The sequence below is a fragment of the Rhinopithecus roxellana genome, chromosome 12 (assembly GCF_007565055.1).
Source record: "Rhinopithecus roxellana isolate Shanxi Qingling chromosome 12, ASM756505v1, whole genome shotgun sequence".
Classification (NCBI taxonomy): domain Eukaryota; kingdom Metazoa; phylum Chordata; class Mammalia; order Primates; family Cercopithecidae; genus Rhinopithecus; species Rhinopithecus roxellana.
In genome coordinates, this window is record NC_044560.1 from 8,937,882 (window position 1) to 9,008,915 (window position 71,034).

Sequence of the window (71,034 nt, forward strand, 5' to 3'; positions counted from 1 at the left end):
TCATGCCTGGGGCTTTACGTTTTTATTTAACCTTTACAACTCTCTTTTCCATTCTTATTGTCATCAGAAAAATGCAAATAAAAATCACAATAAAATACCATCTCATGCCAGTTAGAATGGCTTTTGTTAAAAAGAAAAAATAGCAGATGTTGCTGAGGCTGTGGGGAAAAGGGGAACATTTTTACACTGTTGGTGGGAATATAAATTAGTTCAGTCACTGTGGAGAGCAGTTTGGAGATTTCTCAAAGAATTAAAAGTTGAACTACCACTCGACCCAGCAATCTCATTACTGGGTATATACCCAAAGGAATATATATTGTTCTATCAAAAAGGCAGATGCACCCTTATGTTCACTGCAGCACTATTCACAATAGCAAAGACATGGAATCAACCTAGGTACCCATCAACAGTGGATACTCGGGAGGCTGAGGCAGGAGAATGGCATGAAACCGGGAGGCGGAACTTGCAGTGAGCCGAGATAGTGCTACTGCACTCCAGCCTGGGCGACAGAGCGAGACTCCGTCTCAAAAAAAGAAAATGTGGTATATATACACCATGGAACACTATGCAGCCATAAAAAAGAACAAAATCCTGTCCTTTGCAGCAACATGGATACAGCTGGAAGCCCATTATGCTAAGTGAACTAATGCAGAAACAGAAAACCAAATACTGCATGTTCTTATAAGTGGGAGCTAAACATTGGATACACATGGATACAAAGATGGGAACAAAAGACTCTGGGGAATGCAAGAGTCGGGAGGCGGTTGGGGGAAAGGGTTAAAAAACTACCTATTGTGTACTTTGCTCACTACCCGGGTGACAGATTCATTTGTACCACAAACCTCAGCATCATGCAATATAGATGGGGTTTCACCATCTTGGCCAGCTGGCCAAGCTGGTCTCGAACTCCTGACCTCAGACAATCCCCTGGCCTCGGCCTCCCAAAGTGTTGGGATTCCAGGCATGAGCCACCGCGCCTGGCCTCGGTTTTTTTTTTTTTTTTTTTTGAGACGGAGTCTCGCTCTGTCGCCCAGGCTGGAGTGCAGTGGCTCGATCTCTGCTCACTGTTAAGCTACGCCTCCCGGGTTCACGCCATTCTCCTGACTCAGCCTCCTGAGTAGCTGGGACTACAGGCGCCCGCTACCACGCCCGGCTAATTTTTTTGTATAAAGTAGAGACGGGGTTTCACCGTGTTAGCCAGGATGGTCTCGATCTCCTTACTTCGTGATCTGCCCGTCTCGGCCTCCCAAAGTGCTGGGATTACAGGCGTGAGCCACCGCGCCCGGCTTGGCCTGTCTCAGCTTTAAAACCTAAAGTCCTGCATCCCAAGAAAACCGCTAGTCCAGGCAAACCTAGGTGGGTCACTCTTGGATGGAGTTAGGATTTCCAGTGGTCTTGGACAGAAGGGCGACTTCTCCGTTGAGCTACGAAGGAAGGCGGAGAGATGAAGAGCAGGATTAAACAAACAAGTGTATGGGCTTTGGAGCCAGAGCAAAGCTCTGCCTCTTAGCTGTGTGATCTTCTTGAAATTATTTAACCACTCAGATTCAGTTTCCTGTAACTTGGGGATAATTAAACAAGAATGAGCCGTGTGAAAGTGCCTATCCAACTGTAGTAGGCTCGCAACAAGAGTTTAAATCGTTTTTATTCATCTCCGATCCTAACTTTTGCCGCTGCTCTGTGTTCCACTCTTCTATCATCTTTAATTTCTCTCCTTGACTAGTTTCAGCTTTGTTCTCTCTGGTCCCTCTCGGGTCGCTCCTGCCACTCACATTGAGTACCATCCACCGCTAGAGGGCGGAATAGAACAAACCAAGATGGGTGCCCCTCTAGCTCTCTATGGCGTCTGCTCGCCGAGCCCCGCGAAGGAGGCGGGGATTCCATCATGTGACCCGGGTGCCGGGCGCCGGCGCAGGCGCGGTTGATGGGTCGTTGTCGCCGGGCTCCGTTGCCCGCGCTGTTTTGCCTTCTCGACGCTTGAGGCGGCCGCTGGGGGGTCCTGTGGCCCTCCTGCCGCTGGGACTGCAGGCTAAGGCCATGTCCCGAAAGCAGGCGGCGAAGAGCCGACCGGGCAGCGGCAGCCGGAAAGCCGAGGCCGAGCGCAAGCGGGACGAGCGGGCGGCTCGCCGGGCCCTGGCCAAGGAGCGGCGGAACCGGCCGGAGTCCGGCGGCGGCTGCGAGGAGGAGTTCCTCAGCTTCGCCAACCAGCTGCAGGCCCTGGGGCTGAAGCTGCGGGAGGTGCCGGGGGACGGGTGAGGCGGGCCGGGAGCGAGGGAGGCGGCGCCGGGGGACGCGCCGGGCTCGGCCTGACGACCGTCACCCGCTCGCGTCCATCCATTCATTCGGGCGGCCCGGGCGCCTCCCGCGAGCCAGCCACGCTCTGAGTGCAGGGCGTCTAGCTGCGAACGAGGCGGACAAGCCTCTCGCCCCGAGACGCTCGCGGGGATCCCAGAGGGTCCTAATCATAGCAGACGCCGCGAGCGAAATAGAAAGTGGGTCCTGAGACCGTATATGGGATTAGAGTCACTGGATTGTGGCCAGGAGGGGTTTTTTAAAAGGTGACATTTAAGCTGAGTTCTGAAGGAATGAGATGGAGCCAGGCATTGGAAAAACAGTCATCATGACGATAAGACCAATCGAAGGAGTTTGAGTAAGCCCCGCTTGGTAGAACGCTTTGCCTCCTTTGAGTCCTTGGTGGTTGGGTGATGCCCCCATTTACATTTGTGAAATTAGGTCGCCTGTTGTTTACTGAGCTGAAGGCAGCTTCTCTAATTCCTGCTTCCATGGGCCTCAGTTTCTCAGTAAGCAAAGGTGCTTACCCACGCCGCCTTGGGGCTTAGACTGAATCCAGATCCAGCTTTCTTTAGGGAATGTGGAGGGAGAGAGTGGGGAGGAGGAAGAAAATTAGCTTCAAGAAAGAGAATATGCTCCAGGAACATGGATGGAAGAAGGAAAAAGGGTCAGGAAGAGGGGAGAACAGTTAGGATCCCCATTGCAGGGGCAGGTAAAAGGAGATCTGGTTGTCAGCTGTGTCACTTTGGAAGAGAGAGTGTTAATAACAACCTGGCTTTTGTTTTTTTCCTCCCAGTATTTGAGTGCTCAGGTCCTGCAGAGGGAAGACCAAAATGAAATTAAAGACCATACGGAATTGCCTTCGTTTATTATTATTGTTAATTTGTAGAGACGGGGATTTTGCTATGTTGCCCAGGCTGGTCTCGAACTCCTGGCTTCAAGCGATCCTCCTGCCTCGGCCTCCCAAAGTGCGGAGATTACAGGCATGAGCTACCACCCCCAGCCAGGAATTGCTTTAGATTTTAACTGCCGAAGAAGGTGTTTTAAAAAATTTCACATTACATTGCAGCTTATTGATTAAGACCGAACTGGTCCTATTTCCCTTTCCCACCGTTCCTATATATGCTCATTGCTTCAGGCAAAAAGAGTTCACCATACTTCGCTGCGTTGCTGTTTTTTTGCTTAAGATGCAGTTGGAACTTGATTACATTTATTCATCATCAGCTGGCATAGTGCTTGGTACATGGAAGGCAGTCAGTACATTTTTGCTGAATGAAATATAAAAATAATAGAAGGAGACCAGCTAGCCTAAGCATAAGCACAAGACACTGTTATAGAAACAAAAATACAATTTGAATACAGTGGAATTGCTGTGGAACCTGGGGGCTTTTCCTTGCAAATGATTGAATTGTTTGTGTCTGCTGTACTGGATATGGTATTCTCAATGTCAGGGTGCCCGGAAAACTGAAGTACTCAACAGAAGGTTACTTAGGAGGAGGAATCAGCACAAGGAGTTGTAAACTCTTGAGTGGGCTTTCATAAGGTTATGGGAAACTTTGGGGGTATTACTTCTCTCTATCCCCACACCCCCATACACACACAGCATACTTCTCAAGTTAATTCAGCATGCCTTAAGTAAGGTGCTGGGAATATGTTGATGACTAAGATAGTTAAGGACTTTATAGCCCAAGGTAGAAACATGTAACAGTGGGTCTCAGCTTTTTTGGTGTTAAGATCTCTTGGCATTCTTAAAAATTACTGAGAAACCCAAATAGCTTCTTATATGGGTTATAGCTATGAGTATTTACTATATTAGAAAAGTAAAACAGAGTTTTAAAACGCAAGAATACACACACATTCCATTAGCTATCAGAGTGATAACTTCATGCATCAGGTAGCCTCTGGAAAACTCCACTGTGCACTTGCGAGAGAATGAGAATGAAAAAGGTACATTACATCTTAGTGTTGAACTCATGGATACTCTGAAAGCATATCAGAGACCTTCCCACATCTCCTGTCCCTTGGGCCACACTTTGAGAACAGATGATACAAATAATTAAAATATAGTTTGATATATTTTTATTAACAGTGACTGATTGTAATGGTACTATTGAGAAGGAAAAGGCTACTACTCTGAATTGGCCAGGAAGGCCTTCTCATTCATTCGGTAAATACTCATTGAATTCACTGCTAGCTGCCTCTCAGAGGGTGTCATACCCTGGGTCATGAAGGACCAATAGGAGTACACCAAGAGAACATTTCCACCTGAGGAGGAGTGTATACAGAGGCACAAGATGCGATGTTTTTGGGAGATCTATGGGTTGTTCAGGGCGACAGTAGTGTAGGGCACAAGGGTAGAAGTAACAGGCAATGAAACTCGGCTCCAGAGACCAGCTGGACTGGAGTGCTCATGTCTCTCTTCCAAGGTCCCTGTTCTTCGGACAGTGTTAGATAAAATGATCATATTTCCTCTTGTGTGGGCTTCATGGAGCTAACCACCTTCTGTTCACAAGTTCTTCACATGAGTTCCATTAGCTGGACTGTGGTTCAGCCCTCGTCAGTATCATAGTCCTTTCAAATGTGGTGATGACAGACTTTATCACTGCAGGGGATGGTGTTTCCTGTGTATGTGATGGGCTGGCAGGTGTCAACAGATTCTTCTCCCTGCCCCCAGACAGAGTCTTGCTCTGTCACCCAGGTTGGAGTGTAGTGGCACGATCTCGGCTCATTGCAGTCTCCACCTCCTGGATTCAAGTAATTCTGCCTGGGCCTCCTGAGTAGCTGGGATTGCAGGCACCCTCCACCACACCTGGCTACTTTGTTTGTATTTTTAGTAGAGATGGGGTTTCACCATGTTGGCCAGGCTGGTCTTGAACTCCTGACCTCATGATCCACCCGCCTTGGCCTTCCAAAGTGCTGGGATTACAGGTGTGAGCCACCGCGCCCAGCCAACAGATTGTTTTATTAATATTTATTAAGGACTCGGTGAAATACAATGAAGTTAAAGACTATTAAAAAATAGTTGACATCTCTAGCGTTCCCTCTTTTCATTCAGATGTGATTACAATCTGGAGTAGCTGATAGAGTATCTGTGGGCATGTTCATTGTTGGCAGTATGGTACCTGTAGCATTCTGGAAGCCAAGGGGATTTAGGGATGAATTAGCCAATATCCTGTAATATAGCCTTTACATGGGTTGAGTCAGCTTAGCATAGATTAATCAGGGAGCTACTTAGAGGGTTTTGTAATGCTTCCTGGACCAGCTTCATATTTGGCGTGTTGTCTGGAAGGTGGACCCACATAAATTGGATTCATTTTTCAAAGCAAGAAAGAAGCAGTTTAACCTTGATATTGTCCTTAAAAACATGATTGGCTGTAGTGTGAAAAGAATGTGTAACTCTATTTATTAGGCCGTACAGTATTAACATCCCTCTGAACTACATCTACTTGTGTCTTACTAAATGTAGTTCTGAGTTACGTTACTCATTAGCAGTGTTCTAAAACGGAAACACTGAAGAATCACTAATTTTAGCTATTTATCTCTATTACAAGTAGTTTTATTTTTAAATTTTAGTTTTGTTTTTAATATTGTAGGATCATAGTAGTAGAAGGGCATTCACACATCATGTCGTCTAGTTAGTGCCTGTGTCACCTGAACGGCAGTGCCATCTTTTGTGCCTCACTCAGTCGTTTTCAATTGGGTGCCATGCTAGAATATCTGGGGAGGAACTTTTGAAACAGTTCAGGGCCTGGGCTCTCCCCTAGATCAACTACATCAGAATCTTAGAGTGGGGTCTGGTTATTGATGTTTTTCTTTTTAAAGAATTTTACAGATGAGTCTTATATGCATCCATAATTGAGAGTGACTGATTTAGAGTCTAGATTCTTGACTAGTGTTTCTCAAACTTCAGCATGCAACATAACCACCTGGAGTGCTAGTGAAAACACCTGGAAGGGCTACATTGCTGGGCTCCAACCCCAGAATGCCTGATTGAGTAGGCCTGGGTGGGCCCCAGAATTTTCATTTCTAACAAGTGCCGTGGGGATGCTGATGCTCCTAGTCAGGGAACACACTTTGATAATCAGTGAGCTAGATCAGTGCTGTCTAGTGAAAATAGAATGTGAACCACCTATGTGATATTAAAATTTTTCTAGTAACCACATTAAAAAGAAACAGGTGAATTTTATTTTTTATTTTAGTATATTTTATTTAAGCTATTGTATGTAAAATATTACCATTTTGACATACAATTCTATAAAAAATTATTAATGATCTCTCATATTTTCTTTTTTTTTTTGGAGACAGAGTTCACTCTTGTTGCCCAGGCTGGAATGCATGATCTCGGCTCACCGTAACCTCTGCCTCCCTGGTTCAAGCTACTCTCCTGCGTCAGCCTCCCAAGTAGCTGGGATTACAGGCATGTGCCACCACACCCAGCTAATTTTGTATTTTTAGTAGAGATGGATTTTTCCATGTTGGTCAGGCTGGTTTCAAACTCCTGACCTCAGGTGATCTGCCCGCCTTGGCCTCCCAAAATGCTGGGATTACAGGCGTAAGCCACTGTGCCCAGCCGATGATCTCTCATATTTTCTTATATGAGCTCTTCAGAATCTAGTATTTTACATAGATAGCACACCTCACTGCAGATTAGCCATGGCAGGTGCTCAGTATACGGCAGGTGCTCAGTAGTCACATGCAGTTAGCAACCACTATTAAAACAACACACATCTAGACAATTGCTGTGTATTGCTAGTTATAGAAATAGGCAAAATCCTGAGTCTATATAGTCTACCTCTATAGAGCTAAGGTGAAATTACCTTTTATTTGCCAAAATCTATGTCTCTGTGGCTTCCAGGTTTTAGTTTTATTATACAGGTATAATTTTAATTTCACATGACAGTTGGAGGTATTGATCATGTCCCCCTGAGCCTTCTTTAGGCCAAACATCACTAGTAGTTCTTCATATTGTATTTAAAGCCACATCATCTTAACTGAACACGTCTCTTTCAAAATACAGTAGCTAGAATGGTACCCAGGACCCTAACTGTGGTCTGACTTCAAATAATAAAACCTCCTTTTTCCACACATTTACTATTACGACTGCAGCCTAGAGAGCACATTAGGTTTTTTGGTGCGTGTGTTGCAATATCGTCTAATACTAAATTATTGCGCACTCAAAACATTTGCATGCTCTTTATGTAATTAGTTGTTTTTGTGAACTCAAATGCAAGACCTGCCTTATATCCCTGTAACACAGTGGTTCTCAAGCAGGGGTGGTTTTGCCCTCCAGGGACATTTGATAATGTCTAGAGACATTTTTGGTTGTCACAGCTGATGGGGAGGGAGGTAGTGATGTGCTACTGGCAGGTAATGGCAGCGGCCAAGTAGTCTCCTAAACTTCCTACAGTGCACAGGAAGCCTCCCACAACAAAAAAATGATCCTGGAATGTCAATAGTGTGGAGATTGAGAAGCCCTGCTGTAGGTAATGGTGAGATTGTGAACTCAGAAAGTGGCCCAGATCTCATAGAGGCCCTTTGGGCAGCGGGGCTTTGTTCTCATGAGTTTCTTGAGAGCTCTTGTTGGGCTCCCCTAGGGAAACCCAGGTCACTGGAGTGTTTGTTCATTACCTTGTAATCTTGTCAGAAGAGGAAGTGATTTGTCTGTTTTGACTTGTTTTTGGTGAGCTCAAAGAAAGTTTGGTAAGTATAGAAAAGCATATTAAAAAATGTAACAGTTACTCTTTTTTTTTTTTTTTTTTTTGAGACGGAGTCTCGCTCTGTCGCCCAGGCTGGAGTGCAGTGGCCAGATCTCAGCTCACTGCAAGCTCCGCTCCCCGGGTTTACGCCATTCTCCTGCCTCAGCCTCCCGAGTAGCTGGGACTACAGGCGCCCGCCACCTCGCCCGGCTAGTTTTTTGTATTTTTTTAGTAGAGACAGGGTTTCACCGTATTAGCCAGGATGGTCTCGATCTCCTGACCTCGTGATCCGCCCGTCTCGGCCTCCCAAAGTGCTGGGATTACAGGCTTGAGCCACCGCGCCCGGCCAAGTTACTCTTAAATATTACTTTTAGTTCTACTACCTAGGGGTAACTATGGCTATTATTTTGGTGTTGACATTCAAGTGAGAGCCACGTTATTTGGACTTGGATCCTGGGCCTACCACTTACTAGTTTTGTGACCTTGGGCAGGTTTCCCGTGAGGAATGGTAATAGGACCTTTCTCAGAGTTATGAAGACTAAACATGTTTAATACATACATTGTGTTTAGAACAGTCCCTGGCACACTGTAAAAACTATTTAAGTGATTGTTTCTGTGTGTTTTCTTGGCATACGTTTGTGTGTATTTCTGTCTGTATATGTATATAGCGTACAGATGAGTATGGTTGAGCTCATGTGGCATATACAGTTTTACATTTGCTTATGTTATTAAAAGTTCTTACCATACATACAACTGTAGAATACCATGAATTTTGGTACATTAAATGTAAAATAACTACATAAATTTATGATAAATCACATCTCTTAAACTAAATTCGAGAATAGACTAGTGGTGGCAGATGCTGATTAAGAAAAATTTGAGAGAAAAGCTTGACATTTAAATTATTTTATTTTATTTATTTATTTATTTATTTATTTTTGAGATGGAGTCTTGCTCTGTCACCTGGGTTGGAGTGCAGTGGCCGGATCTCAGCTCACTGCAAGCACCACCTCCCGGGTTTATGCCATTCTCCTGCGTCAGCCTCCGGAGTAGTTGGGACTACAGGCGCCCGCCACCTCGCCCGGCTAGTTTTTTGTATTTTTAGTAGAGACGAGGTTTCACCGTGTTAGCCAGGATGGTCTCGATCTCCTGACCTCGTGATCCGCCCATCTCGGCCTTCCAAAGTGCTGGGATTACAGGCTTGAGTCACCGCGCCCGGCCTAAATTATTTTATTGATTAGCTTACTTTTCCCTGTGGTTAAAAAAAGACTATCATCGTCAGATTTTAGCAAGACACCTCAGTCTAGCCTATAGAACTCTATATTCCATTCCTTCTGGAATCTCGTCTTAGATTGTTGGAAAGCTTCTTGATTTTTAACTTATAGAATCTGTCTTAATTCTCCCTTCCCCTGCAAAAAAAAAAAAAAAAAAAGTATATATCCTTATACATTAGAAGAGGTTCCAGCCTTTCTATAGCTTTCTGTTGAAAATTCACTCTTCTGAGTTGAAAAAAAAAGCCCTTTTTTCCTACACATTTAGACATGAAATCTTTCTGGAAGTGATGAGTTTATATTTTGGAATTACAGTGTCATAGTTTTTCATTTGGAAGAGTAAACAGTTGGGTGTAAAACTGGGCAACTGTTTGGCTTCAGAATTGTTTATTTCCGTAGTTTTAAGGATACCAGATTGTGTTTGTCTTGTTTGAGTCTCTGTGTATCTAAGCCTCTGTGTTTGTGATAATTTGGAATTTAGAAGCCTTTGAGGGGTTTGAAAGTAAAGATAACTCTTTCAGTTTATTACCAGTATTTTAATTTTAAGAGAAACAAAATATGGTGTTTAAAGTTTTCATTTGGCAGGAATAACAGTGGCATTGTTGCTCCCTGGCTGATCAGTGAGGAGGCGAGGAGAAAGTGTCTTTCCATAGTACAACTGTTTGTTGTCCAAGTGCTTTCCTTCTCATGACTTTCTCCACTGTGTTCTTAGGACTCAAACAGAGTATTGTTCAGTTAGTATCGGGAGCTTCACAAATTGCCATTTTTTGGGTACTGTTTGTTAAATGAATGATTACTTAGCTGGGCAGCTGTAGTGGAACTTGTTGTAGAAAAGAGGCTGTAGATAAGACATCATTTTGGAAGAGGATCTGCAAATCATAGCCCTTAGGCATGGAATGACCTGTAAGGTCTGGACCTTGTAGTCAGGTGGTTGGTGTATCACCGGCTCCACTTGTTGAAGCAGCTGAGGCCCAGGGAAGTTTAATGACTCTCCTGAGTCAGCTAGCTGGTACATGGGGAATAGAATCCTTGTTTGCTGCCTCTCAATAAGGTAATGTGGTTGAATATGCCCTGGTGCTGTCCTCCGTGGTCTTGGAAGAATCCTGGACTGTTAGAGTTGAGTCTTCACTTCTCTGTGCCCAAAATATTTCCATGGATGACCTGGCATGAAGTGTCATTGTTTTAGATGAACTAAGTTCATTTTTGAAAGGTCTTGACTTATGTTGTTGTTTTGACAGCAATTGCTTGTTCAGAGCTCTTGGTGATCAATTGGAGGGACACTCACGAAATCATCTCAAGCACAGACAGGAGACAGTGGACTACATGATAAAGCAGCGGGAAGATTTTGAACCCTTTGTAGAAGATGACATTCCTTTTGAGAAGCATGGTAGGTTCACTGTGGGACATTGGGTCCTTCAGGAGTAATGCATTGGGTAATTAAGTCCACTGGCATCCTCCACCCTCCCAGCCAAGGGTTTGGTTATATAAATCACGACCTTCATTTATTCAACAAATAATTGTGTTTGGTTATATAAATCCCGACCTTCATTTATTCAGCAAATAATTGTTTGCCTACTTGGTCGTCGGCGGCATGCTAGGTAGTTGGAGATCAGTAGGTTTAGCTGTATATGCCCTTAATAAACATGATGATGTTAATTGACCTGAAAGGCGATTCATGACTTCTTCCTCAGTGGGGTGGGAAAAGCAGGCTATGACATAGCTTGTATAGATTGATCCTATTTTTAAAAGGTATACAGATACAGTAGGAAAAGTCTGGAAAGATACTGTTTGTTTGTTAATTCTTAGCTTCACTTATTTTTCAGAAATTACTCATTCTCTTTAAACTTCTATAGAAGGGAGAATTTAATAATAGCATCTATCTCATAGGGTTTTTGGTGAAGATTAAATTAGATAACAAAATTAAAATAAGCCCTTAGTAAGCGTTAGCCATCTGGGGATCGTGGGACTATGGTATTTTAAATTGTCTTCTCTAGACTTTTTCTGACTTTTAGATGATCATGTATTACTTTTAAAATTAGAAAAACCAATAAAATCATGTTAATTTCTCACCAAAACCCCAAACACAGTCTGTTTTCTTTGAGGCAAATCAGTTAGTGATTTTAGTTGGTTCCTATTTAATAGGCATAGATCTTACAGAAAATGCATATGAACTTGTAAACTTTAATTTCAACAAATGTTTACTGAGAATCTACTGTGCTTGCTGCTGTTATGTTTTACAAATGGCGTTTTCATCACAGGGCTTATAGTCTTTTCTGTCTGTTATCAGGAAAGGGGATTGATCCTTTGTTTTAGCGAGCTAACTCTGGAGGCCATGCCGAGAATGGATGAGGGGGGAGACTGAGCAGGGAAACTAGTTAGAAGGTCTCCACACTGGCCAGATGAGAGTAGAGGAGGTCTCCATCACGGCAGCTACTGAGGAAATGAGTAAGGCCCAAACCAAGCCACACTTTGGCAGTGTAATTGACAGGACACATTAGAGGTGAGGAGGATAGAGGGAGGAGACGAGTGATTCTGGAAGTTTCTGCTTAGGGAGTGGGTAGATGACTGTACCGTTAGCAAGAGAGAGGGCAGCAGGAGGGGAACATTTGGGAGGAAAGCTATCAGTAATCCCAAAACCTTTCCCATTCCTCACTAGGAAAGAACTTACTCAGTAGGCACCAGACACGGAGCAACCAAACTTCCAGTGGGTGGTTTGTACCAATCATTGAGTTCAGATGGTCTCTCTTCCTGGAATTACTTTTTGGCTATCAGATAGACATAGTTTACTGGATTGTCAGCAGTTTGCAAATTAAATGTATGTATATGGGACAAATTTTGTAGTTTAGTGCTGTACGAAAGGAATTGTGTCATTAATCCAGTGAAAATACCATTTTGGATGAAATGAGTTTTTAGTTTGTGATGTGAAACTCCACTTTGAACACTGTCAGTGAAGATCACATGGTGGATTTGGGAGTGTTACAGGATAGGGAACTCATCTTCAGTTGCCAATGTGATTGTCACTGTAGATGAACAGTGGAAAGGTATTTTCTTGAAATGTCGCTATGCATACCTGTTGCTTGGAGCTGCTTAAGAATTTGAGCATCACAGAAGTAAGACGTCACTTTGACGGCCAGAGCAGAAATGAAAAAAACCATGGAAGTCTGCACATTGTCGTTGTGTGTCAGTTGAAGGCTTGGCATATTACATTGATCAGTCTTGAGTCATCGTTACCTGTTTTTAATGTCAGTGTGCCTACCTTGTCGTACTGGGAGATTCTCGAGCAGGGTCTGTGTGTCTTTGTTTTGTGGTGTGGCAGTGCCCGGCATCTGGTAGGCATTCATAAAGTATTTGGTGAGTGAATAAATGAATGGTTCACTAGACTGTTGAGGACCTGGTCACCCTTGCATCTGGCTGTATCTTTAGGATTATTCTTTTCTTTTAGACTGTAGCTTCAGAGAATCAGCAACATGTTTCCCCCAGCTGTACAGATATCCAGATCAGAACCTGAGTATCTTAATGTTTATCTTCCTCCCTCCTCATACCCCTTCGTTACATCTTATCACTCCACTTCAGTAGTTTTTCTTTCACTGCTACTACCCCATAAAATCAGACCTCTGTGGCCATTTGCTTAGATTTCCTGAATACTGTTTGGTATCGTTGTCTCTTGATTCCCTCACTCTGTTTTCTACATAACAGCCAGAGTGAGATCTAAATGTGTTTTTCCTCTGTCTAAAACCTGTTGGTGACTCCCCTATTGACCTCAGGATAGAGCCCAGACTTTTTAGTTCTTCATGATCTGGGATTTTCTTATTTCTCTGTCCTCATCTCTCACCATTCCCCCCAGCGTTTTCTCACTTCCTCCACCTCTCCATCTCAGCATTCTCAGTTCCTGCCATACTAGAGTTTTCTCTCTCTCACATCTGTCTCTCCTCTACTTAGAACATCATCCATTTCTCCTGTCTTCACTCCTCCTTGTGCTTTGGGTATTAGCTTAGTTGTCTTAGTTGAGAAGCTCCTCTGATCACCTTACCTCCCCCTCCTCAGTTCCATGTTGGCTTATGTTCATCACCTGGAGTTGGCCAAACTGTAGGGTTTGAGAGCACAGTCCTTGCATGACTTCCCTCAACTTTTGGTACCATCTACAAGTTGGGGTCTCCCAGAACCTCCCTTAGATTCCATAATATGGTAGTCAGACTCACAGAACTCACTGAAAGCTATCGTGCTAACAGTTACGGTTTGTTACAGGGAAAGGATACAGATCAATACTACTAGCCAAAGGAAGAGATGCATAGGGCAGTCTGGAAAGGTTCCAGACACGAAGCTTCTGTTGTCCTCAGGGCATATTCTCATGGCGTCTGTGTGTGACAGCACACGCACAGAATATTGTCACCTGGGGAAGCTTACCCCAACTTTGGTGTTCAGAGGTTTTGATTTATTGTCTAAGTGGTTGAACTCAGTCTCCCCTCTCACCCTATCACCACCACAACGGTCTGATGCCGGATGTGGTGGAGGGGCCCATCATGAATAACAGATACTCTCATCACCTTTGGGAATTCCAGAGGTTTAGAAGTGACCTCCCAGGAGCCCAGCATAAAGGCCAGACCTCTCTTTGGGCAGGGCCAAATTCTTACTGTACATGCCCTTCCCGAAGCACTTGTGCAGCATTAGTGCCTATCTTGTTTGCCCCTCACTGGTTGTGAACTGCGCGAGGGCAAATTGATGGAGTGGCTGAGAGCCAGGACGTTGGCATTGGGCTGCCTAGGTGAAACCTCAGCTCCACTGTGTACCAGCTCTTTGACCTTGGCACAGTTTTCAGCTATTCTGCATCTGAGTTTCCTCATGTATAAAATGGTGTGTATAATAGTACTTGTCTATGAGACGTGATTAGACCAGTGCTTGACACATAATAACCATTCAGTAATGCAAGCTGCTAAGATTACTGTGTTGATTGTTATGTTCCCAGTACCTTTTATTGAGTTAGCATATTGGAAGTAATCAGTAAACACTTATTGAAGGAAGAAATAAATGGACCTTTACTTTATGAATGACTAGTGTTTTCTCAGTAGCAGTCTTTGTATTGTTCAACTAGCTGAATTCTTAGATTCTGACAAAGTTAATGGACTTTTCCAGATCTATATCCTTGTTCCTCATTCTTTGGAACTCAGTAAATACCAAAACATGTTTGCATTTGGATTTTTCCACTATAAAGACATCGTTTTTCTTTCCTATTTCCATGCAGTGGCCAGTTTGGCAAAGCCTGGTACTTTTGCCGGCAATGATGCAATTGTAGCCTTTGCAAGAAATCATCAGTTGAATGTAGTGATTCATCAACTTAATGCCCCTTTGTGGCAGGTAGGTCACCTGTTTAAACATTTATCTTAAGCTCTTATTTCTAAATCAGTTTTGGGAATATTCGAAGATGATGGGGCTTGACCTGTGAACATGGAATTATGCAGAGTAACTGGACTGTGAGCCTAACCAAAGACAATATTCTTGTGGTGGCTCAGAAGTAATCCCTGTGCTATGTACAAATGGAGTCCAGAGTATAATTTAGAAATCTTTTAAAATGCTATACATAATCAACAGTCAGCTAGTTGGGCAGGTTGGGGACAGAGAACCTAGTGTGGAAACACTTTAGGCTACCACTCCCTAAAGTCAGTGCTGCTTATTGCTTTGTACCTCAGCTCCTAAAGACTGAGCATGTGGTTTCTGTTAATTCCCCACCCACCCTGCCCTGCTCCTCCACTCCCCGATTTCTCACTTTTACTAATTAAAAAGTTAAAATACAGTACTTGTAGAAAAGTTAGAAAATTGAAAAAGCTCATAAAGGGAAAAAATTTTATTAAAAATTGCATTTAAAATTTTATTGAATCACCCAGAGAGAGATTGCTGTTAATGTTTTAGTGAGTATTCCTGTCATTCACACACACTTAGCTATAAAAACATTGATACGTAACTGGAAAGGAACATACCACAATGTTTTTACACACTTTTAAAACACACACACACGTATCCATATCCACATACATATGGACACTTCTGTGTTATTAGCATAAAGGTAACAGTGCCCTTTTTTCATATGACACCTGCATATAGTCCTTTGTAAATTGCTCCGTCAGTCTTTGCTGATTAAAAATAGGCTTATAGGGATATAATTTACATGTAGCAAACTTCATCCTCTTCCAAGTGTACAGTTCTATGTGTTTTGACAAACAGTCATGTAACCACCACTACTATCAACACAGACTACTGTGGAAAAAGCTACTTCCACGCTGTTTGTACTTTGTAGTCACTGGCCCCCTCCCCCAATACCCAGCCTCTTGTAGCCCATTCTCTGATTCATCCTTATAGTTTTGCTTTTCCAGAATGTCATATTAAAGAATGCAGCCTTTTGTCCCTGGCACGGTGTCCTTTTAACAAAATTATGCTACAACAAAATAAGATACTCCAGGGAAGGTGAGAAATTTTACCTTATGGGGATAGAATGAGCAGGAGTGAAACAGTGTCTGCTTCTGTTCTTTGGGGCAGTGTTGCGGATGTCCTGACATCAGGATACCAGATAGAGCTATCATATTTTCCATGGGGCTCTCTTTTCTAAGGGTGATGTTTGAGCAAGAATACTGGTTACTCCTTTGTTCTATTTTTTGTCATTAAACTTACACTGTTTTGCAGAAGTTATCAAAACCATTTGAATACCCAGCATAATGACCCTCACCTTGAGGGAGAGTACTCAGTACCAACTCAGTAATCAGCTTGGCTTTTCCTCCATTGATGACTTTTTTCCCCGAAGTTTCTTAGTTACCTAGGTAGTTGTGGAAGACAATTCCGCATAGGTAAAATTTTTTTCAAATATAGTTCTGTAGTGTTCTGTTTCATAAATTCCTGAACATTGAAAGTACATCTTTTTGATAAATTTACTAATATTTCCATTGGCTCCCCCTATGTCTTCCTACCCCAGTGAAGCATCTTACAAAATTTAAGAACTGAAACTGCATTGGTTGCTACTGTCATGGTTATGAGCTCTTACGTTAATAAAGGGTAGGCTTACACTCATACCATGGAGTTATTGAAACCTGCATTTTTTTTCTGGTTATAATTGGAATATGTGTTCCTGTGAACAGTCTAGATATATGTAACATAGAATGTGAAAGTCCTCTGTAATCTGCCCATGAAAGTCACAGTTAACAATTTGGTGAATATTCTTCCAGTTATGTTTTCTATTCATCTATTCTATTCATGTATATATATTATTATTATTAAGTATGTAAGTGCTTTAGGGATTATGTCATTCAAAGATTCTAATAAACTGTTTCCTTTCACATTGCTCTTCCTGGGAGACAAATGGTGCTCTCTATTTTGTGTGTGTCTAAACCAGACTCTCTGCATTTGAGATCTACATATTCTCCTGGAAAAACCTTCCACAGTACTGACATCTAGACTTGTGTGGTTTCTGTTTGTTCCATGGTTTTTGCTTTGTTTTTAGACCATGGATACTGTTTAAATTAAGGGTAGTATTTTACTACCTGTGATTTTCAGTAAAAAGAATGTGCTGATGTTTTGGAGTTTAAACAAAGGAACCGTTACTGGGCTTTCTAAGGGACAAAGTCACAGTGAGAGTTTCTGTGGAGGTGGTGAGTTTTATTTGGGGTATGCCCAGACCTTAGGGCTTCTGTTCTGCACGACTCTAGGGAGCCCTATTCTCGTGCTGTGCGTCGGGGTTAGTTCACATAGAATACCTTGTGGTGGCGCCTCCAGGGTTGAGCAGTGCAGGCCATACTACTTCATGTAATTGTGTTTTGAAGTTGATGTAGGTGGGAGGTTTGGGTTTGTTGATAATGTTTCTCACTTAGGTGGTTAACAGAAAATGCTATTTTCGTTTTAATGAAAGGGGTGCATTTACCTTGAAGCTAATGAAGTGTCAGGCCACTTATTTCTAGGACTCCCTTTCTAGGTCTTGGGAGAGGTTCTACCAATTTTATATTTATAATTTTGCATTTTTTTTTTTTTTTCTCAAAGAGAGCCTTCAAATAATTAGGGCTTCAAGCTCAACAAATCTGGATCTGCCCCTGGGCTTTCCCCTTGGAAGGGGCTTGTGCATTAGAGGGGCTAAGAGGTAATAAAGCCTCTGAAGCTTAAGCTTATTTAACTTCGTTGCAAGTCTGTCCCTTGTTTTTGAATTTCTTACATGGATTTATTTCCATAGAGTTACATATTAAATAAGCATATAGAAGCATACACGCGTAGGAAGGAGGTAGTTTGGAAATTGCTTGTGACATATCTCAGGCATGTTCCCAATTGGTGTCTGCATAGACCTGCTGACTGGGCTTCCTCAGCAGTCCAGGTGGGCGTTTCTCTCCAGAAGTTGACAGTGTTCAGATCCTCACTAGCATGGCCCCTTCTTTTGTCTACAGATTCGAGGTACAGATAAAAGCAGTGTAAGGGAGTTACACATCGCATATCGGTATGGAGAGCACTATGACAGCGTACGGAGGATCAATGACAACTCGGAGGCACCTGCACATCTCCAGACTGATGTGAGTGAGGCCTTGGTTTTCTCTCGTATTCTCAGCCCTGCAGGAAATGGGTCGAGAGCTGGATATCTGGCGATAAAAACCCCGTGATGTTTTTGTGGAAAGTTGGCGTTAAGAATCTGTAAACCTGATTTTAAAAATATTTTTTATTTCTTAGTTTAGGTGAGAGTGATAGATAAAATTGCTTATTATTTTGCTTTTTCTGATAGTTGATAGTTATGATTGTGTGTGTATAAGATGCATGGAATTTTAAAATTATTTTTATGTTTTAAAATTAATCTACATTTGTATTTTTGGAGACGGAGTTTCGCTCTTGTTGCCCAGGCTGAAGTGCAGTGGTGCGATCTCGGCTCACCACAACCTCCACCTCCCCGGTTCAAGCGATTCTCCTGCCTCAGCCTCCTGAGTAGCTGGAATTACAGGCATGCACCACCACACCTGGCTCATTTTGTATATTTAGTAGAGACGAGGTTTCTCCATGTTAGTCAGGCTGGTCTCAAACTCCTGACCTCAGGTGATCTGCCCACCTTGGCCTCCCAAACCGCTGGGATTACAGGAGTGAGCCACCATGCCTGACCTAATCCATGCTTCTTATCTGAAATCTGAAAACTATAGTAAAGGTAAAGAAGAAAATACAGGGCCGGGCACGGTGGCTCAAGCCTGTAATCCCAGCACTTTGGGAGGCCGAGACGGGCGGATCACGAGGTCAGGAGATCGAGACCATCCTGGCTAACATGGTGAAACCCCATCTCTACTAAAAAATACAAAAAAACTAGCCGGGCGAGGTGGCGGGCGCCTGTAGTCCCAGCTACTCGGGAGGCTGAGGCAGGAGAATGGCGTGAACCCGGGAGGTGGAGCTTGCAGTGAGCTGAGATCCGGCCACTGCACTCCAGCCTGGGCGACAGAGCGAGACTCCGTCTCAAAAAAAAAAAAAAAAAGGAAAATACAAAACACATAAGTCAACTCAGCTACCTGAATGTACATTTTGTTACTGTTTTGGTAGATTTATGTTCAGTCATTTAATGCTTTAAAACCTGGTTGACATTGTATTTGTATAGCTTTATTTCCTGTTTTTAAAAATTAACATTATTGCAGAAACCTTTTCTCCTGTTTTTACACATGATCCAAAACCATTTTTTTTTTAACAGTTTTATTTATTTTTTGAGATAGGGTCTCACTCTGTTGCCCAGGCTGAAGTGCAGTGGCACCATCACAGCTCACAGCAGCAGCCTTGTCCACCTGGACTCCAGCGATCCTCTCACCTCAGCCTCCTGAGTAGCTAGGACTACAGGTGTGCACCACCAAGCTTCATTCATTTTTAAATTTTTTGTAGAGATGAAGTTTCACTATGTTGCCCAGGTTGCCCTCCAACTCCTGGGCTCAAGTGATCCTTGTACCTTGGCCTTCCAATGTGTTGGGATTACAGGTGTGAGCCACGGTGCCTGGGAATTTTAATTCTTGAATAGGTCATATTTGTCTATGGATTAGAATTCAAAATATATAATGGGATATATAGTGAAAGTCACTCTCCTACCCTTGTACTTCAGCCACATTGTTCTCCCTGGATGCAGTCAGTGGTATTAGTATATAATAAAATCTCCTATGGTTTACATATCAAGCAAATATATGTGTATGTGCACATATTCCACTTTTGCCATTTTTACGCTACACTCTCCCCACCACTAGTTGTAGCATCCTACACATCCCACACATACATCCTGCACTGTGCTTTTTAAATTTAATGTGTCTTGAGATTTAATTCATGGTAGTACATAAGGAACTTCCTGTATCCTTTTTAAAGGCTGCGTAGTGTCCTGTTCTATAGATGCATTATAATATTTTTGACCACTCACTTACCGATGGGCTTTTAGGTGGCGTCTAATCCTTTGCTATTACAAGCAGTGTGCAGTACCTTTTATATACCTCATTTCACACATGCATCTGTGGGACACATTCCTAGAAGGTCCTTGCCACATCAGAGGATGTTGATTGGTATTGTCAAATTACTTTCTAACAAGATTTCACCAGTTTAAGCTCCCACCTGCCGTATGTGGCTCTTTTCCTGCACGGTGCACTTTGTCAACATAGTGTTAACAAATTTTTAAATCCTTTTCATTGTTAAGGGAAAAATTGTTTACTTAACCTAGTTTTAATTTGCATTTCTCTTATATATGCATCTTCTCCTGTGTTTAAGACATTTCTATTTTCTTTTTTGTAAATGGTGTTCATTTTCTTTCCCCATTTTTTCCCTATTATGTTGTCTTAATGATTTTGGGGAGCTTTTTATGTATTAGGGAAATTAGCTTCTGTCTGTGATATGAGTTGCAAATAGGTTTTCGCACTCTGTCATTTGTCTTTTTCTTTCTCCTGTGGTCTTTGCTATGAAAGAATTTTAGATATTTTCATGGTTAAATTTGTTAATGATTTTATTATATGCCCTTTGGATTTTGGGTCATAACTAGGAAAGTCTTTCCCACTCTGAGGTTAAAAGTAATTCTCCCATAGTTTATTCTAGTACTTTCATAGTTTCACTTTATTTATTTATTTATTTTTTGAGACTGGGTCTCACTCTGTTGCCGAGGCTGGAGTGCAGTGCCACGATCATGTTTCACTGCACCCTCAACCTCCCAGGCTCAAGCGATCTTCCTGAGTAGCTGGGGCCACAGCTGTGCACCACTATGCCTGGCTAATTTTTTATTTTTTGTAGAGACAGGGTCTCACTTTGTTGCCCAGGTTGGTCTCTAACTCCTGGACTTAAGCAACCCTCCTGCCTCGACCACCCAAAGTGTTGAGATTGCAGGTGTGAGCCACTGCACCCAGCTTATAGTCTTACTTAAAAAAAAATTAAATCTTGGCTTCTTTTGGAATTTATATTCATATAAGGGTGTGAGGCTATGGATCCAATTTTATATTTCCCTTGTGATTACCTAGTTGTACCCAAACCATTGATTAATTTTACATATTTTCTCCACTGATTTAAAATGCCACTGTCTTTCCATATACTCAATTCCCATATGTATTTGGGTCTATTCCTAGACATTTGGTTCTGGTCCACTGATCTCCCTGTTCACATGTTGATGCCTCATGGTTTTAGTTGGTATATTTTAAAATCTGGTAGAATTTTTCACTCATAATTAATTTTCTTTTTTAGCGTTTCCTTATATATTCTTGACTTTTTTAAAAAAAACAAAATGAGGCCAGGCGCGGTGGTTCACGCCTGTAATCCCAGCACTTTAGGAGGCCGAGGTGGGCAGATCACGAGGTCAGGAGATCAAGACCATCCTGGCTAACATGGTGAAACCCCGTCTCTACTTTATACAAAAAATTAGCCGGGCAAGGTGGCAGGGCGCCCGTAGTCCCAGCTACTTGGGAGGCTGAGGCAGGAGAATGGCGTGAACCTGGGAGGCGGAGCTTACAGTGAGCAGAGTTGGTACCACTGCACTCCAGCCTAGGTGACAGAGCGAGACTCCATCTCAAAAATAAACAAACAAACAAATCAATAAATAATAAATGTTAGAATCAATGTGTCTAGTTCAAAAGAAATGCTATTGAGTTTTTTTTGTTTTTGTTTTTGTTTTTGAGACAGTCTCGCTCTGTTGCCCAGGCTGGAGTGCAGTGGTGCAATCTCACCTCACTGCAACCTCCACCTCCTGGTTTCAAGCAGTTCTCCTGCCTCAGCCTCCCGAGTAGCTGGTAGCTCGCCACCTACCCTTGGCTAATTTTCGTATTTTTAGTAAAGATAGGGTTTCACCATGTTGGCCAGGCTGGTCTTGAACTCCTGACCTCAAGTCATCTGCTCGCCTTGGTCTCCCAAAGTGCTGGGGTTACAGGTGTGAGCCACTATTCCCGTCCCTACTGAGTTTTTAAAAATTGGAATCTCATTAAGTTAATAGAGTAATTTAAGGAAAAGCTGACATCTTTCTGATGTTGAGTCTTTTATTATTTAATTGGCTTTGTGATCCTTCGGAACATTTTCTTCATATAGATCTTGCCCGTTTTTTGTTGAGTTTATTCTAAGGAGGTGTTTTGTGCTTTTTGTGTATTGTAAAGAGATCTTTTATATTTTCTAGTGGGTTATCATTTGTCTATGAGAGCTGTTAATTAACAAAATGTTAATTGCATACTTAGGTATCCCACAGAACCCCTCTCTTTTTAAAAATTAAGACAAAATTCCCATAACATAAAATTAATCATTTAAAAATATACAGTCCAGTGGTACTCAGTACATCCCCAGTGTTTGTTGTACAACCACATCCTCGGTCTAGTCCCGAAGTATCTTCATTACCCCAAAAAGAAAACCTCATGCCCATTAGGCAGTGACTCCCAATTTCCCCTGTCCCCTAGCAATCACCAGTTTGCCTTTCTTCTCTGTGAATTTGCCTATTCTGGACATTTTATGTAAATGGAATTATATGTGACTTTTTCTTTGTGGCTTCTTTCCTCAGTATGTTTTTGAGAGTCATTCATGGTGTAGCATGTATCAGTACTTCATTCTTTTTTATGGCTGAATAATATTCCATTATATGGAGAGATGATTTTTTGTGCATCTATTCATCTGTTAATGAGCATTTAGGTTGTTCCCACCTTTTGGCTATTGAGAATAGTGCTGGTGTGAGTTGAGTATTTGTGTACAGTATTTTTACAAATACCTATTTTCAGTCTTTTTGTATATACCTCGGAGTGGAATTGCTGGGTCATATGGTAAACCTAAATTTAACTTTTTGAGGAACTGCCAAACTGTTTTCCACAGCAGCTGCACTGTTTTTCTTGCCAGGCTTTGTTTTCTCTTCATCCTAACATTTGTAGTTTTTTTCTTAAATGGTCATCCTACTTAGTATCTTAAAGTTTTTGTTTTTTGATACGGAGTCTTGCTCTGTCGCCCAGGCTGGAGTGCAGTGGCGTGATCTCGGCTCACTGCAAGCTCTGCCTCCTGGGTTTACGCCATTCTCCTGCCTCCGCCTCCTGAGTAGCTGGTACTACAGGCACCCGCCACCACGCCCAGCTAATTTTTTGTATTTTTAGTGGAGACGGGGTTTTGTCGTGTTAGCCGGGATTTCATCGTGTTAGCCAGGATGGTCTCGATCTCCTTACCTCGTGATCTGCCCACCTGGGCCTCCCAAAGTGCTGGGATTACAGGCGTGAGCCACCGCGCCTGGCCAGTATCTTAAAGTTTTGAATTGCATTTTCTTAATAGCTAATGACATTGAACATCTTCCCATGTGCTTTTCAGCCATCTGTATATCTTTGGAGAAATGTCTATTCAAGTCTTTTGCCTATTTTTTAATTGATTCTGCCTTTTTGTTTTTGAGTTGTAAGAGTTTTTAATATATGCTAGATGCTAGAGTCTTATCAGGTATATGATTTGCTGTAATTTTTTTGGTTTGCAGTATTTTTTTTTGTTGATTCTCTTGTTTCAGTTACAGAATTATATCATCTACAAGGACAGATTACTTTTTTCTTTTTAATTTTATACTTATAATTTATTTTAGCTAATGGCTTTGGCTGTTACCTCCAAAATATTGTTAAGTAATAATGGTGGGAGTGAAGATTGTGTTTCTTCCTTTAGTGGGAGCGAAGACGTCATTCTGTGGATTTACAGTGGTTATTTAACCATACCCATACTATAAAGCCTCTCGGTGGTTTTGTTATTCACTAGCATAAGTAACACTGTTAGCCCTTTTACCTAAATCTTTTCTTTTCTTTTCTTTTTTGAGACAAGGTCTAGCTCTGTTGCCCAGGCTGGAATGCAGTGGTGTGATCTCGGCTCACTGCAGCCTCCACCTCCTGGGCTCAAGCCATCCTCCCACCTCAGCCTCCTGAGTAGCTGGGACTACAGGTGCATGCCACCATGCCCAAATAATTCTTTGTGTTTTTTTGTAGAGACGGGATGTCACTTTGTTGCCCAGGCTGGTTTTGAACTCCTGAGGTGAAGTGACCCACCCCCATCAGCCTCCCAAAGTGCTGGGATTACAGGTGTGAGCCACTGCACCAGGCCCATAAATCTTTTCTCTATTTGATATTATTTCCTTTGGCTAAATTTCAAAACTGAAACTACTGGGTCAAAGACTCCTGTAACTCTTTGTCAAATTCTTAGGGTTTAATTTTATAATAGAATGCTTTGTATTAACATTCTGAGGAATATACTGCACATTGCTGGAGTCCACTATACTTTTACATTCAAAAAATAGAGCTGTCTTTGCCCATTTACCTATCTCTCTGCATTAATGGGAAGCAGAAGAAGGTGGTTGAGCATCTACAGAGGGATGATTTTAGCTTTTCTGATTTAAGGCCCAGGTTGTAAAGGTTTCATGGATCCCAAGTGAACTGTTCTTTGTGGCTTTAGGATTTGGACTGACAAGTTTCCCTGGGTGCTTTTCAAGATTAGAGTGTCTTGTGTTGAAGATTCTGAACATAGTTTGATTCTCAGCATAGTTCCCTGATTATTATTTGTTTCCTTTAGTTTCAGATGCTTCATCAAGATGAATCAAATAAAAGAGAAAAGATCAAGACAAAGGGAATGGACTCTGAAGATGACCTGAGAGACGAAGTAGAGGATGCTGTCCAGAAAGTTTGTAATGCAACTGGATGTTCAGTTAGTATTTCTGTCATGCAGGAATGATTTAGAAGCAAGCGTTGCTGTGCCTAGCTTACGTGTTGCTGTGCCTAGCTTACGTCTTAGTTTTGTAGCACCTCTCCAGCATATCAGCACTTTGTGGGGCAAAATAGGCCCATGAGATTTATAGTTCGATTAGCTTATGTGGCTTAATGAGAGCTGTTTATTCATTTCCTTGTTGTTTGCTAGACTTCACCCAGTACTGCTCAAAATTCTCAGGAAGTATGTGGATTTAATTTTTCCTGACTACTGTTTACAGTAGTACAAATGCAGTTTTATAGAGGGAGTTCATTTATAAATGTACGTTAGATGGTTATTTCAAGGGACCAACCTTATTGAAAATTGACATTTTCTAAATGGAAAAGGTCCTGAAACCTTGTCTTAATTCACACTATTACATCTTTATGTTTATGATTATTGAAGTAGAGCTAGGCAGAAAAATATACCCACAGTTTTGAAGTGATTTTTTTGTTTGTTTGTTTCTTGGATAGGATTTTAATTTAATAGTCCAGAACCTGGAAGCTGAAAATTATAATATTGAATCTGCAATAATTGCCATGCTTCAGATGAACCAAGGGAAGAGAAATAGTAAGTCCATGAGTAATATTTATAGGCCTTCAAAATGGTTGTGTTGGTAATTTTCCAAATATTTATTTTTAACCAAGTCACAGGTGGTAACTGTTCTGTCATTGATTTAGGAGTTGTTTATTGAGCACGTTCTGTATGCAGACAGTTTTTACTAGGTCCTGGCCCTGCTTCAGGGCGAGTGTAGTTCAGACGTGGAGGGTGGATGGTGGAGACAGGTAAACCGGTGTGATAGTACATAATGGGGTGGGAGTACAGGGTGCTGGGGGACGCATCAGGGAAGAATTACCCTGTTTAGAAATAAGATGCCCTTAGAAGACCAGAATGATAACCAGAATTATTTTCCTGGTGGAAATATTTAGATTTCTATTAACTTGTGATAATTTTGATTTTTTTTTTTTTTTTTAAACATGAACCGAATTTAATTTTGTGACTCAGAGGAAAGAAAAGAGATGTAAAGGCCGGGTGTGGTGGCTCACACCTGTAATCCCAGCACTTCGGGAGGCCGAGGCGGGCGGATCACGAGGTCAGGAGTTCGAGACCAGCCTGACGAACATGGTGAAACCCCGTCTCTACTGAAAATACAAAAATTAGCTGGGTATGGTGGCAGGTGCCTGTAATCCCAGCTACTCAGGAGACTGAGGCAGGAGAATCGCTTGAACCTGGGAGGTGGCGGTTGCAGTGAGCTGAGGTCGCACCACTGCACTCCAGCCTGGGCAACAGAGTGAGACTCCATCTCAAAAAAAAAAAAAAAAAAAAAAAGGAGATGTAACATCTTATTAACTTCTCAAGTCATTTATTTAAAATGATATCAATAAATACTGATTGCCAGATGTTACATGTCAGATACTGTTTCTGGCATCATAGTTCTCCATGTGATGAGGTATTTTATTATCCACTATGTATTGGCTGTACTTTTAGAAATCTGTAAGTAACTTGGTCTTTGAGACTTTAAACAGCACCCTCCAGTGATCTGTGCTGTTCAGTATAGTGTGTACCTGCCACTTGTGCAGTGAGACTGGGGAACTACATTTTAAATGTTTAATTTTAATTTAAATGTAAATGGCCGCATATAGCTAGTGGCTAATACATTGGACAGCACAGCTTTAGAGCCTGTTTCTTTTCTTGATTTTGGGTGCAAATGTAAGACTTTCCCATAAAAATTCATGTTAAAACATAATTTATCTAAAAAGCACTCTGCTGGTGGGAAGCTGATCAAAAGGCGGTCAGTATGTTATTTTAAAATTTATCTTCCCACTTTTACCAACTTTTTCTTCCTATGTTTCCCACTGTCTTGACATTAGAATTTGTCTCAAGGAAACTTACTTCCCCTGTGGCCAAAGTAGGGACCCAGGTAATTTTGGAATAATTAATACAGTAATCACCCTGTGTAACTCAGGTTCTCAGTTTGAATGAAATATCTTTCTTTGGAAGATGCAGAAGAGAATCTTGAGCCCACTGGTCGAGTGCTGAAGCAGTGTGGCCCTTTATGGGAGGAGGGTGGCAGTGGTGCCAGAATCTTTGGAAATCAGGGCTTAAATGAAGGCAGGACCGACAACAACAAGGCACGGGCCAGCCCTAGTGAAGAAAACAAAGCAAATAAAAACCAGCTCGCAAAGGTATGTAAGATGGGGTTGAAAGGGCAGGTGGTGGGCAGGTGTAATTCTGTGGCAGTGGTGGGAGCTTGAGATAATTTTATTTGTATTTTCCTTCTGATTTATAAGAGTAGTGTGGAAAATCTGGGGAATGCATAAAGATAAATCAAGAAGTAGAATGACCTCACTTACGCTGTTTGGTGTATGCAGTGACAATTGGGAGGAAATATACTCTGAAATTGTCCTCAGTGTACAAATGAAAAGCCTCGTTTTCCCAGCTAACATTACTGTACGTGTGGGCTCTTCCCATGTTTATCCATGTTTTTTATAAATGCCATGATCTACAATGAACACCTTTGTGTATAAATCTTTGGGTTTTTGCATAATTATATTGGATGAAATCCTAGAAGAGGAATGAACAGGTTAAAGGTCATGGATACATGACTCTTTTAAAGGCTTTTGGTAAATTGTCAGGTGCTTTCCAGAAAGGTGCATCTCCCTCCCTGCCCTTCACTCCCACAGGTAGTATGTGACATTTCCATTTTACTGAATTTGGAATCATTTTAAAGATTTTCACCAAGAAGTTCTGAGCTCAAAATGCTACAGTGTACAAAGCCACAGCAGAGGCAAAGATGCAAATAAGCTTCTGAGGATTTTGTCAGAATTACCTGGGGCATTAAATTATGTGGGGAAAAGTGTCCTCTGACACGTGTGTGTGTTACTTCTTGCTGGATGAGGGCTGGTTTCTTTAAGGGAAGAATGGAATTGATTTTGTTCGCTAGTTCAGCAAGGAAATATGAATTTAAATGTAAATTTGAGCGGCAGTGGACAGTAAATCATCTTTGGCATCTTAGATTGTTTTTCCCTGTTGCTGCTGAAAAGCAATCTGTGCCCTTTGCCACCATCTCCCTTCTAGCAGGTGGCAGCTTGAGCCCCCATACTGCCTACTCACACCGCGGCCTTCTCTCTCAGGTCACAAACAAACAGAGGCGAGAACAGCAATGGCTGGAGAAGAAGAAGCGGCAAGAGGAGAGGCACCGCCACAAAGCCCTGGAGAGCAGAGGTAGCCACAGGGACAACAACAGAAGTGAAGCAGAGGCGAACACACAGGTCACCTTGGTGAAGACCTTTGCTGCTCTGAACATCTGACTCTCTGGCCTCTTGGGAGTTGTAAGAAGTGGCTGGAAAAGGATTGCTGTGTGCAAGACTTTCCAGTGAGGCCGTCCTTTTATGCAACGAAACACAACCAACAAAGCCCACACATGAGCTCACACACTGAGTTAGTGTCCTTCGAGCTGCCTCTTTTTTTGTTCAAAGTTTTATTAGTGATATGTTTTGTTTTATGAAAATGCAGTGAGGCCATTCATATTCTGTAATACAAAATTCAAATACTGAGTTTTAGGGGCAGATAGGTCAGAAAAAACCTTTTAAGTGGTGGCTTTATTTGCCCGAAAATCAGACTTCAGTGACCCTAGGATCTTTCCTTAACATTTGGGGTGAGTTTTGCTGTAATTGTTCATGAGTAGTTTAGGATAATTGTTAGAAATTGAGAATGACAAGTTTCCTTAGTTTCTCTTTCATTTTCAAACAGATACTAACATATAGGGTAGCTTATAAATGATCTTCAACTCAGGAATATGCTTTGATTTACTTTCTTCTAATCCAAGTTACTCAGAAAATAATTCAGGAATTGTTTTTCCAGAGTTACATGAGGGTTGTGGCCTGCAATCAGGATGGAAATTAACCGCATTTCTCTCTTTCCTGATTCTGATGTTATTTCAGATGGGATGTAGGTGCTGTTAGTTCATTTGCACTCAAGCCATATGATAAATGCAGCTGACTGTTCATTAGGCCTAGGCCTTGTTGGGAAGTTGACAGTGGTGTTGGGTTTTTGGTATTTGTTTCCTGACAGTGGGGAGATGGCATGTTACTACTTGTGATACAGTTCTGGAATTCTGATAGCATGTAGAGCAGGGTCTGTAGTTGTAATAGGAGAAGAACTCCTGGGGTTTTGCCTAAGAGGAGTCTAAATAATTATGTTTTTATAGAAGAAGGCTGGAAGAATAAGGTTTTTCATGTTCACATTTTAAATGACAATTTTCTTCCTTTCTGTTCTAGACTTAGATGCCTTCAGAGAGATACATGGTAACTTGACCTGATAGGTTGCTAAACTTAGTATTGTGGAAATTAAATCTTATAAAATGCCACATGTATTTCTTTTTATTTAAGCCCTGTTTGGCATTTCAAAGTTGGGAAAACTCCAGCATCTGCTGGGAGTTGTTGGACCAGCAGAGTTGGTTGACTTAGGTTGGACCAGCAGGGAAGAGAATATACTTTGGTTAAGGCCTTCGAATGACTCTTCAGTTCTGAAATCGACAGACTTGAGCAATGGAGAGATGTCATTCCTAAAACTGAGTTGGTGGATGTGAACTTAAGAACCATAACATCCGAGGTGGCCCATCGTGGATAATCTTTGTCTTTTGGGACCTAATACTTGGGCAAATAATTGATGCTGAGTTGAAAGTTAAATTATTAGTTATATTCCCCACCCCTCACATTTCACAATTAGAAAAATTCGGAGGCAAAGTGATAACTAAAAAGTTTGGTAGTTCCTGGAGTCGTCAGATTGTCTTTATCAGCAGGCCATTTGCTTTCTTTAGTTTCACTGCTATCTTTTGATTTTGTTTTTGACTTTGGTGGCTTTTTGTAGTTGGAGCATCAGTAGTCTCTTGGAATTACTCCTAGGACATTGTGATTTGGATTCTTCTTGGGTACAGTACATCGTAAAATTTAGCAGATTAAAAAAAGTGCACAGCATTTTTTCTGTGCACATCGCAGAGCCCTGAGCTTGAGGCTGTGTTGCTGTACTCATTCCAAACGAATGAAAGATCTCTGTTGCCTTACTCTATGGGAGTGGGATCGAGAGTGCGTTGGGATCTATGGTTGTCTTAGTTTTCAACACTGGGCAGATTCCTGACTGGCTGAGTGTTTCTCAAGAAGACGCTTTCCTGTTTGTTTTGTACTGCTTGAACTCAGAGGCCAGATCCTCTCAGAAAGACAAGATTGTATGCCAGAAATTCAGATTAGCAGTGAGCTTAAGAGAGACTCATTGTCAGAAGTAGTAGAATTGCTTTATTTACATGGTTAATGAAGGTGGCCTTGGGCCCTTTTGGGTTTTAGAAGTTTTAGAAGCTGCTAAAAAGTTATTAAAGAATATTGTTAACATTTATTTATAAATTACCTAATTGTGATAATAGGCTTCAGCATTTCTGGAGTATAATAACGGCGGTTTAAAAAACTAATCAAATGGCTTTAGTAATTTTCTTTTATTACTGTTTCACAGCTTTTCAGTTACAGTTGGTCTGGGGTACATGCATCCAACTTCAGTGATACCTTCTAGCTAATGGTTTCAATGTAGACTTCACTGCCTCAGTCTCACTGGGTACATAAGGTAGTTGGAATCGATATGCTTAGTTGCCTCAGTGGGCACTGGAAAATTACTTCACTGGCAGCCCGAGTGGAGGCCCAGTATGTTTAGTCCTGGGATGACTGTTGTCAGCAGCTATTACTCTAGTACAGGTACTCTGTGAACTCTTTATTAGGAACTGAATGTGTCTTAACCTCTGTGTTGTATCTTGTAGAGATTTATATTATATGAGATTGTCTTGGTAGCTTGTAGTTTGGTCAGGAGAAAGGGGATGGAGCAGTGGTACATAGCTGCTTACTGCTTTTAAAACTGTATATAAAGGTTTTATGGATTTTAAAAAGATTTTTTTTAGAGGTCAAAATAAATACAATTTTAGTGGCAACAACTTTGAACTAGAGAGATAGATGTATTAAAGCAACATAGAACCATAACTTCTAGATAATATAGTTGCCACTAGGAGATATTAGAAAGTTAGAATGTATATGTATATTTAGTTTTTCAATAATAATGAACATACACTTTCAGGAGCAAAGTATACTTGAGAAATTGTGGCAGAAAGAATTTTAAATGTGAGTCGATGTTGTCTGTAGTTTCTTTATTAAGCTCTGAAAACACTTCCAATGCCAATTTGATTCTGAGGGCTTGGGAAGTGGGGTCTCCCTTGTGGAGCAGCTGGAGCAGCTGGAGCTGACTGGGAGGGAGCCTTTCCATGGGTAATTTATTATGCCTGCCCTGCTTGCCCCAGGGAGCTTCTTCAGTGTGAAATGATGTGATTTTCGGGGGTAGGGGTGGGGGGCGGGGTGGGAGGAGGGCCACCTTCCGTTGGGGGGAGAGTTGCTCACATACTACACAGGTAGCATCAGATGGACTTTGGCGCTGAACTGTACTCGTAGTGAGTCCCCATAGTCAATGTGCAATTTCTCTAACTCTGAGAAACTCTGTAGACTCTGCCTGGGTTTTACTGGGTCAGCATAGAATGCTATCAGTTTACCTCTGTGAAATATTCAGTCAGTTGAAGGAAACTTGGATTCCTAGTCAGAGGTGACTAAAAATTACCCTGACCAAAAGGATCTTTGCCAGGGGAAGAGAACGGAGCTTCCTGATTTTAGTGTGACATGTCAGTGGCCCTGTCCAACTCCCGTTTTGGGTAGATGCATAGCTCTTCACTTTCTTACCTCAAGGCTCTGTCTAGCCATGTTAAATCTTTAGACTCAGATTCTGATGCAGTTTTTCTGTTTTGCCATTCTCGTTATTCACAGCTTCATTCATCACAGCTTTCAGAACAAGTGTTGCTAAAACTCTGGGGCCTTTGACAGTTGTTCTGAGATGATGTAATAATGGTACTTTTTATAAGGTGTGTTTTCTTGGCTCTAAAGTAAATTGTGGTTTTTTTTTTTTTTTTTGGAGACAGAATCTTGCTTTGTTGCCCAAACTGGAGTGTGGTGGTGCAATCTTGGCTCACCGCAACCTCCACCTCCCGGGTTCAAGCAGTTCTCCTGCCTCACCCTCCTGAGTAGCTGGGATTACAGGTGCGTGCCACCATGCTTGGCTAATTTTTATATTTTTAGTAGAGATGGGGTTTCACCATGTTAGCCAGGCTGGTCTCGAACTCCTGACTTCGTGATCTGCCCACCTCAGCCTCCCAAAGTGCTGGGATTACAGGCGTGAGCAACTCTGCCCGGCCAGTAAATTGTATTTTTTTTTAATGACATCATTGAAGATCTAGATAGCATAAATTATGACGTCTGCCATCGCATATTAGTAAGGGAACAGTCATTTTTGGAATGTGGAGAGAACACGGAACACCAGTCACCAAGTGTATGGAGGATGCAGAGCTTACCGTTCTCCACTGATGGGGGCCTCTGGAAAGAGCTGTGCCTTGTGGTTGGCCTGGCCATCTTCCGTCCCGAGGTGAAATTCCTTTAAAACCTCAGACTCTGACCTGTGTCTTTGAAGCAGCTGCTTTGTAGCGTCCCTCTCTTTACTGTCCTCCTTAGGACTGTTTTGTGGTTCCATGAAAATGTTTAGCCTCCTTGCAGAATTACTTGAGAAGGGGCTGGTACCAGTGTAAAGAGTCTATTTCTGTAAAACTACGAACTTTTGCATAGGGAATTTATTCTAAGCAGGGCATAGCCATGATCCAGAGCTGCTGCTGCTCACTGCCAGTCCTTGCGGCTGGCGGTGATTGCTGGACAGACCCTCTGTAGCCTGGCTCTCATCCTTGGTGTGTCAGCCCGCAGCAGGCTGCCAGCCGTCCGTGACAATCATGTGAGCTCAGCCGCAGACCTCAGCTGGCGGTTTGATCTCTGGCAGTTGCCTCGAGCAGTACTGGTGAGAGGCTCCCCACATTTTCCCACTCTTAACGGTTCATTTTTCATAGTAGGAAAGGCCCTTGGCCTCCCCAGTGACTCTTCCAGAGTCTGCACAAGCACTAAGCTCAGAGGAAAGAAGAAAAGGGCCAGGAGTCAGACGTCACACCCGGGGGCTCCCCTTTCCCGTGCACAAGTGTTGGCGTGCGTCAGTCCCCTTTACAGAGGGGTGGATGTGTCTGTGGAGAAGGGGCCTTCTCTTTTTTAATTGCACTATACTTGTTCTAGCTTCAGTCTGGAGAAACTTAAGACCTCCATGGGGTCGTGATCCATAGACTTAGCAAGTCTTGCCTTATCTATGGAGCTCGATGGTGAGAATTGTGACCATTGTCTGATGTCCATAGTTCCTTCCCCCTAGGTCGTTTCTTTCCACGGATTGTGTTCATCTGAACCATTTTATTTTTTATTTACCAAAGTACTGTACTTGGCTATTTGCAGTGTTTTCAAAACCAAATGTTTCTTTTTTGTGTGTTTTTAATCTTCAATACTTGGTGCAATAGAAGCTGCAAAGATGTGCCACTTTATCTATGAAATGGAGTTTTGTATACCAATAAATTCTAGTTTAAAAACAAAGTTTTAAGTTGTTTTTATCGGTATCTGACCACCGTTTGAGTGGGCAGGGAGACTGAGTGTGCTGGGAAATGTCCTTTTTAGAGACGTTGTGTGGAAGGTTTGCGTGTGTGCATGTGCTGGATTGAGTGTTCTAGGTGTGTAGTCCTTTGGGATCTGACTAAGCTTAGAACAGCTGATTTTTGCTTTAGTGCAGCTGAGTGCAGCCACCACACACAATGGCAGGGCCATTCTTAAGGACTACACACTTAAGATTTCTGCCTGATATCTGAGAGCACCTCTTGATAGTTTGAAACTGTTTAAATGTGTAGCAGTTGTCTGTCAGTGGCCACTTTGGGCTCCTCTAGAACTCTCAGTATTGTTTGACCCCATTCCAGGAGGAGGCTCCCTGCCGAGGCACAGACAGCACCGTCTGGGGCACGGCTCACCTAGAAGGGTCCACAGGAAACCAGAGCGAGGGGAGCCCTTCAGTGTGTCCAGCAGGGGCCCCATCCACACAAGCGCTCTGGCCAGTCAAGGACTGGCTCTAAAGACCTCACCATATCATGGTTTTGACTTTGAGACTCCCATTCTCCTGTTCTTCATTTTGTATTCAATAAGCAGCCTTCTGAATTGGCTCCCTGATGCCTTGATAGCAAAAAGGACTGGATGGTTTCCTGGACGAAAGTCAAGAATATTCCAGCTCCTGCAAGCAGATTCTCCTACAGTCTCTCAAGCGATCTTCCCTGTGTGGTTCTTTTTCACTCCACAACTGAGACACCCGTCATCTCTGGATAGACAAACACTGGTTCCTGAGCCCATGAGGCCCAGATTCCAGACCCTGTTAATGTGAGATTCTTCCAGAAAACCTGCTATGGTCCAAAGTGATATCCCAATCTAGGTGCTGCCCGCACACTGAAAAACTTCCATGGCCTCCTCAATCCCATTCCAGGGATTCAGCTGGGGCCAGGCGGCTGCTTCTAGGGATTAGAGGGGCTTCCTGTTGGGGCAGCGTTGGACCAGGTGACCTGTAAGATCCTGTGTGGGAGATAGGATGAGTCTTTAAGGACAGAGAAGTGTTCTTGAGCCAGGCAGGGACAAGTGGCTGTACTTTTGTCCCTTTGTAACAGCTGCTCATGGTCACCTTGGAGAAAGCCTGGCTGAAAACCTGGGTGTTTAGAGTTGCATCAGCCAGACACCACCCCAGGCTTCTGGCCTTTCCCTTCCTCCAATGCACAGAAACAGAGTGTGTGTCTTGAGATACAGTTCATAAAAAGCCTTGCTCCAATATGGTTTTGGCTGGACAGAATGGTTTTTGCTGACGGAATGGGCACTCTCAGACCATTTAGATGCAGAGATTTAGAACTTGGTTGCAAAGGCTTGAGGCCAGTCCTGTCACTTCACAGATTCTGGCTTGGCAGAAGGAAACATTTCCTACCTTCTTGGAGAAACTTGTCCGAACCGCCCTATGGTAGAAGGACTTGGGTATCCCCAGAGTATTGTTTCTAGGCAATTTATTCATCCAAACATCCAAGAATCCATCTGACATCAAGTGAACCTCTACTCTGTATGGGTCCTTATTTCTGGGCGTTGAAACAGTCATGGATCCTGCCTTCAAAAAGCCTCCAGTCCAGGAATGAAAGTGGACGTGTCACTGACCCAGGAGAGAGCGTATCCCGTAAAGGAGGTACTGATGAGAGAGCTGTGAGTTCAAAGAATTCGGGAAGGCTTGGTGGAGGAAGTGATATTTGGACGAGGCACGAAAGGGGAGACAGGACGCAGAAATGGGAGTGAAGGCATTTTGGACTGAATGGCCAGTGCAAGCGAAACCTAGGAGTGGGATGCTCCGGTGCTTAGGATGGCGCTTATTATGGATGCACAATTAGTTTGGAGAAAGACTGGGAACTTCTTCAAACACCTCTCATGTGCCTTTCACTACTGGAAGAGTAATGCTGTGCTTGCTGAATGGATTCTCAAGATGAGGCCTGGGTGCGGTGGCTCACATCTGTAATCCCTGAACTTTGGGAGGCTGGGGCAGGAGGCTTGCTCACACCCAGGAGTTCAAGACCAGCCTGGTCAGCCTAGCAAGATCCTATCTCTATGCATGCACACACAAAATTACTGGGGTCTGGTGCTGGGTGCCTTTCTGTAGTCCCACCTACTCAGGAGGCTGAGGCAGGAGGATCACTTGAGCTCAGGAGTCTCAGGCTGCAGTGAGCAATATCACACCACCACACTCCAGCCTGGGTGACAGGGTGAGACCCTGTCTCAAAACCTCAGAATAACAAAGATCTGCCTGACTGCTTTTTAGTGTCTGGAGCCGGCCTGCGTGTGCATTCTGACCTGGGAATGTTACAGGTAGCTCCTGCCTGGAAAAATGCTGCACCATCTACCTCTGCCTCTGGGGGACATTAGCGTAGAATTCAATTGAACAGGTACCTGTTTGGCATCTACTATGTGACAACTGCAATTGGAGACCAAAAATACAGAAGGTGGCCAAGCAAAGATGGAGCAGCTAGCGTGCCCCGGGCACTCTGGATACATCGTCTCATTTGAACTTGAAAACCACCCTGTGAGGCTGATGGTTCTATTCAGGAATAAATAATGGGCCCAAGATCACAGCTTAGTAGCAGAGACAGGATTTGAACCCGGACCAGTCTGCCGCCACCATGCAAGGACCCAAATAACGGGGTAAGCAGTTCTAGGAAAGGTATAAACACAGCTTGGCAGTTCAAGGAGGGTGAAATCTGCTCCAATTGAAACTGCATCATGGAAAAGGTGACATTTGGGACTGGGCAGGGTGGCTTATACTTGTAATCCTAACAGTTTGGGAGGCTGAGGCAGGAGGATCGCTTGAGGCCAGGAGTTTGAGACCAGCCTGGGCAGCATAGCGAGACCCAGTCTCTACCAAAAATAAGTTGGCCAGAATTGATGGCACACAGCTGTTTTCCCAGCTACGTGGGAGGCTAAGGTGGGAGGCTTGCTTGAGCCCAGGAGGTTAAGGCTGCAGCGAACTATGATCGTGCCACTGCAATCCAACCTGGGCAAGAGTGAGACGCTGTCTCTAAAAATAAAGGAAAAGGTGACATTTGGGATTCACTTTAAGCCCATGGATTTTAGCATGGTGATGAGCCTGTGAGCAAGGGAGGCTTTTAGGTTGAGAGAAGCTATTGCACAAGGGTATGAAGGCAGGACAGCAGAGGAGCTTAGTAAATAGATAGGGCTGCATAAAAGAGGCTGGAAAAGCAGATACCACCAAGCCTTGAATACCAGGGGCTGGTGGACAATGGGGAACCACTGATGGATCAGGAGCAGAGGAGAGACATGAAAATCAGGCTCTGGGAAAATGCAGCTGGCATCGGTGGACAGGATGGAGACGTGATGAAGGATGGAGGGTTTAAGAACCATTAATCCTGATACTTTCTTCTTAGGGGTGTCACATTACTTGCTAGTGTAGAATAGTTGCTGTTTTCTGTCTGCTGGTTGACTCTGTCTGATACGTGTCTATCTCCAGCATCCAGCAAAAGACCAGAAGCACAATTTGTACAAAACTTATTGAAGGAAAGAATTAACTTCAGTTCTCTGGTGGTGACAATGCAAAGAACCCCAGTGAAGCAGACGCATGTCCATGAAATCCCAATCAGACTCTTCATTGAACTTGGGAATTCGACTGTGATTTCTGGCCACTTATTGAGCAAGGTATTTACCTTTGCACTTCATGCGTAGCTTTTGTTAGGTGCTAAATAGGAATAAAAGCAAAACCAATCCAAATCCTGTCATCAAAATTGGAGAGGCAAACTACGAAACATTTAGGTGAGAATGTCCCCTCCCCAGCTTTGACAGTCCCGTTGCCTAGTTTACTCATCCAATGAATTAGCACACATAAAGCACTTATAATAGTGCCTGGCAAATGCCAAGTGCTCAGCAAATGTTAGCTATTGTTAGGACTATCCATTCATTCATTCATAGAACACGAGTGATTTTTCAGTGCTAGCCATTATTTGTGCATTTTCATGCATGCTAACTCAAACTTTGCCACAGCCAACCTGCTGGGGAAATGTCATACTTCCATTTGACAAATGCAGAGACTGAGGCTGTGACCATTTATCGGCACTTAGATTTTAATGTGCACACGAATCATCAGGGGGGCTTGTTAACTTACAGATTCTGATTTCAGCAGGTCTGGGGTCAGGTTCAAGATTTTGCATTTCGAACAGGATCCCTGCTGCTTTTGCAGCTGCCACTGCCCATGGACCATGCTGAGTAGCAAAGGTCTAAGCAGAGCCACTGCTGCTAAGTGGCAGAACAAAGTGCTCTACCTGGAACCTCTGAGTTCAAGTTCAGGGTTCTTTCCTTTTTTCAGTCCCTTTTGCAAGTCTGCTGCTGGGGATCAAGTGATTGTTCTCTAGATACGCACACATAGGCAAACAGGATTTAGGCAGGCCCCTTGATGCCATCATCAAACATTTATTGAGCCCTGGGAAAGCAAAGGGGTAAAGGCTGGTCTGTGGCCAAAAGACTCACAGCCTGGTTTGAGTGGGTGGGGGCAGGGGTCACAGCAGGCTGCGCTGGAGTCTTGCTCCTAAGTTTCAATGTTTGTTTTGTCGGACAGTCATACAACTGTAAGATCAGGTAGGTGTCCCATTGGTGCCTTAAATCCATCATGCCCAGGGTGTCACCTCTCTAATCTGCCCGTATCAGCTCCTCCCTGTGTTTCCTGTTTCTGCAGTGGCCGTCATCCTCAGATGGTTGTATGGCCTTCTTTGGCATTTTCTCAGTATATTTATTTATGAAAATGCGAGGGGACCAATTTCACTAGCTCAGAAGCACACTTTGCCCACCTGAAGAAAAGAAATCAAGGTTTAAGCCAGGCGCAGGTTTCTCCCTAGTGGCCTGAATGAAATGGACACCAGAGGGCGCCTCAGAACCACTTTTCCTACAAACGAGGTTTGCACTCTTCCCCCACACAGGCTGTTTTTGCTTTAAGACATGGTCTTCTGGTGATACTGGGCGAGGATTTGAGTCAGTTACAACAGCAAAGTACACATGCCTGTCTTCTCTTTCTTCTCCTTCCTATTGCTAGCACAGAGCTTGTTCACCTTTTAAAGGTCACAGCAATACATCCCTTTGATTTTTTTTCTTTTTTTTTTTTTTTGAGATGGAGTTTCACTCTTGTTGCCCAGGCTGGAGTGCAATGGCACGATCTTGGCTCACTGCAACCTCCGCCTCCCAGGTTCAACGATTCTCCTGCCTCAGCCTCCTGAGTAGGTGGGATTACAGACGTATGCCACCATGCCCGGCTAATTTTGTATTTAGTAAAGACTGGGTTTCTCCATGTTGGTCAGGCTGGTCTCAAACTCCCGACCTCAGGTGATCCGCTCACCTTGGCCTCCCAAAGTGCTGGGATTACAGGCGTGAGCCACTGTGACAGGCCATCCCTTTGATTTTCTTTGCTTTCCTCCCTGCCCTCAAGGTCTTGAATGCTGTGCACAGGCCCTGGGAAGGGTAAAGGGAATAGACATTTGTTGAGTGTCCACTGTGAGCTTTGCCCTGTGAAATGCATTGGCAGGTGCTCTGTCATTGAGCAGGTGAATTCCTGGTCCTGTAAGATTTCATCAGCATATAATAGATAATTCTATCTTTAGAAGTAACATCTGCTGAAATAGATTGCTTCCAGAATAGGCTGCATTCCTCCTGGTGGGAATCCTTGAGTGCATTACATTCTTCATGGCTTCAGAATTGGAAGCTTGGAGTCGGCCGTCGATGCTGAACCCTTTCCTCCTCCTCTTCCTGTGTCCTCACAGCTGAACTGCCCTGGGCACTCTGGTCTTTCCAAGATGACAACCAGCAGGCCTGGTTAACATGGCCATACCAGAGCGTAGGTGGCTGATGACAACTTCATGAAGAAATGAAGGGCCAGGGATTGGGGACACCCCCTCGGGTAGAACATCCCCTCTCTGGCCCCCAGGGGCCTATCAAAGAAGGGGTGTGGATAAGACCATCTAGAGCTGCTTCTCACTCTTAATCAATCTTTGCCAGTGGGGGGGGATTTGAGGCCTGATGACACAGTGGGGACAATATTTTTAGGTTGGTATTTTTCATGCTTTTCACATTAAGCCATATGGCCAGAAATATTCCTTCCAGAGATTGCATTATTTTGGATAAGATTGTAGAATGTTAGAAAGAGTCATAGGGCCGGGCGCAGTGGCTCACGCCTGTAATCCCAGCACTTTGGGAGGCCGAGGCAGGCGGCATGAGGTTAGGAGATCGAGACATCCTGGCTAACACGGTGAAACCCCATCTCTACTAAGAACACAAAAAAATTAGCCGGGCATGGTGGCGGGTACCTGTAGTCCCAGCTACTCGGGAGGCTGAGGCAGGAGAATAGTGTGAACCTGGGAGGCGGAGCTTGCAGTGAGCTGAGATTGCGCCACTGTACTCCAGCCTGGGTGACAGAGCGAGACTCCGTCTCAAAAACAAAAAAGAGTCACAGAAACTTACTGTCATGGAAAATTAAAAGAATTTAATGCTGGAATTGCCAGCAGGGCCGCCCATGTCAGACTTGTTCCCAAATTATTCCAATGCTTAGCACGTTGTCAGCACAAGGTAGGTGATCAGAAAAATAATGAATGAATGAAACTTTAGTGAATTAAACCCTAGAATGACTGATAGAATTTGAGACTCAGAGAATATTAGAATTATGGGAAAACGTTATTCACTTATTCAGAAGAGGGAGCTGAGGTCCCAGAAGTTGGTGACAGTCTTCCGGGTGCTGAAGGATCCACGGCTCCTGGGGCAGGGTTCTTTCTACAGAGAAGGAGTAGCCTGGGAGGCTAGTGATGGTCCAGGACATATCTCTGAGCTCTCAAGCAGGAATGGGTTTGCAGGAAAGGAATTTTCCAGAGGGAGGGCCTTTGGTGCCAATATTCCCCAGGACCTCGAGGGACAGGGAGGAGGCCGAGCACAGCCTCAGCAGGGCGGGGTGGGTCCGGTACACAGCCTGTTGGGGTAATGGGCATATTCGCGGTTGTAGGTGCCCAGGTTGCGACGAAAGCAGAGGGCGGCTCTCTTGTCACACTCGCAGGTCAGCTGCTGGCAGGTGGTCCTGCCGGCTGGATGGGACAAAGTGAGTCAGGGACCACAGAAGCTCAGGATATGTATGGGACAGCTCTTGGCTGCTCCTGGGTCCATGTTCTTGACCTGGACCAACTCCATTCTGATAGAAGCCCAAGCTCTGGCGTTGTTTCAGGGATGGGTGAGACAAGTGACAAGGGCGGGGTGCACTGTGGCTCGGGACACCAGGGAAGCTGGAAGCTTGCCCTCGCTGTCCCTCCCTGCTCTCAAGCCCACGCTGACTGCCCTTAGCTCTCTCCTGCCTTAGAGACACCACTTGGCTCGCTCTCACTGCCCCCAGCCAGGGGGATTTCTAGGCAACCCCTGCACCCCTGTGTGATGCATTGCTGATGGCGGATTGTGGCCATCAAGCAGAGAGGACAGCTACGAAAATGACAGCAACTCACTCTGATGGCTACATGTGCCCCGGAGTGGCGTGGGCCCAGGCTGGAAGCCACCGGGACCAAAGCTGGGGACTGCTTAGGGCCCTCTGCCTGTCCTCATCAGAGTGGATAGAGCCCAGTTTTCTGCCCATGCCCAGCCTGGGAGTCAGACTTCTACCCTGACCTGCGCTCCCAAGAGCCAGCTGGCATCAGCTCTGTAGGGGCACAGAAGGCTCCTCCTCTCTCCACTGCAGCTGCCTCTGTCACCTCTGCCTGCAGTGGCTCCGGCTCCCTTTTGTCCCCATGACTGTATCTCACAGCTCAGACCAGGTGCCTAATTTCCCCCCGTGAAGGTGAGCCTTCCTCTGCCGTCAGGGCTCTACCCACGCCTGCTATGTCAGCAACACTCAGGGTTGGAAGGGACTTAACACTGAGCCCGTCAGCCTCTTTTTGGGGGCTCTTTGCAGGAGCTGGACTGAGCTGGGAAAGTAGCTATAAGCCTCTCCCTTTTATAGATTACGAAACAGGGGCTTTCCAGGGATTATATCACTTTTCCAAAGTCACAGGCAGGTGAAAGGTGACGCCCTGAGTAGAATCCAGAGCTTGTGTCTCCACCTACCTGCCTCCTCCTCTAACTCTTTCTCCCAGCCCTGATCCTGGCAGGTGGCTGCTCCTGCCTTTCATGGACTTCCAGCGACAGGGACTCAGTACCTGGCACATTGCCCTGCCGAGTTGATGATTGCAGAGGAAATGGAGCCAGCTCTGCCCCGCCCCCAGGACAGAATTTAGAGACCTGAACTGAGTCTTCTACGACCTCCCGAATCCTTCCACGCTGAACCATCCGCCCACCAGGCCCTGCCCTTCTTTCAGGCTGCTCCTGGCTTTGTGGCAGGGAGAAAGCTTGGCTCTCCCGTGTGGGGTCTCTGCACACTCTCACTTGGTTTAGGCTGCTTGCCTGGGCCTGGGACTAAAGGAAAGCTAATTTGTCCAAGTGGGCATTGGACATGGCAAAGCTGAGCAAATGGGTCCAGCCTGACAGTCCCAGTGAGGAGTCAGCCTTTGGAAACCACGTCTGCTGTCCCCAAAGCCCCAGCTCGTTCTGTCTTAGGGACTTCACCTTTAGCTCCTGCTGAGGCCCTGGGAGGGTGCCTGAGTCCAGCTCCTCTGGGCCCTGGCTCAGCTCAGCCCCTCCGCTCCTCTTTCCAGAGGCTGGAGCTGGGAGATACCTGGGGCTGAGGGCTGCACTGATGGGGTATGGGCTTCTCTAGCCTGGGTACCCAGTGAACATCTGGGTCTCCACTGTTACATGGTGATGGGAAACCCCATGCGTCCAGCCCGGGGTCTGGCTCTGATAAGGCCCAAGGTCACCATCAGGAGGGGCTTCCTGTCTTAAGCTGCCTCCACCCACCTTACCACAGGGTGTCTGTGTCACTTCAGGGCCGTCCACCTACCGCAGAAAATGCCACGTTTGCTGACAGAGAAAAGATACTTTTCCAGTTTGGGATCACAGCCCAGCTTCTCCAGACGTCCGTAGCAGCAGTCGTGGGCGTGGCAGCACCTGTAAGGGTCATGGTCGACCTGGGGGGACCTGTGGGCCAGGCTGGGTTGGACCAGGGGCTGCTTGGGGGCCCAGAGCCCAAAGCGGCCCAGAGGAGAAATCAGCCTGAATTTTCCAGGCGCCCCCCCTTCTCCCAGGATCCTCCCAGGATCCCCCAGCTCTTCCATCCCCATGGAGGTCCCCCTGCAGGCTGCCTCCTTACCAGTCAGTCTCGTCCACTGGCCAGTGGGAGCCGCCGACGCCGCAGTAACAGCCATAGTCGTTGTACTGCAGGGCAGACTTGCCTGTCATCTTCTCGATCATCACCCCGAACTGGACCAGGTTCCCTGTGACCAGGGCCACTGTGGAGAGGGAGGGCCCCACTGTGGAGAGGGAGGGCCCCACCCTCTGCAGCCAACTTCCCCGATGTCCCCTCAAATCTGATCACAGGCATCTCTCCAGTTGTCCAGTTAAGCTCACCTCCCCAAAGCAACCCACTCTCAACAACAAGCATGGTAATAAGTAATATTGCCAGTGACGTCCTTTGCACCTTTATCCCCCTGGTCTTCACCTCCAGTGTGTCGGCCCCTCCAATGTCCACTCCCACCATTATCTTCTATCTACAACACTATCACTCGTTCACCCCTTCCAGGGGCTCCTCACCAGCCACCGGTCCTCCCTAGGTGTCGGCCCTTATGTCATCCAGGAACACTCTGTCCCCCCAAGTCTCATCAGATGGCACTGGACCTATCTCCTGTCCACCTCAGCTGACCTCCCTGAATTCCTCCCGGTGCTCCTGACTCAGCCATGTGGCTGAATCCTGCTCACCTCGGCAGGTTGGAGCCAAACATGGAAGCTAGGGTAGGAGAAGGAGCCCAGGGTGTGCTGTCCAGGATGCTCCAGCCCCTGGCCCATGTCCCTCACCCCTCCCAGCCTGCATTCTCCTCCCTTCTGCTCCAGCCACTGCTGGCTCAGGCAAAACTGGCCTCGGGGTCACCCTGGTGGCAGGAAGGGGGCAGCCTGCAGTGTTTGGCATCCACCATGCCCTCGGTAGGGCCAGGCTCAGGGGCATCTAGGGAGCTTGGGGTTGCCAGATGGGGCAGAAGAAGGCTGAAGCTCACAAAGATCACTTACCCAGGAGGCAAAGGAACACCAGCACGTGGGGAGGTTTCATCCCAGGTTGCTGGGAAGGGAGGTGCACAAGGAGCACAAAAGGCAGCAGAAGAAAGCAACGGGGGCACCTCTGATCTCAGGGCGCCTCCTAATTAGTTAAATACCCAGGTCCTGTCCACTCCCTGTCATTAACCCGTGAGTGCCCAGTGATGCAACGATTCTTCCAGGTCTGACACTTTGGCCAAGTCCCCGGGGAGGGGCTAGCTGGGGCCTGTGGGCTCTGCTTCCAGGCAGTGTAGGGTATGGCGGGCAATCTCGTGGCTCTTTATACTCACACCCTTCCCGTAGCCCACCCTTTCCAAGAAATCATCCATTGACCAAGCTGCAAGGTGCGGGCTGTGCCGGGTGCTTGACATTCTTGATATCTTTTCCTCATCCCCATTTGACTGAGACTCAGAGAGACTGAAAAACTTCAGTTCTCACAGCCTGGAAGTGCCCAGGGCCAAGTCCGTCCTGTTTCCAAGTTTCCACCCAGGCAGAACCGGAGGCAGGAGACCCCCGGCCTGGCCTGGTGCTTCCCCTCCCCGACCCTCCTGCTCTGGTCTGTGACTGGAATCACTGACCGTGCACCTCCGTCACCGTTCAGGGCCTTGGAGTCTTGGTTCCACTGCATACTAGGCGGCCTTGGGCAGATCCTTTCCCTTGCTTGGAACCTCGGTTTTCCTGCCTGTATTATGGGGATAGAAGGTGTCCCTCTTGCCTCCCGCACAGGAGGATGGAAAACACGCAACCAGGCAGCCAGCCCTCACCAAGTACTGGCTATGCACCTGGCACCATGCCGAGCCCCTTTCAAGCAGGACCACAACCCCATCTTACAGAGGAGGAAACTGAGGCACATGTGTAAGTGATGAGCTAGAATTTAAACCCAGGCAACCCAACGAGCTTCACCTGGGCCAATTAATCCAGCACGAAGTGGAGGCGGTGCCTAGCACCCATGCTACTTTTAGTGGTCCCAACAGAATGTGTTAATTTCTTATTAAAGTAGGAGAAAAACAAGTATCATCACACCTGGATTACATTTGTCTTCAAACCAACACAGTCATAACATTTAATTTTAATTTTTTTTTTTTTATATGAAGAGCCCACAAAGGCCAATGTGCCCAGGGCCCATGACAACCGGGGTGCTGCAGCCCTGGGCCTAACCAGCAGGCTCCTGGCTTCAGGAGCTGGTCTAGGGCCTGGTGCCAGCCTCCCTTCCAGGAGAGGAGACTAAACCCAGTGAGTCTGGGTCTCACCCTACAGGCTGGAAGGAATCCCGACGCAAATTCCCTGACCCCAACCAGCCGGAGGATAGAGGCCCAGGGAAGTTTCACCTTGGAGTAAGGAGAGGAGGGCTGAGCGTTAATACTCTTGTGTTAAAAACCTTTTGTTGGCCAGGCACGGTGGTTCACGCCTGTTATCACAGCACTTTAGGAGGCCAGGGCAGGTGGACCACTTGAGGTCAGGAGTTCGAGACCAGCCTGGCTAACATGGCGAAAACCCATCTCTACTGAAAATACAAAAATTAGCCAGGTGTGGTGGCAGGCACCTCCCGACCTGCAGGACAGTCGAACGGGCCCTGGAAGGGGGAGTGGGAATGGAGGAGACAAGAAAACACAAGAAATGGAGACAAGACAAATGGCCTGATCAAGTCTCGTTTATTGAGTGTAGGGTCATGCCTTATATAGGCTGGCAGGGGAAGAGGTTGGGCCAGGGCGGTGACGGGGGGCCGGGTCGTCTCAAATTACAATCGCGCATGCGCCGTGGGTTTGTACTCTTCCTGAGCGCGGGATCGCGCCTGCGCCCTGGGCTGCATATCTTCCTGGGCGGGAAAATGCGCGCGCGCGCGCGGGAAAGGTTGGCGCAGCGCGGGAAAGGTTGGCGCGCGCGGGAACAGTTTTGGCGCGCGCGGGGAGAAACTTAGGCGCGTGCGGGAAAAGCTTTGGGCGCGCGCGGGAAGGGTTTGTAAATAAAGAACCCGGGAATGTGCCCTCTTGTCTCCGCTTTGCGGAGATCAAGCAACAGAGGTCGGCTAATTCCAGGCCTCATGGCTCCGGACAGGCACCTGTAATCCCAGCTACTTAGGAGGCTGAAGCAGGAGAATTGCTTGAACCTGGGAGGAGGAGGTTGCAGTGAGCTGAGATTATGCCACTGCACTCCAGCCTGGGCGATAGAGTGAGACTGAGTCTCAGAAAAATCAATCAATCAATCAATCAATCAATAAGAGTAAAGCCCAGGAAACCCTTGTCTCCTGCCCCTCCCACTCATTTCCTGCTAATAACTCCTCCTGGGACTCTTCATGCTGGATCCTTCTCACCCTGCTTCAGAGAAGACTTTGAGGGAGAGGGTCAGAGAGGTGAGTCCACCTGCCCAGGATCACCTAGCAGCTGTGAGTCATTGTCTCCTGAGAAGGGAGACCTTTGTTCACCATTTCCTTTTGATCTCCTAGCAGCCCCTGGCTCTCCTGGCCTGGGTTATGAGAGCCCAAACAGTGAATCACTGAGGAGTTACCTTCTAAACAACTGAAAATTAGCGTCGATTCCCTGGGAGGTTTGGCCCACAGCCATTCCTGTGGTGGCATAAGGCGTGTTTCCCAGGAAGGGCCAGGTTTCGGAGACGATCCCTTTTGTGACCCATTTTGAATCCTGGCCCGGCTAGGACAGGGCTCCTCCAAGTCCCTGCAGGTCTGTACCTGTAGCAGAAAAGTAAAGACTATAGGGCCAGAGCCAAGCAGAAAAAGCCAGGCAGGCTTCCAGGTGAAGTTGCTCTCAGTTGAGGTTTGAAGCTGGAGTGTTGGTAGGACTTGGACTTGGAGGGCAGTTCAGACATTTGGGGAAAGGTAATTGATTTTATGGTCTTCACCCATTGGCACAATGTGGTAGAAAGCATCAGCAAGACCAGGGCTTGAGTGATGACCCCTGCACTTAGGGGCTATGTGATCTTGGCCAGTCCCATCACTTCTCTGAGCCCAGCTTCATCTTCCATAAAATAGACTGTCCTCCCAAGGTTGTAGACCAGAAGAAAAGGAAATGAAATGAAATATGTAAAGCCTTTGCAGGAGGCCTTGCCCAGGAGCCATAAATATTGGATCCCTCCTTTTCTCCTTTCCCCGGCCATGGAGGAAGCAGATGCTGTCCCAGGAGCTCAAGGCACTTACTCCCACTGGGGTGTAGCATGTGACCCGGCCAGGGCTCCAAGCACTTTGATGGGATTACTGTCCCTACTTGACAGATTTTAACTTTCATGATGGAGGGTTGTTAGGGTAGAGGTGAGTGGAGGGAACAGGGCCCAGCCTCTCAGTGATATCTTTTTTTTCTTGATATAAACTTGTCCCTTTTAGCTTAGAAGTCACCATCATCATCATCATAATCACTATGAGTATCATCATCAATATTACCATCATCGTCACCATCACCATCATCACCATCAATATTACCATCATCATCACCATCGCCATCACCATCACCATCATCATCACCATCACCATGAATATCATTAATATGGTTTTATCTGTGTCCCTACCCAAATATCACATTGAAATGTAATCCCCAGTGCTGGAGGTGGGGCCTGATGGGAGGTGATTGGATCATGGGGTCGGTTTCTAATGGTTTAGTACCATTCCCCTAGTGCTGTTTTCCTGACAGAGTTCTCATGAGATGTGGTTGTTTAAAAGTGTGTAGCATCTTCCCCCTCCCTCTATTCCTTCTGCTCCAGCCAGGTAAGACATGACTGCTTCCCCTTCACCTTCCACCATGATTGTGTGTTGGGGACCAGCCTCAACACCACCTGTAGGGTACCTGAAGTCCGGTGGCAAAAAGAAATGAGAAAAGACAGGTTAAGAGTTCATAAAGGTGGGAGCCAGGGGGCCAGTTACAAAATGGAGGCTGCAAAAGGCTCGGAGCTCTAGTCTGCACACTATTTATTGAGTACAATCACTTAGATCTCAGAAGCAGATGTTCAGGGTGGAACAGTGAAAGGATGGCAGTGCGTCGTAGGCGTAATTTATAGCAATAGCAGTTTAAATGAATCTCCTTTATGCTCAAACAGTATATCTTTAACTTATCGGAGAGTAGCTAGTGGGAGTGGGCTTAACTAGGAGCCTGCATGTCTCTCCACTTTCCCGTGCTTCAAAGGAGTGTCTTTCTCCTTGAACACAGTGTTTACAAATAAGAGAGTGGGTCTTGCTCTGAGCATGGGAACATGACGGCAGTTAGGAGGCTTTCCTCCTCAGAGGCCTCTTGTGGCTTTCCACAATTTATTGTCCTATATTTTTATGGCCAGTTTATACAGGTACCGCAGAAGCCCTTTTCCCAACATACCCCCCTTTTTTCTTTTTTAAATCTGCCATTGCTATTATGGCTTGTTCGTGGTGTCTTTTTTTTTTTTTTTTTCAGAGGCGTCTTTCACATCTGTAGACTAAAAGCAAACAGTGTAAACAGATACACATTAAAGCACAATTTGCAATAGTTGATCCTCCAATGGTCTTAATTCATTTAAGAGGATTTACCTTTGAAAGTCCATCAGCAGCTCCAGTGAGAGTGTTAGTCCTAGGCAGGAGAGTTAAATGAGCCTGAGATGCTTTAAAAACCTGTTCCTTAAATTTGGCTATATTTAATGTTAAATTTTTATTCTTTCCTTCCAGATGATGTCTAACTTTTTTTCTAATGATGTTTAGTAGCATTATACAAACGGGGAGTTATGCAGAAATCAGAAGTATTCCAATTACATTGCATTTGCAAATGATGCTCTAAGCTCATTATACGATCTCCTATCTAAATAACAGTCTAAGATCATTTGTTTGATTTGCCAATTGTTGGTCTATCCGGGTCTGAGAATTCTACAATTTTGAGGAATTATTTTGTCAATTATTTACATATTTTGCAGTTTGAACAGAGGAGTGTAAAGCAATTCTAGCAGCCGCAGCAGTAGCTGTGACTGCAATAAGGATAAAAATAATTTTTTTTTGTTCTGGTAAACATCCTTTTAACATTTCTGTGATGATATGAATGGAAGGAGAGGCTTCTTAAAGTCTATTGAGGGAAACCGGTATCCAAACTCCTTCTCTAGCAACACAGATGTTTTTACACCAAACATGGAATCAATACAGGTGAAAAGGTGACAGTTTTGACAAGTAATAGTTTGAGAATTAGGTCGAATATCAATACTTCCAACCATCAACATAAAAGGAGGCTTGACACAACTTTGAATGGGCACCGTTTGGTTGGAAGAAAACTGGTACACAAATTGACGTCTCTCACTTTTTTTGAGATAATAGTTTTCTTCCTAAACCTGAATATGAGATTGGGCCATCATTAACGTCCAGAATTTGGGATGTTCAGGGTCTATTATTGCATTAATCATTTTCGGATGTGGGCCAGCCATACCAAAATCAGTCCAAATTATGGGAAACGGGGCACGTTTTTTAGTGTAAATAGTGTCATCTTTTTGACAGTATAGTTTCTGTTTTAGTCCTGTCTTGGGCCTATTATTCTGATTGGTACAATTAGCTGCAAACGGTCCCCTTAGGGGACCCATCAATGACGATTCCATAGGAATTATTTTGTAGTACCACAGCGTGATCAGAGATGCGATTTTTCCAAATCAATATTTCTAAATTCTTTGACCATTGTTGTGGCTTTTGACACCTCTCTTTTCTGGGCTTGAAGTGTTTTAATTGAACCGAACTTTGTGAATGATTCAGGCTCCATCCACAAAATAAATGATAGGATACTGATCTTTGATTATGACCTGGAATTTTAACTAGCCAATGTTGTCGGTAGCCTTTTAAGCAACCGATAGCCATCCCTATGCAAAGAGAGGGGAAGTGATAACCTGTGGACACATTTATTAACATTCCTTCCTTGTCTGGGTGACAGGGCCCACGAATATCTGTAGACTGAGGCATCCAAACACTATCATTAACATAAACCTTAACTGGGGGTTCCAACTATGTGACAGGCCTAATTAAAGGTGGAAATGGGACGTATGCCTAATAGGTATAATTTTGGTCTGCTGTACCCACAGGGAGACTTATTGCCATAGTAATTACCACAGTTATAATCACTATCAGGTTACTTGAGGTTAGTGGTTTTTTTGTGCCTTTAGGTTTTTTTCTGCAAGCTGGGTCAGCCTCTTGATCTATCCTCAAATCGGTGGGCTTGCTTGATGGGTTTTGTTGGTCTTTTTTAAAATAAATTATTATACTTTAAGTTCTAGGGTACATGTGCACAACGTGCAGGTTTGTTACATATGTATACATGTGCCATGTTGGTGTGCTGCACCCATTAACTCATCATTTACATTAGGTATATCTCCTAATGCTATCCCTCCCCACTCCCCCTACCCCATGACAGGCCCTGGTGTGTGATTTTCCCTACCCTGTGTCCAAGTGTTCTCATTGTTCAATTCCCACCTATGAGTGAGAACATGCAGTATTGGTTCTGTCCTTGTGGTAGTTTGCTCAGAATGATGGTTTCTAGCTTCATCCATGTCCCTACAAAGGACATGAACTCATCCTTTTTATGGCTGTGTAGTATTCCATGGTGTATATGTGCCACATTTTCTTAATCCAATCTGTAACTGATGGACAATTGGGTTGGTTCCAAGTCTTTGCCAAGTCTTTGTTTATTGTGCCTCTATAAACATACGTGTGCATGTGTCTTTATAGCAGCATGATTTATAATCCTTTGGGTATATGCCCAGTAATGGGATGGCTGGGTCAAATGGTATTTCTAGTTCTAGATCCTTGAGGAATCACCATACTGTCTTCCACAGTGGTTGAACTAGTTTACAGTCCCACCAACAGTGTAAAAGCTTTCCTATTTCTCCACATCCTGTGCAGCACCTGTTGTTTCCTGACTTTTTAATGATCACCATTCTAACTGGTGGGAGATGGTATCTCATTGTGGTTTTGATTTGCATTTCTCTGATGGCCAGTGATGTTGAGCATTTTTTCATGTGTTGGCTGCATAAATGTCTTCTTTTGAGAAGTGTCTGTTCATATCCTTTGTCCACTTTTTGATGGGGTTGTTTCATTTTTTCTTGTAAATTTGTTTAAGTTCTTTGTAGATTCTGAATATTAGCCCTTTGACAGATGGGTAGATTGTAAACATTTTCTCCCATTCTGTAGATTGCCTGTTTATTCTGATGGTAGTTTCTTTTGCTGTGCAAAAGCTCTTTAGTTTAATTAGATCCTATTTGTCAATTTTGGCTTTTGTTGCCATTGCTTTTGGTGTGTTAGTCATGAAGTCCTTGCCCATGCCTATGGCCTGAATGGTATTGCCTAGGTTTTCTTCTAGGGTTTTCATGGCTTTAGGTCTAACATTTAAGTCTTTAATCTGTCTTGAATTAATTTTTGTATAAGGTGTAAGGAAGGGATCCAGTTTCAGCTTTCAACATATGGCTAGCCAGTTTTCCCAGCACCATTTATTACATAAGGAATCCTTTCCCCATTTCTCGTTTTTATCAGGTTTGTCAAAGAGCAGATGGTTGTAGATGTGTGGTATTATTTCCAAGGGCTCTATTCTGTTCCATTGGTCTATATCTCTGTTTTGGTACCAGTACCATGCTGTTTTGATTACTGTAGACCTGTAGTATAGTTTGAAGTCAGGTAGCGTGATGCTTCCAGCTTTGTTCTTTTTGCTTAGGATTGTCTTGGCAATGCGGGCTCTTTTTTGGTTCCATATGAATTTTAAAGTAGTTTTTTCCAATTCTGTGAAGAAAGTCATTAGTAGTTTGATGGGGATGGCATTGAATCTATAAATTACCTTGGGCAGTATGGTCATTTTCACAATATCGATTCTTCCTATCCTTGAGCAGGGAATGTTCTTCCATTTGTTTGTGTCCTCTTTTATTTTGTTGAGCAGTGGTTTGTAGTTCTCCTTGAAGAGGTCCTTCACATCTCTTGTAAGTTGGATTCCTAGGTATTTTATTCTCTTTGTAGTAATTGTGATTGGGAGTTCACTCATGATTTGGCTCTGTGTTTGTCTGTTATTGGTGTATAGGAATGCTTGTGATTTTCAGCGCATTGATTTTGTATCCTGAGACTTTGCTGAAGTTGCTTATCAGCTTAAGGAGATTTTGGGCTGAGACAATGGGGTTTTCTAAATATACAATCATGTCATCTGCAAACTAGGACAATTTGACTTCCTCTTTTCCTAATTGAATACGCTTTATTTCTTTTTCTTGCCTGATTGCCCTGGCCAGAACTTCCAAAACTATGTTGAATAGGAGTGGTGAGAGAGGGCATCCCTGTCTTGTGCCAGTTTTCAAAGGGAATGCTTCCAGTTTTTTCCCATTCAGTATGCTATTGGGTGTGGGTTTGTCATAAATAGCTCTCATTATTTTGAGATACGTTCCACCAATACCTAGTTTATTGAGCGTTTTTAGCATGAAGGGCTGCTGAATTTTGTTGAAGGTCTTTTCTGCATCTATTGAGATAATCATGTGGTTTTTGCCTTTGGTTCTGTTTATATGCTGGATTACGTTTATTGATTTGCATATGTTGAACCAGCCTTGCATCCCAGGGATGAAGCCAACTTGATCATGGTGGATAAGCTTTTTGATGTGCTGCTGGATTTGGTTTGCCAATATTTTATTGAGGATTTTTGCATCGATGTTCATCAGGGATATTGGTCTAAAATGTCTCTGCCAGGCTTTGGTATCAGGATGATGTCGGCCTCATAAAATGAATGAGGGAGGATTCCCTTTTTTTCTATTGATTGGAATCGTTTCAGAAGGAATGGTACCAGCTCCTCTTTGTACCTCTGGTAGAATTCGGCTGTGAATCCGTCTGGTCCTGGAGGTTTTTGGTTGGTAGGCTGTTAATTATTGCCTCAATTTCAGAACCTGTTATTGGTCTATTCAGGGATTCAACTTCCTCCTGGTTTAGTCCTGGGGAGTGTATGTGTCCAGGAATTTATCCATTTCTTCTAGATTTTCTAGTTTATTTGCATAGAGGTGTTTATAGTATTCTCTGATGGTAGTTTGTATTTCTATGGGATTGGTGGTGATATCCCCTTTACCATTTTTTTATTGCATCTATCTGATTCTTCTCTCTTTTCTTCTTTATTAGTACTGCTAGTGGTCTATCAGTTTTGTTGATCTTTTCAAAAAACCAGCTCCTGGCCGGGCGCGGTGGCTCAAGCCTGTAATCCCAGCACTTTGGGAGGCCAAGACGGGCGGATCATGAGGTCAGGAGATCGAGACCATCCTGGCTAACACGGTGAAACCCCGTCTCTACTAAAAAATACAAAAAACTAGCCGGGCGTGGTGGCAGGCACCTGTAGTCCCAGCTACTCAGCAGGCTGAGGCAGGAGAATGGCGTGAACCCGGGAGGTGGAGCTTGCAGTGAGCTGAGATCCGGCCACTGCACTCCAGCCTAGGCGACACAGCAAGACTCCGTCTCAAAAAAAAAAAAAAAAAAAAAAAATAGCTCCTGGATTCATTGATTTTTTGAAGGGTTTTTTGTGTCTCTATCTCCTTCAGGTCTGCTCTAATCTTAGTTATTTCTTGCCTTCTGCTAGTTTTTCAATGTGTTTGCTCTTGCTTCTCTGGTTCTTTTAATTGTGATGTTAGGATGTCAATTTTAGATCTTTCCTGCTTTCTCTTATGGGCATTTAGTGCTATCAATTTCCTTCTACGCACTGCTTTAAATGTGTCCCAGAGATTCTGGTATGTTGTGTCTTTTTTCTCATTGGTTTCAAAGAACATCTTTATTTCTGCCTTCATTTCTTTATGTACCCAGTAGTCATTCAGGAGCAGGTTGTTCAGTTTCCATGTAGTTGAGCGGTTTTCAGTGAGTTTCTTAATCCTGAGTTCTGGTTTGATTGCACTGTGGTCTGAGAGACAGTTTGTTATAATTTCTGTTCTTTTAGATTTGCTGCAGAGTGCTTTACTTCCAACTATGTGGTCAGTTTTGGAATAAGTGTGATGTGGTGCTGAGAAGAATGTATATTCTGTTGATTTGTGGTGGAGAGTTCTGTAGATGGCTATTAGGTCCACTTGGTACAGAGCAGAGTTCAATTCCTGGATATCCTTGTTAACTTTCTGTCTCATTGATCTGTCTAATGTTGATACTGGGGTGTTAAATTCTCCCATTATTATTGTCTAAGTCTCTTTGTAGGTCTCTAAGGACTTGCTTTATGAATCTGGGTGCTCCTGTATTGGGTGCATATATATTTAGGATGGTTAACTCTTCTTGTTGAATTGATCTCTTTACCATTATGTAATGGCCTTCTTTGTCTCTTTTGATCTTTGTTGGTTTAAAGTCTGTTTTATCAGAGACTAAGATTGCAATCCCTGCTTTTTTTGCTTTCCATTTGCTTGGTATATCTTGCTCCATCCCTTTATTTTGAGCCTATGTGTGTCTCTGCACATGAGATGGGTCTCCTGAATACAGCACACTGATGGGTCTTGACTCTTTATCCAATTTGCCAGTACGTGTCTTTTAATTGGAGCATTTAGCCCATTTACATTTAAGGTTAACATTGTTATGTGTGAATTTGATCCTGTCATTATGATGTTAGCTGGTTATTTTACTTCTTAGTTGATGCAGTTTCTTCCTAGCATCAGTGGTATTTACAATCTGGCATGTTTTTGCAGTGACTGGTACTGGTTGTTCCTTTCCATGTTTATTGCTTCCTTCAGGAGCTCTTGTAAAGCAGGCCTGGTGGTGACAAAGTCTCTCAGCATTTGTTTGTCTGTAAAAGATTTTATTTCTCATTCACTTATGAAGCTTAGTTTGGCTGGATACGAAATTCTGGGTTGAAAATTCTTTTCTTTAAGGGCAGTTGAATATTGGCCACCACTCTCTTCTGGCTTGTAGTGTTTCTGCCAAGATATCCGCTGTTAGTCTGATGGGCTTCTGTTTGTGGGTAACCCGACCTTTCCTCTGGCTGCCCTTAACATTTTTTCCTTCGTTTCAACTTTGGTGAATCTGACAATTATGTGTCTTGGAGTTGCTTTTCTTGAGGAGTGTCTTAGTGATGTTCTCTGTATTTCCTGAATTTGAATGTTGGCCTGCCTTGCTAGGTTGGGGAAGTTCTCCTGGATAATATGCTAAGGAGTGTTTTCCAACTTGGTTCTATTCTCCCCGTCACTTTCAGGTACACCAAACAGACGTAGATTTCATCTTTTCACATAGTCCCATATTTCTTGGAGGCTTTGTTCATTTCTTTTTATTCTTTTTTTTCTCTAAACTTCTCTTCTCACTTCATTTCATTCATTTGATCTTCAATCACTTGTACCCTTTCTTCCACTTGATCAAATTGGCTACTGAAGCTTGTGCATGCATCACATAGTTCTCGTGCCGTGGTTTTCAGCTCCATCAGGTCATTTAAGGACTTCTCTAGACTGTTTATTCTAGTTAGCCATTCATCTAATCTTTTTTCAAGGTTTTTAGCTTCTTTGCAATGGGTTCAAACATCCTCCTTTAGCTCAGAGAAGTTTGTTATTGCTGATCATCTGAAGCCTTCTTCTCTCAACTTGTCAAAGTTATTCTCTGTCCAGCTTTGTTCCATTGCTGGCAAGGAGCTGTGTTCCTTTGGAGGAGAAGAGGAGCTCTGATTTTTAGAATTTTCAGCTTTTCTGCTCTGGTTTCTCCCCATCTTTGTGGTCTTATCTGCATTTTGTCTTTGATGATGGTGATGTACAGATGGGGTTTTGGTGTGGATGTCCTTTCTGTTTGCTAATTTTCTTTCTAACAGTCAGGACCCTCACCTGCAGGTCTGTTGGAGTTTGCTAGAGGTCCACTCCAGACCCTGTTTGTCTGGGTATCATCAGCAGAGGCTGCAGAACAGCAAATATTGTAGAATGGCAGATGTTGCTGCCTGATCATTCCTTTGGAAGCTTCGTCTCAGAGGGGCACCAGGCTGTATGAAGTGTCAGTTGGCCCCTACTGGGAGGTGTCTCCCAGTTAGGCTACTCAGGGGTCAGGGACCCACTTGAGGATGCAGTCTGTCCATTCTCAGATCTTAAACTCCATGTTGGGAGAACCACGATTCTCTTCAAAGCTGTCAGACAGGGACGTTTAAATCTGCAGAAGTCTCTGCTGCCTTTTATTCAGCTATACCCTGCCCCCAGAGGTGGAGTCTACAGAGGCAGGCAGTCTTCCTTGAGCTGTGGTGGGCTCCACTCAAGGTTCGAGGTTGCCAGCCGCTTTGTTTACCTACTCAAGCCTCAGCAATGGTGGATGCCCCTCCCCCAGCCTCTGCCACCTTGCAGTTCAATCTCAGACTGCTGTGCTAGCAGTGAGCAAGGCTCCGTGGGCGTGGGACCCTCTGAGCCAGGTGCGGGATATAATATCCTGGTGTGCATTTGCTAAGGCCATTGGAAAAGCGCAGTATTAGGGTGGGAGCATCCTGATTTTCCAGGTACAGTCTGTCACACCTTCTCTTTGCTAGGAAAGGGAATTCCCAGACCCCTTGCACTTTCTGGGTGAGGCAATGCCCTGTCCTGCTCCATGAGCTGCACACCCTGTCTGACAAGTCCCAGTGAGATGAACCCGGTACCTCAGTTGGAAAAGCAGAAATCACCGTCTTCTGCGATGCTCACACTGGGAGCTGCAGACTAGAGCTCTTCCTATTCAGCCATCTTGGAACCTCCCTCCTTGTTGGTCTTCATCTGGCCAGCTGAAATGTTCATTCAAGCCATCAGGTGTGCTTGGAGGTGGAGATCTTGGTTCCAAAATCCTTTTCTCTTCATTGGAATTTTGCTCATGGTAAAGTTTAAGATGTCTTGTAGGTACCTAAACTGGAAGCTGTTTTTCTCTTGGGGAAATAAAAGCAAACCCTCTTCCCCATGTTATAACTCTCCCTTTTTCCTAGGTCTTTGTTTTAAAGTCCTTCCACCACACAGGTTTTGCCTCATGAACATTTACCTTCTGTCCTGTTAAATGTTGTTCAGTTGCTGTAGTAACCTGATTCCAAGAGATGTTCAAAAACTTTAAGGTAACAAGAGCCAATTGTAATTGCATATGAGGGGTGGAATATTCCTCATCTCCCTCTATTTTCTGTTTATGTAATTGCATTTTTAAGTTTGATTGGTTTGCTGAGCAATCGCTTGCCCTTGAGAATTATAGGGGATACCTGTACTGTGTTTAATGCTCTTTTGTTTTAAAAATGTTTGGAAAGATTTACTACAGTAGCCTGGTCCATTGTTGTTTTTACGACAGCAAAACAGGAAAGCAAGTGTCTTTTTATATGTGCTGCAGTCTCACTGGTTTAGCAAGTAGCCCATATTAAATGAGAATATGTATCTATGGTCACATGGACATAGAAAGTTTGCCAAATGCAGGAACATGGGTGATATCCATTTGTCAGATCATGTTAGGTGTCAACCCTCAAGGGTTTACACCAGTTTCTTGATGTGGTAGTTGTAGTACCTGACGTACCTGACACTGAGGACAATGTTGTGCGATGTCCTTGACCTGTTTTCACATAATTTGATATTTGTTTTTAAGTCCCGCTGTGCTAAGGTGTGTTAATGAGTGGAAACTTTAGGTATCAGTACGTATGGGGGAAAGCAACACGTCAGCTTGCTCATTTAGTCTCAGTCAAGCATCCTGGAAGATTGGTATGTGCTCAGATATGAGTTAAATAGAAAGGAAAATCCTGAGTACGCACAGTTGTTTGTAAAGAGTTGAGCAATGATAAAGCTGTTCACCCATAATATATTTAAGGAAGGCAGTTTCAATATGCTGAGTAGCTTGCACAGCATAAGCTGAATCTGAAAGAATAGTAACTGGCTGATTAAAATCTTTTAATACTGTCAGCACTGCCTGTAATGCAGCTCTTTGGGCAGAGGAAAAGTTATGATGTGTTTCTGTGGTTTTGACCCTTCTTACATTGTCTTTTAGTTTGTCCCATTTGTCCACAATTTTAACAGGACCCTGAGAACTTTCGTGTTATTTCTAGACTTTTAAACCTGCCATTGCCTGGGCTAGGAGATTAGTTTTGTATACATGTCCTCCAATGCCATCGCAGGCTTTCATATATTCACGTAATACCTTGTCTTTTGATGCTTTTCCTTTAACAGGTCTAATGGCTGGCTGGCACTCAGAATCAGCATTCGCAAAAGCCAGTAGTTGGACAATTGTCTCTTGGGCGTGTGCATCCAGGATAACCTTTTGAGCTGCATCATGCATGTGGGCAATGAAGTCCAGATAAGGTTCCTTAGGGCCTTGTCTGACTGAATTAAAGGAGGGATATGTAACACCGGGATCCCGAATCTTCTCCCAGGCCCTCATACACACTGATCTGATTTATGCAATGGCTTCATCCTTCATCACTATCTGTTGTTCTGTTGTACCCCAGGCTTGTACTATTCTAAGCAATTGATCAGAGGTAATGTTAACAGGAGGCTGAGATCTAGCATTTCAATGCACTTGATTAGTGGCCTCATCTGTCCAACAAGCCTTAAATTGTGAAAATTGAGAAGGGGATAAAGTAGACTGAGCTAATGTCTCCCAATCATAGGGGCACAGACATTTGTCATAAGCCACAGCCTGTAATAAAGTCTGAACATAAGGTTAGTTAGGTCCATACTGCCCTATTGCTTGTTTTAGATCTTTTAATATTTTAAAAGGAAAAGGTTCCCAGTGAGCCTGAGCATGGCCCCCAGCCTGCTGAGGTGGTATCCTAGTCACTGGAAACTGCCAAGTCTCCAAGTCCCCACTTTCTCTTGCCTGATGAATGGAAGCCTGTATGGCCCTTTCTCCATAGTGAACTGCAGGATGAGCCTGAATTGCCCCCTCTCCATAATGAACGCAGGTCGGGCAATAATGGGCGCAGCGAGCTAAGTCTTAGATTCCCTCCCCCTGCACTCACTCGGCTGAGGAGGAGGTGGCCGTTGCAGACATTCCTCTGAAGGAGCTTGGGCTGAACAATTTTCTGAGTAGGTTTAGGGAGACTCGGGCGATTGGCAGAAATCACCTCCGGACTCTCTTTTTTTTTTTTTTTTTTTTTTTGAGACGGAGTCTCGCTCTGTCACCCGGGCTGGAGTGCAGTGGCCGGTTCTCAGCTCACTGCAAGCTCCGCCTCCCGGGTTTATGCCATTCTCCTGCCTCAGCCTCCAGAGTAGCTGGGACTACAGGCGCCCGCCACCTCGCCCGGCTAGTTTTTTTTGTATTTTTTAGTAGAGACGGGGTTTCACCGTGTTAGCCAGGATGGTCTCGATCTCCTGACCTCGTGATCCGCCCGTCTTGGCCTCCCAAAGTGCTGGGATTACAGGCTTGAGCCACCGCGCCCGGCCGGACTCTCTTTTTTGTTAGTACTTGGTAGAGGTGGTTCAGAGTCCTGATCATTAAACTCCTCTCTCACCTCCTCTGACTCAGCCTCATCATCTGTCTGAAAAGGCTCCAGTGCTGCCTGCATCAGTGACCAAACTGACTAAACAGGCAAAGGATTTCCTTTTCCTTTCTATGTTCTCTTTTAAGGTCCTTTCCAACTTTTCCAGTCTTTTAATTCCAAAGTTCCCTGTTCCAGGAACCAAGGGCAAAATTGTTCCACAGCATGAAACAAATCCATAAGATTTTCTGTATCAACTTTTATCCCACCACACTTCAAGAGCTGCTGTAGCAAGCTCAAATACATGGTGTACTTACTTTCAGTTTGTCCCATTTGTGTCCCTAGCTTTCTCCGAGTGCCCTGCTTACCTGCAGAGCTTAAAACTTTTTCGTCCTCGGGAGTCCTTTGTCCTTCACTCCTCCATTTCACATACTCGAGTGTTCCTTCACCGGATTCTTTCAGGCCCCACGTTGGGCACCAGAATGTTGGGGACCAGCCCTCAACACCACCCATAGGGTACCCAAAGGAATGAAAAAAGACAGGTTAAGAGTGGGAGCCAGGGGGCCAGTTGCAAATTTCGCTCTGAGCATGGGAATATGATGGCAGTTAGGAGGCTTTCCTCCTCAGAGGCCTCTTGTGGCTTTCCACAACTTATTGTCCTATATTTTTATGGCCAGTTTATACAGACACCCCACAAGCCCTTTTACCAACAAATGTAAGTTTCCTGAGGCCTCCTGAGAAGCAGAAGCCATTATACTTCTTGTACAGCCTACAGAACCTCTTTTCTCTATAAATTACTCAGTTTCAGGTATTCCTTTATAACAATGCGAGAATAGACTAATACAATCACCATCATCATCATCATCATCACCATTAATATCACTATCCTTATCACCATCATCATTATCAACATCACCATCATTATAGTCACCATCACCATAATTATCACCATCAACATCACCATCATTGCCATCAACATCATCATTATCACCATCACCATCATCATCATAATCACTATCAACATCACCATGATCATCACCATCACCATTATCATCATCATAATCATCATCAAATTACCATCATCATACTCACCATTATTATCACTGTCACCACCATCACAATCATTACCACTAACATCACCACCACCACCATCATCATCACCACCACCATCATCATCGTTATCCTAACAATAAAAATGGCAGAACAAATGAGTCTCGTTTGTTAATGCCCTACATGGTAGCACTGTGCTGAGGGCCCTTATCTGCTACATCTCATCACTTGTCACAGCCTTGTGTTGGTTCCCTCAGACCTTTAAGAATTTCTAAGCAAAATGAGATAACCTTATTCCTGGAAGAATTAATTGCTTCTTCAGTCAATAAACTATATTGAGGACCTACTATGTGGTGGGCATCCATCAGAGAGCAAAACCAGGTGTGGTTCCTGCCCTCATGGAGCTTACAGTCCACTGGGGAGATAGATATTTCTCATTACATACTGAATGGACACTTACAAATAGAGATAAGTAGCTTGATAGAAAGTTCCATGGGGTGGGCCGGGTGTGGTGCCTCACACCTGTAATTCCAGCACTTTGGGAGGCTGAGGTGGATGGATCACAAGGTCAGGAGTTTGAGACCAGCCTGGCCAATATGATGAAACCCCATCTCTACAGAAAATACAAAAATTAGCTGGGTGTCGTGGTGCGGGCCTGTAGTCCCAGCTACTTGGGAGGCTGAGGCAGAAGAATCGCTTAAACCCAGGAGGCAGAGGTTGCAGTTAGCCGAGATTGCACCACTGGACTCCAGCCTGGGTGACAGAGTGAGACTCCATCTCAAAAAAAAAAAAAAAAACCAGTTCCATGGGGCTGTGAGAGTGTTTTATGGGGCTGTCTCTTCTGGGCAGGGAGTCAGTGAATGCTTCTCTACGGAAGAAATGAATGACCGGGAATCTCAAAAAGTTCCCTGGGTAGAGAAAGTAGAGAGAGTTTAAATGGAGGAACAGCCTGTGCAAAGGCCCTGTGGTCCGAGGGAGTTGGCACCCAGGAAAGGCTGAAAGGAAGCTGAGGACCTGGGGCTGGTGGGGGGTGGGCCTGGAAGGGCATGATTTGCTGGGAAGCTGACCCTGGGACCTTGACCTCCCGTTCCCTTGACAGAAAGGCTTTTGCTTGAGCTGTTTCAAGTGGCTTAGAGCCTGCAGGTAGTGGCGAGGACCAGGGAGTCCCCCAGGAGAACGGGACACTTTTCTGACAGACCCTGTGCTATTTTCATCCTGGTATTGCTCCCCGCAGCAGGGAGCCTCTGTGGGCAACCAAAGGCCTGGGAGGCTTGTCCCTCTAGTAGGAAGAAACTTTGCACAGCTGTCATCACACAGCTGGGCTCCCCTGTCTGTGATGGAAAGTAAAGAATGGGAGTCCATGGTGTGGGGTTGTTGTCATCTTTTAGAAGGTCACCAACATCTTTGTTAAGTGGCACAGCTGGGCCTGGTTGGTCTTTGTCCAGGGAACAATGGAGCGCCAGGGGACCACTCCTTCAGAATCTAAGGAGTCTGAGACACAGGAAAGAATCTCACACGGGGTAGCGAGAGATGAGGCTTCTGGCTCTGTCCCTAGCCTTGGGAGGCACTCCCGGGCCTCTGTTTTCTCATCTGAGAGAAACTGCAGGCGCCCATGCAGTTCTAAATCGTGCCATAGCCTTGGCTCTGGTGGGATCTTTAGTGGGGGATGACAGATGGGAAAGAGGCTGGGTTCCAGTAATCTGTTGCTAGTGACAAGCCACCCCCAAACACAGTGGCTTTTTAAAGTAACAGCATTTTTTTTGTTTTGTTTTTTGAGACAGAGTCTCACTCTGTCACCTAGACTGGAGTGCAGTGGCATGGTCTCAACTCACTGCAACCTCTGCCTCCCGAGTTCAAGTGATTCTCCTGCCTCACCCTCCCAAGTAGCTGTGATTACAGGTGTGAGCCACCATGTCTGGGCTAATTTTTTTTTTTGTATTTTTAGTAGAGACGGGGTTTCACCATGTTGGCCAGGCTGGTCTCAAACTCCTGATCTCAAATGATCTGCCTGCCTCAGCCTCCCTAAGTGCTGGGATTATAGGCGTGAGCCACCACACCCAGCCAACAACAGCAATTCTTGGGGTCAGTTGTATTTCTCACAATTCTTGGGGTCAGTTGTATGGTTCCTTTGTTGGCGTTCCCTGGGCTTGCTCAGACGGCTGTCATCCACTGGATGGCCAGCTTGGCTGGAAGGTCCAAGATGACCCCACTGCCATGTCTGGTAGCTGGTGCTGGCTGTCAGCTGGGGCACCTCAATGCCCTTCCTCCACTAGGATGAGGGGTGTGCCACTCCTTCATGTGGCTTGATGGGCTTCCAAGAGGGCAAAGGCAGAAGCTGCTTCACCTCTGGAAGCCCAGGCCCGGGGACCCACCTGCAGTAGTGCTTTTGCCACATCCGTTTGATCAAAGCAAGTTACAATGCCAGTCCAGATGCAAGGGGCCTGAGAAATAGATGCCACCTCTGAAGATGGGGAGTAACAAAGTCACATTACAAAGAAGCTTACCTGCTGGAATGGGAGGCATTTGTGGCCGTTAAACAATTTATCACAGACTGATGGGAAAAGCACCATTCTCTGGGATAGCTTCAAAATGACTTATACAAGGCATTGGCAAACTTCTTCTGTAAATGGCCAGATAATATATAGTCTAAGCCTTTGTGGGCCATATGGTCTGTTGCACTACTCAACTCTGTCCTTGTAGCTCAAGAGCAGCCATAGGCAATAGGCAATCCAAAGGGCATGACCATGTACCAATAAAACTTTATTTACAATAAAAACAGGCTGGATTTGGCTCATGGGCCATAGTTTGCCAATCCCTGGCTTACACATACACATTGATGATTACCCTGGGAGCATCTTGAGGGCAGGAACAATATTTCATAGAGATTTTGTAGAGATTCATGTCCCTGCTTTTAGACATGATAAGTTCCTGGAGCCCATTATGTTTCAGCTTATTCATTCTTTCAGTAAATATTATTGGGCGCTTACTATGTGAGGTGCTATTCTAGGCACAGGGCAAGGAAGACAGACAGTTCACTTGCTTTCTCAGAGCTTGCATTCCACTGGTTGTAAGGAACAGAAAAAAATGGCTTAACCATTACAGGGAATTTTGGCACAAGTAACTGAAGAGTCCATAGGTAGATCAGCCTTCAGGTTAGGTTTGATCAGGACTCAGGTTCAGTTTCTATGTGATTTTCCACTTGCTTCTGCTTTCCTCCACATATTGGATTTGTTCCCTTTATTCTGAGTTTTATTTTGCCAATAGTAGCAATATGAGCACCAGCCAGTGGCTTCCCAGGGCTACCTGCTTCCTCGTTCTCATTCAAGAGAGAGACCTCTTCCTCCACCATCAGCAAGAGCTCTAACGGGCTCACCTTAGGTCCTTTGCTGACGGACTCAATTGTTGTGCTTGGGAAAGTGGAAAGTGGTAGTTGGCTTAGATTTGGATTACCATGACCAGTGACCCCTGATGGCTTACACTCATCAGAGCCCACTTCCTGGGACTAAGCCTGGGGCCAGTCCCGTTTCCTGCTGAAACAATGGGTGAAGGACAGGATGTATGTCAGAGAGGCCATCACAGTAAATAGGAGCCATTGCTAAGCAAAAGTCACAATCTATCTTCCAGTTATTCCATAGGAATCAAAGCACGAGGGGTCAAAGCAACAAGCAGTGAAGTACAGGGGGTTATTAGGTGGTGTCAGAGGAGCAGGGCAGTGAGACATGAATGGTCAAAGCTGGAACTGGCTTCTACTTATAGGCCTTGGGTGTATCAGGCCTGAAGAGGCCTTAGAGATTATGTCATCCAAACCTCTCATAGTATATAAGGGGAAACTGAGGCCTAGAGAGGAGTAGGGATTTGCTGAAAGTCACTCAGGGAGTTAGTGGCCAAATTCGAGGTAAAATTTGGGTCTCTGGCCTTTCTGTTTCTTTGTTTCTCCCTCACATTGAGCACAAGCCCCTGCAATTAGCAGGTATTCAGTAAAGATGTTGATTTGCTTTGCTTCCAATTATGGCGAATCCATGCATGGGGAGGGGGTATATTCACAGTAGATGTATCTCAAGACATTCACGAATCTCCAAATTTACAGCTGATAGCAGGCTGCCTATTAACATACCATGATAACATGCATCGACTTTGGACAAACAGACCTAAGTTAAAGTCCCAGTTCTGCCACTTATAAGTTCTGTGACCTTGAATAAGTTACTCAGCCCCTCTGAGAACCCTGCACACTCGGGGCCTGGCAGATTGGACATACATGAGGCATAACTGAAAACCATTAAGTAACCCCTCACACTGAATAACTGCCCAGGCAAAAGACAAGTAGAGAATAAAGAGCCACATTGCAGTATAGATGCTGGGGACTGGCTCAGTGGGTTGCCCAGCACAGTCTATGAAACATGATAGTTGTACACACCAGCCTTCTTTTAAATCCTTATCTGCTGGTGGCTCATGCCTGTAATCCCAGCACTTTGGGAGGCTGAGGCAGGCGGATCACTTGAGGTCAGGAGTTTGAGACCAGCCTGACCAACATGGCAAAACCCTGTCTCTACTAAAAATACAACAAAAAATTAGCAGGGCGTGGTGCTGGGTGACTGTCACACCAACTACTCGGGAGGCTGAAGCAGGAGAATTGCTTGAACTGGGGAGGCAGAGGTTGCAGTGAGCCAAGATGGCGCCATTGCACTCCAGCCTGGGCAACAGAGCTAGAGCTAGACTCCGTCTCAAAAAAAAAAAAAAAAAAAATTCCTTATCTGAACCCTGTTCCTTTCTGGCCAGGAACAGTTCCCTGGAATGTTGTGGCTCACACTCTGCTCTTTAACCAGGTAACTCCTTCCTGTCTCGGCACTGACGTCACTTCACCAAATAAGCCATATTAGTTAAGATAATGCTAGTGGCTGCGACAAACAACTCCTCAAGTTTCGGTGACTTAACACAAGTTTATTTGTCTTTCATGTAACAGGAGAATGCAGGTTGGCGAGGGTTGAAATGGGGTCACGGGGTGGGGCACTCTGCCCGTGCCGCCTTTCAGGGATCCAGGTTGATGAAGGCTTTTCCGTCTTTGACATGTGGCTTTCAAAGTCACCCTGAGTACTGACATCAGACAGCAGACAGGGAAGAGAGAAGGTGTGGAACAAAACACCCATTTCTTATTCATTTATTTTAACTTTTAAGTTCAGGGGCACAAGTACAGGTTTTTTATATAGGTAAACTCACGTCATGGGGGTTTGTTGTACAGATTATTTCATCACCCAGGTATTAAGCCTAGTACCCATTAGTTATTTTTCCTGATTCTCTCCCTTTTCCCACTCTCCACCCTTTGGGAGGCCCCAATGTCTGTTGTTCCCCTCTATGTGTCCATGTGTTCTCATCATTTAGCTCTCACTTATAAGTGGGAACATGTGGTATTTGGTTTTCTGTTCCTGTGTTAGTTTGCTAAGGATAATGGCCTCCAGCTCCATCCAAGTTCCTGCGAAAGACATGATCTCATTCTTTTTTATGGCTATATAGTATTTCATAGTGTATATGCACCACATTTTCTTTATCCAGTCTACCATTGATAGGCATTAGTTGATTCTATGTCTTTGCTATTGTGAATAGTGCTGCAACGAACATATGTGAGAAACACCCATTTCTTAACCGTTTAGCCTAGAAGCCATAGCCATCGCTTCTGTTCACATTCTACTGGTCAGAATAAATCACATGACCTCACTCAGAAGCAAAGGACACAGGGAAATGTAGTCACTGTCCAAGCAGTTGTGTTCATTCCAGTAATAATCTCCCAATGACCAAGGAAGAAGAACCAGAATCTTTGTTGTCTCTGTCACAGAAATCTATTCCATGTTTTTAAGGCATTTATACTTTTCTCTCATAGCACTCATCATAGTTTATTTAGCATTTTAAAAAATTTGATGACTCTTTGGTTCTGTCTTCATTTGCAGATGCTAAGCTCCATGAGAGTAAGAGATTCATCATTATATCCTCGGTGCTTTGCACAAAATAAGTGATCAACAAATGCGTGCTGAATGAATAAAAGAAGATGTATATTTATTAAATGACTTTTTATATGACAATATATATTTATATATTGGTGCTTTTTATTGCAAGTGACAAAAGAACCAATTTTCCTAAATTAAACAATAAAATGGCTTATTGGCTCAAGTCAGTGAGGATTCCAGAAGTCTGGAAGCTTTCAGGTGTGGCTGGATCATGGTTCTGGCTCTGTTTCTCTTGTAGTTCTTTCTATCCTGCTCTGTCCTAGTGTCATCTTTGTTCTTAAGTTGGTTCTGTCATGGTTGCAAGATGACTGCATGTGCCACCGTGACTGACCTCCTACTTCCTCATGGAGAGAACAGAGGAAGCACAACTTCCCACAGTCATTGAATAATAGTCTTCAGCTTTGTTCTGATTAAACCTAGCTCAATCTTTGTTGCAAAGGAGATAAGATGGAAGCTGATTGGGACTTATCCTTTGGGGTCCACCGTTGGATCTGAGGGTGGGGAAATAGTTCACCCAACTGCACAATTGCTGTGCAATATGGAAGGAGTGGCTCCCCAGATAAAAATACAGGTTCTGGAAGGAAGGTGTTAAGAGGCAAATGGATGCTGCTGAAATAATCAAAGCATGTCCCTCCCACTACTGTGTTTCTAGAAACAAGGGCATTTCTAAAACCATTTATAGCAAATCCAGAAATGCCTATTACATTGGAAGTGGGTTAAGGAGAAAGGCTCACTGTTTTGAGGTTGAGGAGAAAAAACAAATCCAAACTAATTTAATAAAACTGTGGAGCTGAAACTACTCTCAGAGAAAAATTCAGAAGAACCTCCACTGGATTTGGGCAATTCTGGAGATATTTGCTGTAGGCCCCAGAGTCTTTTTTTTTTTTTTTGAGATGGAGTCTCACCCTGTCTCCCAGGCTGGAGTGCAGTGGCCCAATCTCGGCTCACTGCAAGCTCTGCTTCCCGGGTTCAAGCGATTCTCCTACCTCAGCCTCCTGAGTAGCTGGGACTACAGGCGCCTGCCACCACGCCCGGCTAATTTTTTTTTTTAATTTTTGTATTTTTAGTAGAAACGGAGTTTCACTGTGTTAGCCAGGATGGTCTCGATCTCCTGACCTTGTGATCCACCCGCCTGGACCTCTCAGGCGTGAGCCACCATGCCCGTGCTCTAGGTCCCAGAGTCTTAATCTTGGCATATGAATTTTGTTGTCATAAGTTTCCAGAAGATACATCATGATATCCAGGAGAGCATACCAAGGCCCAGAGTGTTTTCCTGTCAGCTAGAACACAAAACAAACAACACAAGTCCCTTAAACAAAAATAAATGACAACCAAAGGAAGAAAAACCAGCAAGATTAGGTGCAAAACAAAGAGCACGTCTCAAAGACAAAGCAAACCAGCCCTGGTCCTCCCAGCAAATCTTACAACACAAATAGAGACACTGCCGGAAGTCAGAAAGAAATTGCTAGAACAGAAGCAACCACCCCAGTGTTGCCTGGAGATGCTCAAAATAGGTGCAAATTAATGGTTATCAAGTCCTTACAAAGAAAGAAAATAATTGAACACATTCCATATAGCAAACATTTGCTTTTCTAACACTCTGCTGATTGAAAAGATGACAAGACTAAGTGCTAATCCCAGTGGACACAGAAAAGCAAATGTGTGAGCATCTGAAACAGAGGTGTGGGCGTCACAGAGGAGGGGACAATTAATTCTGCCTGGAGGCTTTCAAGGAGAGTTGCAGAGATGAGCTGTCACCTGGGCTGACCCCTGAAGGATGAACAGGGTTCAGCTGATGGTCGAGGAGGAGACTCAGTAGGAGCTGTGTGTACAGAGGCCCCACAAACTCAGAAGCCCTGTGGACATCTTTGCATTTCTCTGCTCAGCATTCATTCTCCCTTCCTTTGATGCCATCATTCCACTTTTCCTTTGGGAAAACCCCTCTCTCATTCTATGTGGTCCTGTTGGAACTGCCTATCACAATGAGACTCCACCCCCAAAGGCTGGTACATGACCCAAGCCAGCCAATCAGCCTCTCTCCTGGGACTCTGCCTCTTCAGCAGAGTGATCCATTAGACTAATGCCTCTGTAGCAGAGCCATTCTGTCCTTAGTGTCTTCAAGAGACTATCTGTGAGGTCATGTTATTGAGAGTCCCTGGGTTCTGTCCCTCCCAAAGCCTGGTGAATCAGCTCTTGCTTCTATTTCATGAATCATCCAGCTTGCTTTCTTTTTGGCTTTAGTTAGCCAGAATAAGTTGTCACAGCTTGCAACCAAAGAACTTTAACTGATATGGAAATTAGTACCAGGATGAGGGTTGCAGACAATAGCCCCTAAGGGAAATAGGGAATCGGGCAGAGAGGAGACTGTGATTAGGTGCACTAACTGCCCATGACACCCACAGTCACTAAACAGCCACCTGCTCACCATGGGCAAAGCTTGGGGGACTGGTTGGTTGCTGACATATAACAATGGGGAGGCCTCATGATGGGATGGTTGCCTCAGCAACATTAGGTTAATTAGGTGTCATCCCTGGCACCACCCAATATATTATGGATAACATTTCTTTGTTTATTCCTTCTGTTTCCACCCTCCTTAACCCCCCAGTGCCTAGAGTGATGCCTGGCACAGAGTAGGCATCTAAGCATTTGGTGAAGAAATGTGGGTGTGAATAAACAGCAAGCTCAAACTTAGGATTGCCTGAATACAAAACAGAAGATTTGTCCCAGAAAGAATGAAAGGAATTTGCTGATTTACATTCTCAAAAATCAAAGGAGAAGCTGTTGGAATAGATATTGAGCCTCCCTAATGAAGAATAAAATTTTGGGTCAGGTTGAATTTATTGCTGTGAGTGCCCTGACCTGAGATTCTGCAATTGGATGTGCTGGTTTGGACAGCCCCTGTGAGCCTAATGTTGCCTAGGTTGGCGAATTCAAGTGCTGGTTCACATCACATGACATGGAAAGCCAGCCTCGATTGTCTGAACAATGAAGACAATGTAAAGGGAGGAATTAAACGTTTAGGATACATGAACTCCAGAGGGTATTTATCCTGTGCATCCTGCCTCCTGTGCATCCTCTCACTATCTCCCTGAAATGGTCCAGATTCCACTCCTGTCATCCCTGCTTTGAGAACCTGATTGATGAGGGGAGCATAAGAATGTTTTAAAAAGCTTATTCTTGGCTTCTCTTTGTTGGCCAGGGATGACAGTGGGAAGGGTTGCAGCTGAAATTCTTTCAGTATGCTTGAGGGATGCCGAGGTTGGTACAGCCAGGAGGTAACTACAGGGGCAAAATGGGTGTGGTCATCGTGGATGAAGTCATCAGATCTTGGAGCATGGACTAAGCCACATAGGAGTCCCCAGAAATGAAATGGGTGAGCAACCCACTAAAGTCTTGTTTGATATGGAGGTCAATGACATGAATATACAGGACCTCACCTTCAGTAGAGTTCTTAGAGTTCCTTAGAGTTCAGTAGGCTGTGCTTTGTCTGGATGTCCCCTCTAAATTAAAAGGTAAGACTCAGACTGGTGTTAGATTTCTATTAGGCACAGCTGCCATTCATTCCTTTAATCCTGGAGCTTCTTTTTTTAAAAAATTATCTTTGTGGGTTAGATCCGATGTTCTTTGTACTTGATATCGTCACCTTAGCTTACCTTCTTATGTTAATGAAAGAACTGTATTATCAAGTCATTTTCTATGAAAAAAAAAAAGCAAAGTTCTAGGCCCTTCATTGTCCAAAAATATTTTGGTTGCATCATATTTTCACTGGATGTATAATTCTAGACCAGGGCTTGGCAAACTATGGCCCATGGACCAAATTCAGTCTGTCACCTGTTTTTGTAAATAAAGTTTTATTGGAACATAGCCATGAACATTCATGTCTATAAGGTCTACGGCTGCTTTTGTACTGTTTTGGCAAAGTGGAGTAGTTGTGACAGAGGCTTTTTACAGAAAAAGTTTGCTGACCCCTGCTTTAGACTAAAAGTAGTTTCTCTTAGGACTTGGGAGGTATTTCTCTGTTGCCTTCTGCCGTCTGGTGCTGATGACAAGGGGTCTGATGCCAATCTGATTCTTATTCCTTTGTAGATATTGTGTTTATTTCCCCTTCTATCTCTGGAAACTTTTAGGGTCCTTTCTTCATCTTTAGTATTCTAACATTAACGTGACTAGGCACGAACTTTTTCCCTATCTATTTTGCCGGGCCGTTAGTGGGGTTGTTGGATCCGAGGACTTATTCTTCAGCTCTGGGGCACTCTCATGTTTCTTTGGTAATTTTTTTTATACTCTTTTTGCTTTTTGGATTTCCTATCAGCTAATTGTTGAACTTCTTGCTCCTCTGAATCTCTTTTCTTTTTTTATTTTGAGATGGAGTCTTGCTCTGTCACCCAGGCTGGAGTGCAGTGGTACAATCTTGGCTTGCTGCAAGCTCTGCCTCCTGGGTTCATGCCATTCTCCTGCCTCAGCCTCCCGAGTAGCTGGGACTACAGGTGCCTGCCACCATGTCCGGCTAATTTTTTTATGTTTTTAGTAGAGACAGGGTTTCACCATGTTAGCCAGGATGGTCTCGATCTCCTGACATTGTGATCCACCTGCCTCGGCTTCCCAAAGTGCTAGTATTACAGGCATGAGCCACTGCGCCTGGCCTTATCTTTTCTATTATGTTTTCTCTTTTATTGTCTTTTTCTTCTACTTTCTGAGAGTTTCCATGAGTTTAATCTTTCAACCTTTCCTTGATATTTTTTATTTTTATTTTTTTTTTGAGATGGGGTTTTGCTCTTGTTGCCCAGGCTGGAGTACAGTGGTGCGATCTTGGCTCACTGCAACCTCCACCTCCTGGGTTCAAGCGATTCTCCTGCCTCAGCCTCCCAAGTAGCTGGGATTACAGGCATGTGCCCAGCTAATTTTGTACTTTTAGTAGAGATGGGGTTTTACCATGTTGGTCATGCTGGTCTCAAACTTCTGACCTCAAGTGATCCACCCGCCTCAGCCTCCCAAAGTGCTGGGATTCAGGGGTGGAAGACATCTGGTCCCACTTGTTCTCAGGAGACTCTTGGATGGGAGCATCTGTGAGAAGCACATGGAAGTGAGGCTGAATTCCTGTGCTGGGCTTTGGGAACTTCATCAAAGATTCCTGGGCCCAACCTTGACTTGAAGAGAGTAGAGCTCCACTCTTCAAATACAGCACGTGATCACCAGGAAAGGCAGCCGTGCTGTACAGAGACCCTTTCCCGAATGTTCTCAGCTGGGCAAATCCTCAGGACTCCCACACAACTTCAAGGGAGGAGGAAGTGATTACCCCCAGAACATGATTTAAATTGTCCACCCATCTGGGTTAGGTGAGTCGAACTGATTTTACTTGGAAAGTTAAAGCAATGTGACATTTCTTGTGTTTGAATGTCATGGAAGAAATTCCTACTTGTGACTCCTCCTCCTCCTGATCATCATGCTTGTCCTCGTCCCACCATCATCATGTCTCCCAAGGCCAGACTACACAGTGTGAATCACACCATGGGTGTGGTATTAACAACCAAGCTCAGGCCCATCTCCTTCTCGTTTCTCCCCACCAAGGGTTAAAACAGCTTGGAGTCATT

The 71,034-nt window shown here is 44.5% G+C and overlaps 2 protein-coding genes across 3 annotated transcripts; one reads left to right on the forward strand and one right to left on the reverse strand.

The window, feature by feature from the left end:
• The first annotated feature begins 1,931 nt into the window (after positions 1 to 1,931).
• OTUD3 (OTU deubiquitinase 3) lies at positions 1,932 to 32,952 on the forward strand. 2 transcript variants are annotated; one of them, XM_010385539.2, is made up of 8 exons: positions 1,932 to 2,252; positions 10,498 to 10,646; positions 14,499 to 14,611; positions 17,671 to 17,793; positions 24,251 to 24,382; positions 24,895 to 24,991; positions 26,423 to 26,607; positions 27,556 to 32,952. In XM_010385539.2, the coding sequence occupies exons 1-8, from the start codon at positions 2,038 to 2,040 to the stop codon at positions 27,730 to 27,732; spliced, it is 1,191 nt and encodes a 396-aa protein (XP_010383841.1). In that variant the 5' UTR covers positions 1,932 to 2,037; the 3' UTR covers positions 27,733 to 32,952. The 2 variants fall into 2 exon arrangements, with proteins under 2 accessions (XP_010383841.1, XP_030769105.1); XM_030913245.1 differs by having other exon boundaries at positions 24,251 to 24,358.
• Positions 32,953 to 39,897: 6,945 nt separating this feature from the next.
• On the reverse strand, positions 39,898 to 43,188 carry PLA2G2E (phospholipase A2 group IIE). The gene is made up of 4 exons (XM_010385538.2): positions 43,096 to 43,188; positions 42,185 to 42,323; positions 41,876 to 41,982; positions 39,898 to 40,040 (listed from the first exon to the last, which is right to left on the reverse strand). Exons 1-4 carry the CDS (start codon positions 43,133 to 43,135, stop codon positions 39,898 to 39,900), a joined length of 429 nt encoding a protein of 142 aa, XP_010383840.1. The 5' UTR covers positions 43,136 to 43,188.
• Positions 43,189 to 71,034: the final 27,846 nt, after the last annotated feature.

Excerpts from the sequence above, each read along its gene's own strand:
- OTUD3 (XM_010385539.2), top strand. The coding sequence starts at position 2,038 with ATGTCCCGAAAGCAGGCGGCGAAGAGCCGACCGGGCAGCGGCAGCCGG. Across the intron at positions 2,253-10,497 it reads CGGGAGGTGCCGGGGGACGG|CAATTGCTTGTTCAGAGCTC; the intron begins GTGAGGCGGGCC and ends TTGTTTTGACAG. Across the intron at positions 26,608-27,555 it reads ATAAAAACCAGCTCGCAAAG|GTCACAAACAAACAGAGGCG; the intron begins GTATGTAAGATG and ends CTTCTCTCTCAG.
- PLA2G2E (XM_010385538.2), bottom strand. The coding sequence starts at position 43,135 with ATGAAACCTCCCCACGTGCTGGTGTTCCTTTGCCTCCTGG. Across the intron at positions 41,983-42,184 it reads CCAGTGGACGAGACTGACTG|GTGCTGCCACGCCCACGACT; the intron begins GTAAGGAGGCAG and ends TGACCCTTACAG. Across the intron at positions 40,041-41,875 it reads CAAACGTGGCATTTTCTGCG|CCGGCAGGACCACCTGCCAG; the intron begins GTAGGTGGACGG and ends TGTCCCATCCAG.